Genomic DNA, 70,741 nt, shown 5'->3' on the forward strand with positions numbered 1-70,741 from the left:
CTGAGGGCCCTCGAGGAGAAACCACTTGCCCAACATGAGTCCAGGTCTTGTCTGACCCCAAAGCCCATGGGTTTAGGCTGGGCGGAAAGACAGCTTGGTGGGCTCAGGATCTGTCCCATCACGAGTTGGAACCTCAGCTCTGCCACTCGGCAACCGCGAGCCGTTAGTAAGTTGCTGAATCTCTGCGCGTGCCTCCGTTTCCTCACCTGGGATGTGGGCGTCCTCACACGGGAAGCCGCCTCTTCTAGTGCGCACTGAGGGAGCGAGCGCGCGCGCGCGTCTGTGGCTGGACTGAGCCCAGGGAGAGACCTGCGCAGGCGCAGGCGCGCCGGGGCGTGGAGGGGGGGGCGCAGCCTGGGTGACGCCCCCGCGCCTGAGAGGAGTCGCGGTCAACTCCCCTCCCCTCCCGTCACTTGTCTGCAACTTGAAGAAGTGGGTATTCCCCTTCCCACCCCAGGCACTGACGGAGCGGACCCCCGGGATTCCAGGACCCGAGCTCCAGGAGCTGGACTCGCAGCGGCCGCGGCAGAGCAAGCGGCGCCGGGAAGCTAGAAGGAGGCGCCCGCCGGAGGCCCAGCTGCCCGGAGCAACTCACATGGCCCCTGCATGGCCACCGCTGCTGCTGGCGCTAATGGCGCTGTCCTGGCCACCCCCAGGAACCGGTGAGTGACCCCCGCGCAGTCCGGCGGCCCCACTCTGGCTCCCAGCTCCGCATCCAGGCCGGGTACTCGGCCCCCTGGGTCCCCAAAGATGACGGCGCCACCCACCCCCCATCTCTGCCCCGGGGTTGGAAAGAACACGGGGCGAGGGCAGGACCCTCCTTGTAGCCATTCGGAGAGCGGTCGGAGTTGGGTTTAGAACTTCCTCGAAATTGGCAGCAACACGGGGTAGGAACAAGACCCTCCTCTGGGCCCCTCGGAAAGATGGAGTTGGGTGCGGACATTTCCCAAAAAGGCAAGAGAATCTCGGAAAATCAGCAGATGGTGACTCATGCGGGATTACCTTACCCAGGTTCCTGCTCAGCACACCCAGGCTATAACCCAGCAGCCTGCTGGCCGGCTGGGTCTGGACGGAGAGGGTAGTTGATGTTGGGGAGGCGGACAGTGGGTGACACTTGACACCATTACCCCTCTGACCCCCAATGTCTGACTCCAAGGGACTGGCCATTCATTCATTCTTTCATTCTTTTTTTGAGACAGTTTCACTCCATGACCCAGGCTGGAGTGCAGTGTCCTGATCTTGGCTCACTGCAGCCTCCTCCTCCTGGGTTCAAGCGATTCTCCTGCTTCAGCCTCCTGAGTAGCTCGGATTACAGACATGTGCCACCATGCCTGGCTAATATTTTTGTATTTTTAGTAGAGACAGGATTTCACCATGTTGGCCAGGCTGGTCTCAAACTCCTGATGAATATATATATTATATATTATTATTATATATTATAATATATATTATATATTATGTATTATATAACAATATAATATACAATATATTTCTTAAATATATATTAAATATATTATATATTTATGACATTTATATAATAAATAATATATATTTTACTATACACTTAATGAGGAAATATTTATTTTATTATTATATATTTTGTGTGTGTATATATATACGTATATATATAGTATGTGTGTGTGTGTGTATGTGTGTGTGTGTGAGAGATAGAGACAGGGTCTTGCTCTGTTGCCCAGGCTGGAGTGCACTGGCACAATCCGAGCTCACTGCAACCTGGACTTCCCAGGCTCAAGCTGTCCTCTCACTGTGGCTTCTGGAGTAGCTGGGATTATAGGTGCTCACCACCACACCTGACTAACTTTTTCGTATTTTTGGTAGAGATAAGGTTTCGCTATGCTGCCCAGGCTGATTGCAGCCAAACACGGTGGCTCATGCCTGTAATCCCAACACTTTGGGAGGCTGAGGTGGGAGGATCACTTGAGTTTAGGAATTCAAAACCAGCCTGGGCAACACAAGACCCCATCTCTACAAAAATAATTAACTAAATAAAAATTTAAAAATAGAAAAGAATACATAGGACTACGTTTATTAGCGTCAGTAAGCGCTGACACATGTTGAGGACATACTGTGTGCTAGGGCCCTTAGCAGAAAGATTTTTATATAGGACCTGGGGGGTTAGAGGTCAGTCTCTGACCACCCAAGTTCAAATCCTACCTCTGCCACTAAACCTCTGTATGACTTGGAGGAAGCTATACTCTGTGTCAGTTTCCCTGTCTATAAAATTATGTTAACAGTAGTGCTTGCCTCAGGGGGCTATTTGAGGATTAAATGCCAAGATATATGTGAAGCAGCCAGAATAGCCCCTGATCTGTGTCAGCACCCTGTGAGTGTGCACTGTTCTAAGTCTCATTTTACAAACTAGGAAAAATAATCAGACAGGTTAAGTAACTGGCCTGAAGCCTCACTATAATTACCTTCCTCTTGTGCCACAATCCCCCACATGCTTCCAGCCAGGACCTACCCGGAGTAATAATATAGCTTTTCATGGATTTGAAGACTCAGGATTTCTCCCCATTTTCTACATTGGGGATATTTTAACCCCTAATGGCAATTGTTCTATAAATGACGACAGTCATGGTATGTGAAAGCTATGACACCGGTGTGATGAAAAAGTTCTGGGCCAGGTGCGGTGGCTCACACCTGTAATCCCAGCACTTTGGAAGGCTGAAGCGGGAGCACTTGAGGTCAGGAGTTCAAGACCAGCCTGGCCAACATGGTGAAACCCCATTTCTGCTAAAAAAAAAAATTAAAAAATTAGCCGGGTGTGGTGGTGGGAGCCTGTCATCCAGCTACGCGGAAAGCTGAGGCAGGAGAACCGCTTGAGCCCCAGAGGCAGAGCTTGCAATGAGCAGAGATCGTGCCACTGCACTCCACCTGGGCGACAGAGCGAGACTCCGTCTCAAAAAAAGGAAAGAAAAAGTTCTGGAGCTGTATAATGGTAACGGTTGCACAACATCGTGAAATGTACATAGTGCCACTGAACTGTATGCTTTAAATGGCTTAAATGGTAAATTTAGTTTTTAACCAAATATTTACCACAATTTTTAAAATCAATGATGTTGAGATTGAGGGAAATACGATAATAATAAAAGAAATGTAGTAATAAATAGCCAAAGTGAAGGAGCACGGCCAAGTTGCAGACCATCCCGGACGCCCTTACCCTCCTCGCCTGCCTCGACCCCAACTAGTGCCCCAGCCCCCCCTCCCCCCATACCCCACCATCCACCAGGGCTCCAGGGCCCCGGCATGCAATCGCACGCTCAGGTGCCCGGGCTCCCGGAGCCCCTCACTATCTAGCCCAGGAACGCCCCGGGTCTGACACCTTCTCTTCGGTTCTCCGCAGGGGACGTCGTCGTGCAGGCGCCCACCCAGGTGCCCGGCTTCTTGGGCGACTCCGTGACGCTGCCCTGCTACCTACAGGTGCCCGGCATGGAGGTGACGCACGTGTCACAGCTGACTTGGTCGCGGCATGGTGAATCCGGCAGCATGGCCGTCTTCCACCAAACGCAGGGCCCCAACTATTCGGAGCCCAAACGGCTGGAATTCGTGGCCGCCAGACTGGGCACAGAGCTGCGGGATGCCTCATTGAGGATGTTCGGGTTGCGCGTGGAGGATGAAGGCAACTACACCTGCCTGTTCGTCACGTTCCCACAGGGCAGCAGGAGCGTGGATATCTGGCTCCGAGTGCTTGGTGAGCAGGGGTTTTGGGGAGGCTGAATGAAAGGCAGAGACTTGGTGGGAGGATCAGGGAAGTCAGCAAAGAGTGGGGAGGCCTGGGGGGTGAGGGATTCCCTCCACAGCAGATTCCCTGGGGACAAAAGGAGGGGCAGCGCATTGATGGGGGTGGGGTGGGGGGAGGCGCATGGGGGGAGGGAGGCGCAAGGGAGCAAAGATCTCCGGGAGTAAGGACCCCCAAGCCTAGCGTTAGAACGCCCTGAGGGAGAGGGAGGGGTATATTGGAAAGGGAGCTTGGAGGGAACCAGGAAGGGAGGAGGCCTGGGTGGCCTTGTCTGGGTCCCTCCTTTCCTCATCTGTAAAAGGGTTGGTGACAATAGCATCACCCTTGGAAAGCTGTCCTGAGTGTCCAGGTGCAGACTTAGAGCTTCACCACTGGCTCATGTGAGCCCCTTAGAGCTGTCAGTTACTGTCACTTTATTTAGTGAAAAAGGAGAAGGTTGAAACAGACAGACAGGAAAGCAAGGATCCTGATACCCAAAAGAGGAGGGGATCTACTTCCATTTTCATGAGCTCCATGAGGCCCTCCTCTTGGAACTTGAGCAAGAAGTGTCTGTGCCTCAGTTTCCTCATCTGTGGGATGGGGATCACCATGAGGATTCAAAAAAACTGACCCTGTTTTTTTTTTTTTTCTGAGCCAGAGTTTAGCTCTATCGCCCAGGCTGGAGTGCAGTGGTGTGGTCACAGTAGATCCTCACTGCAGCCTGGAACTCCTGTGCTAACAGATGCTCCTGCCTCCCTGTAGCTGGAATTACTGGAATGTGCCACCACACCGAACTTGTTTTTTGTTCTGTTTTGGTTTTTTTAAGCTTATGTGCCAAGAACTATTCCAGGCCTATGCATGAGAAATTCATGAACTGTCAAGGGCTTGAAACTGTGCCTGGCACACAACACCTGACCACAGGCAGCTCTTGTCGCTCCAGCAAGCCTGGGATTCCAGGTATCGTGGTTTAGGATGAGGGTAAAACAGAAACAGTGAGTCAAGTTAAGGAGAAATCTTCGGTAAATAATACAGGTAATGATGGGGAAGCAAGTTCCAGGTTTGGGAATCACCAGGATGATGATTAAGAGTTGGTCAAGGTGGTTTTGGAATCAGACAGACCTTATGGGAAAGCCTAGCTCTGCTGCTTACAGCTGTGTCACCGTGGGCAAGTCACTTCCCTTCTCAACTCCAGAGCTGAGGCTTCCTCTCCTCCACTGAGCCCCAGACTAGGATAACCCCCTTTGGGTTTCCCCTTCCCAGCCCTGCCCTCTCCGAGTCATCACTGCCTAGGAAAGTGTCTGTCTGCCCCCTTGGACTGTACCCATGAGGGCAGAACCAGGGCTATTTTGGTCACTGCTGGGCCCCAGCACTTTCCAGCAAACAGTATGTATGGAGCACTTACGTGCCATTCTGAGAGCTTCATCTGCGTATTCTCATTGCCTGTGATGCCATCATTATCCCCTGTCGACAGACAAGGAAACTGAGGCACAGACTTGCCCAAGACCACCCAGCTGCTTAGGGACACAGCTGGGGTTTAAACCATGCCATCCTGTATCCTTTTTTTTTCTTTTCCTCTTTTTGAGACAGAATCTCACTCTGTCGCCCAGGCTGGAGAGCAGTGACAATCTCGGCTCACTGCAACCTCCACCTCTCAAGTTCAAGCAATTCTCCGGCCTCAGCCTCCCAAGTAACTGGGATTACTGGTGTGTGCCACCACACCCTGGCTAATTTTTAGTAGAGACAGTTTCCCCATGTTGGCCAGGCTGGTCTCGAACTCCTGACCTCAAGTGATCCACCCACCTCAGCCTCCCCAAGTTCTGGGATTATAGGCATGAGCCACCCCCCCCAGCCACCATGACATCCGGTACCCTTAATGAATGCCTCCTTCTACCACAGAGGGGTTCATTGGATGACCTGTTGCTTTTGTTCCTCTTCCCAGCCAAGCCCCAAAACACAGCTGAGGTTCAGAAGGTCCAGCTCACTGGAAAGCCGGTGCCCGTGGCCCACTGCGTCTCCACAGGGGGTCGCCCGCCAGCCCACATCACGTGGCACTCAGACCTGGGCGGGATGCCCAATACCAGCCAGGCGCCAGGGTTCCTGTCTGGCACAGTCACTGTCACCAGCCTCTGGATTTTGGTGCCCTCAAGCCAGGTGGACGGCAAGAGTGTGACCTGCAAGGTGGAGCACGAGAGCTTTGAGAAGCCTCAGCTGCTGACTGTGAACCTCACCGTCTACTGTGAGTGTGCCCGAGTCAGCAACAGCAAGATCCCCTGCCGGGCTGCCCCCACCACTGTCTACACTGACTCCCCAAGGCACTGTAGGCATTGCTTCCTTCATCTGCACTGGCTCCCCTGACTCCTGTCTACACGACCATTGTCTGCACCAGCTCCCCTGGGCCATAAACACCGTCCCTATTGCCTACACCAGTTTACTCGGGCCATAGTCAATGCTGGTACCCAGATTGTCTGCCTTGGCTTCTCTAGCCACTGTCTGCACGGATACCCCACACTCTGTTGACTCCCTTGAGCACAGTCTACACTGCCCCCAAACTGCCTACACCTGCTTCCCCAGGCAACTATCCACAATGACCTTCCCCACATTGCTACACTGGTTCTCCTGGCCACGATCAGCACTGCCTGCCTTCTTGTCTACACCCACACCCTTGTCCCTTCCTTCCTTCCTTCCTTCCTTCCTTCCTTCCTTCCTTCCTTCCTTTTCTTTTTCTTTCTTTCTTTCTTCTTTCTTCTTTCTTCTTTCTTCTTTCTTCTTTCTTCTTTCTTTCTTTCTTTCTTCTTTCTTTCTTTCTTTCTTTCTTTTCTCTTTCTTTTGAAATAAAGTCTCCCTCTGTCACCCAGGCTGGAGTACAGTGGCACAGTCTCGGCTCACTGTAACCTCTGCCTCCCAAGTTGAGGTGGTTCTCCTACCTCAGCCCCCCAAATAGCTGGGATTACAGATGCATGCCACCACACCTGGCTAATTTTTGTATTTTTAGTAGACAGGGTTTCACCATGTTGGCCAGACTGTTCTCGAACTCCTGACCTCAGGTGATCTGCCTGCCTCGGCCTCCCAAAGTGTGCTGGAATTACAGGCATGAGCCACCGTGCCTGGCCTTTTTTTTTTTTTTTTCCCTTTGGACAGGTTCTCGCTCTGTCAACCAGGCTGGAGTGCAGGAGCATGATCATGGCTCCTATAGCCTCAACCTTCCAGGCTAAAGTGATTCTCCTCCCTCAGCCTCCCAAGTAACTGGGACTACGGGTGCAGCCACCATGCCCAGCTAATTTTACAATTTTTTTTTTTTTTTTTTGAGACGGAATCTCCCTCTGTCGCCCAGGCTGGAGTGCAGTGGCCGGATCTCAGCTCACTGCAAGCTCCGCCTCCCGGGTTCACGCCATTCTCCTGCCTCAGCCTCCCGAGTAGCTGAGACTACAGGCGCCCGCCATCTCGCCCGGCTAGTTTTTTTTTTTTTTTTTGTATTTTAGTAGAGACGAGGTTTCACCATGTTAGCCAGGATGGTCTCAATCTCCTGACCTTGTGATCCGCCCGTCTCGGCCTCCCAAAGTGCTGGGATTACAGGCTTGAGCCACCGCACCCGGCCTACAATTTTTTGTAGAGAGAGTTTTGCTGTGTTGCCCAGGCTGGTGTCAAACTCCTAGGTTCAAGTGATCCTCCCGCCTCACTCCCGAAGTGCTGAGATTATAGGCATGAGCCACTGCACCTGGCCTCTTGTCCATTTTCTACACCGCCTTACCATTGTCTACACTGGCTCTTCTGGGCCGCAGACAGCACTATCCCCATTGTCTACACCACCTATTTCGGCCATCAGCTGTGGGGTGTTTTCACTTTCTCCCATGGTGTCTACACTGGCTCCTATGACCACTGTCTACATGAACACCCCACTTTTTCTACACTGGTTCTCCTGGGCACTCTCTAAAGTGCCCCTTGACACTGTCTACACTAACTCCCTGGAGAACTATCTGCATTCACCTCCCACATTGTTATCGACCAGTTCCCCTAAGCCACGATCGACCGTCTCTGCCAGGTGCTGGGTGCATTGATCTTCCCACATTGTTTGTGCTGGCTCCCCTCAGCAGTGTCTGCAGAGTCCCCCAATGTAGTCTCCATGCTCCTCTGCCCAATGTTGTCTACACTGGCGCACTTACAGGCTATGGAGTCTCACCCCACATCACCACACTGGCCTCCTTGTGTTCTGTCTGCACCGCCCCCTGACAGCATCTGTCCTGGTTCTCCTGCACAGTGTTACCTCCACCAGCTCCCTCACGGCATCATCGACATTGACACCCACACATTTATCTCCACTGACAGCCCCAGGGACTCTCTAACTGGTGCTGTCTAACAGAAATAGCACGCAAGCTGCATATAAGATTTTAAATTCTCCAGCAGCCACCCCATTAAAAAAATTAAAAGAAAGAGGCCAGGCATGGTGGCTCACGCCAGCACTATGGGAGGCTGAGGCAGGTGGCTCACCTGAGGTCAGGCATTCAAGACCAGCCTGACCAATGTGGTAAAACTCTGTCTTTACTAAAAAATGCAAAAATTAGCCAGGCATGGTAACGGGTGTCTGTGATCCCAGCTACTGGCCAGGCTGAGGCAGGAGAATCACTTGAACCTGGGAGTCAGAGGTTGCAGTGAGCGAGATTGTGCCATTTTGCACTCTAGCCTGGGCAACAGAGCAAGACTCTGTCTCAAAAACAAAAAAAAGAAGAAAAAGAGATGAAATTTATTTGTTTATTTATTTATCTATTTATTTATTTGAGACGGGGTCTTACTCTGTCACCCAGACTGGAGTGCAGTGGCACAGCTCACTGTAGCCTCAACCTCCTAGGCTTAAGTCATCCTCCCACCTCAGCCTCAGTCTCCTGAGTTAGCTGGGACTACAGGCGTGTGACACCATGCCCAGCTAATTTTGTGTGTGTGTGTGTGATGGAGTCTTGCTCTGTCACCCATGCTAGAGTGCAGTGGCGGGATATCAGCTCACTGCAGCCTCCGCCTCTCAGGTTCAAGCGATTCTCCTGCCTCAGCCTCCCGAGTAGCGGGGATTACAGGCCCTGGCTACAGTGCCTGGCTAATTTTTGTATTTGTAGTAGAGACGGGGTTTCACCATGTTGGCCAGGCTGGTCTCAAACTCCTGACCTCATGATCCACATACCTTGGCCTCCCAAAGTGCTGGGATTACCGATGTGAGCCACCACACCTGGCCTTTTTAAATTTTTTGTAGAGACAGGATATCCCTATGTTGCCCAGGCTAGTTTCGAACTCCTGGGCTCAACTGATCCTCCTGCCTCAACCTCCCAAGGTACTGGGATTACAGACATGAGCCACTATGCCTGGCCAAAATTAATTTTAATAATTGCCTTTATTTACCCCAATATACCCAAAATATTATTTCAACTTGTAATTTTTTTTTTAATTATTCTTGAGATCTTTCCCATTTAGTTTGCCCTAGTAAAGCCGTTGAAATCTGCTGTGTATTTCAGCCTGGCTGTATTTCGAGTGCTCAGTAGTCACATGTGGCTAGTATGTGCCACATTGGACAGCTAGACTAAGCTCCCACATCGTCTACACTGGCTCATCCAAATACTGTCTACACACACACACACACACAGGGCCTGTCTTAATTTCACCAGCTCCCAGGGACACACTCTATATGTGGGGGTGATCTCACCCCCACCACAGCATTTCAACACTGGCCTGACAATATAGCATCTGCTGTAATATTCCAACACCCTGTCTACACTGAGCCCATCAGTAATATCCACACAAGCTCTTCCAGGCATCATGCATACTGTTCCTCCCATCGTTGTCTATACTGCCTACTCCCCTGCCAGGCAAGTGGTACACAGATTCCCTCAGGTACTGTCTATACTGGAGTCCCTCAACACTGTCACTGGGTCTGAGCGAGGAGGAGGAGATCTGCACTGACTCCTACCCCTCACCCCCCAAAAAACCCTGTCCCATTGGCCTGCCCCCTGAGGACGTTGAAATCACATCTGGGATGGCTGAGCAGCAGCCTAGAGCAGGGTTATCCAGGATTTTTTCCCGCAGGACTTGTCGGAGCCTTGAATACACTGCTGTGTATTATGAGTGGTCATTGCCTATGAGTGAGAAAAGGAGGAGGCCTTTTCCTGCAGGACACCCAAGACATGCCTGGTCCAGGCTACCCAGGAAAGCTAGTGGAGAAAAGCAGGTCCTCAGAAGCCCTCTCCATGTGCCCACTGACCAAAGACTCCCAGGCTTCTGCTCTCTGCGGCACCCCATCTCCCTAGACTCCTCATAGGCCTCTCCAGCTCCTGCTGTTTTCCAAATATCCCCAGGCCTTTTCCTGCAGTGATGTGAATCCCACCTAGCCCTTGGCTCCCCAAAGGCTCCCTGTCTCTGAACCTCTGTGTCCATTTCCTGCAGACCCCCCAGAGGTATCCTTCTCTGGCTATGATAACAACTGGTACCTCAGCCAGAATGAGGCCACCCTGACCTGCGACGCTCGCAGCAACCCGGAGCCCACAGGCTACAACTGGAGCACGTGAGTCCTGGGTCTCAGGGAGGAGGGGCTGGGGGTGTGGATTTGTGGGTCTGAGGGAGGAGGGGCTGGGGGCCTGGACTCCTGGGTCTGAGGGAGGAGAGGCTGGGGGCCTGGACTCTTGGTATAAGAGAGCAGGGGGATTCAGAAAAGAAAAAAAGAGGAGGGAAGAGATGCCCAGTGGGGGCATCTCTGTTTTGACATCTCTGTTTTCCAGTTGAGGCGTTTAGCAGGTGGTTTAATCCTAGCTGGTGGATGCACCTGCTCTTTGGGGTGTGCCTGCTCTGTGCCCGGTACTTCCCCCGAATCCCACGTGACCCCATGCTGTGCAGAGTCAGCAGCTGTTGCCATGCCCAGGTTAAAGACCAGCCACGAGAGGGCAGAAGCGGCCCTTGAATCAGCGCCTGGCTCCAAAGCTGGTCCTCCGCCTCTTGGCCAAGCTTGTCTAACCTGCAGGCTGCAAACTTTGTAAACTTTCTTAAAACATTATGAGATTTTTTTTTTTCAAATTTTTTTTAGCTCATCAGCTATCGTTAGTGTTAGTGTATTTTATGTATGGCCCAAGACAGTTCTTCTTCTTCCAGTGTGACCCAGGGAAGCCAAAAGATTGGACGCCCCCACTCTAAACTGTAACCACCTCACCATCACCTTGTGTAACCTACTTGGTTATCTCTGGACAGAGCAAGTACTATCCCCATTGTGTAGATGAGAAAGTTGAGGCTCACAGCAATAAGATTTCCCCAGATTCATACTGAAGCTGGGGTCAAGAGCAGGGTAAGAAAAAAGCAAAGGGATAATACATAATTTTATAATACATAATTTTACTGAACCGCCTTTTTTCTTTTTTTAAAGAAGGGGCTCTGTTGCCCAAGCTGGAGTGCAGCGGTGTGATCATAGCTTACTGCAGCCTGGACCTCCCTGGGCTCAGGTGATCCTCCTGCCTCAGCCTCCTGAGTAGTTGGGACTACAGGCACACACTACCACACTCAGCTAATTTCGTTGTATTTTTTTGCAGAGACAGGGTTTCGCCACATTGCCCAGGCTGGTCTCCAACTCCTGGGCTCAAGCAATCAACCCACCTCAGCCTCCCAAAGTGCTGGGATTGCAGGTGTGAGCCACCTCGCCCAGCCTTACGTCTTTTTCCTTATTACAAAACTAACTTGTATCCACTGTAGAAATATCAACCAAATTAGTTATGAGCAAAAACAAGAAAGTAGCACCTATAGTGAAGTGTACCCAGCCACCTCCAGAAATACCCAGTGACCCCTTATTATGCATCCTTCTGTCTTCTTTCTCTCTGTTTCTAAACAAAGACTGGAATTATGCTATACATATAATTTTGAAACTTTTCCTGTATCTTGTGAATACCTTTCCTTGTCAAAGCACATAGATCCACACATAGATCCATTTTCCCCGACGTTGTATTAGGAAGACTGTCAAACATACAGAAAATCATAGGAATTTTCCAGTGAGCACTTAAGATTCCACCACGTGGATTCCCCCACTAACATTTTACTGTGCTTGCTTTATCATGTTTCTGTGATTCCTTTGGTCCCTCTATTCATCCATCAGTCATATTATGCACTTCAGAGCACTCCCAGCTCCCCTGGTTTTTTTTTGGCTTTTTTTTTGTTTTGTTTTTTTTGACACAGGGCCTCACTCTGTTGCTCAGGCTGGAATGCAGTGGCACAATCACAGCTCACTGCAGCCTTGAACTCCTGGGCTCAAGTGATCCTCCAGCTTCAGCCTCCCAGATAGCTGGGACTGCAGGCACACACCACCACGCCTGGCTAACCTGGCCCCTTTTTAAATGTTGCTGGGATTCCATCACTTTAAAAACAACAAAAAAATTTAAGAATAGAGACAGGATCTCACTATGTTGCCCAGGCTGGTCTTAAACTCCTGTACTCAAGCAGTCCTCTCGCCTGGGCCTCCCAAAGGGCAGGGAAGGGATTCCAACATATGAGGATGACATCAGTTATTTAACCAGTCCCCAGTAGAGGACACAGATGTCATTTTCCATTTTCAACTCTGCAAACGCCATGGTGGTGACCATCCCCAGTGATCACTTGTCAGCAGTTGTCAGTGGAAGGAATTGCTGGTCAAAGGTTTTCGATTGGTGTGATGGTGTCTTTACTGTCCTGCCTCAAAGTGCCACAATTCAGGCTCTTGAGCCGGATGGCTGCGTTTGCATCCCAGCTCTGCAGAGTGCCCAAAGCCCAATGCTTTCATCTCCTCCACCTCTGTCCATTAAACCAGTGTTCCTTAACTACTTACTGTAGTAAGTAAGCCAGGTGCAATTAACTGACATACGCTGGTCAATAAAACAGACCAAATTTCCTCCCCATATGGAGCTTCCATTCTAATGGTGAAAGAAACAAGAAGCAAGATAAAGTCATAAAGTGTGTAGTGTGTGCACAATGGTGATAAATACCATGGAGAAGATAAAGCAGAGAAGGGAATGGGACTGGGTGTCGTGGCTCATGCCTGTAATCCCAGCACCTTGGGAGGCAGAGATGGGAGGATCACTTGAGGCTAGGAGTTCGAGACCAGCCTGGCCAACATGGCACAACCCCATCTCTACCAAAAAAGATACAAAAATTGGCCAGGTGTGGTAGCACGCACCTGTAGTCCCAGCTACTCAGGAGGCTGAGGTGGGGAGATTCTGTGCACCCAGGAGGTGGAGGTTGCAGTGAGCCAAGATGGCGCCACTGCACTCCAGCCTGGGTGACAGAGTGAGACCCTGTCGCAAAAAAAATAATTAAATGAGAGAGAGAAGGGAATGCGAAGGGTGATCGTCGCAGTTGAAATAGCGTGGCCAAGTGAGGTGTTACTAAGGTGACATCCCAGCAGAGGCCTGAAGGAGATGAGGGTGAGCTCTGCGGGTACCTGGGGGGAAAGCATTGGGGCAGAGGGAACAGCATGGGCAAACCCGTTTCTATCCATCAGTCCCTGCATAAGCAAACACACTGGACACCTAACTGGAGAGTTTGAGGACCAACAAGGAGGCCACTGTGGATGCAGAGGCGGGAGCAAAGCGGAAAGTAATGGAAAACGTGGGCAGAGGTAGCAGGGACCAGATCATGTGGGGCCTGTGACAGGAGAAGACCTCGGTTTAACTCTGAGCCAGGCTGAGCTGAGGGATGGGAACTGACTTAGGGTTCACAGGCGACCTCTGGTGGCCATGTGGGAAAAGATGAGGGGGCGAGGGCAGAAACAGAGCCCAGTGTGGAGGCGGCTGCTGGGGGCCCGGATGCACCGCACCAGAGCAGGGAGGTGGCCCTGGAAGCCCTGAGGAGCGGTGGGCTTCTGGATAGATCTTAAGGCGGGGCCGACAGGATTGGCTAATGGGTTGGGTGTGGGCGTGAGAGGAAGGGAAGAGTTGGGGGGCCTCCAGAGTTGCTCTCTGCTTATGCCATAGAGGGCGTGAGAGTTTCTGGCACGCAGTGAGTGCTCAATCACTGTCACTCTGGACCTGCAGCAGAGGCCACCTCCTCACCTTTCTGTCGCTCCCAGGACCATGGGTCCCCTGCCACCCTTCGCTGTGGCCCAGGGTGCCCAGCTCCTGATCCGTCCTGTGGGCAAACCAATCAACACAACTTTCATCTGCAACGTCACCAATGCCCTAGGAGCTCGCCAGGCAGAACTGACCGTCCAGGTCAAAGGTGAGGAACTCCCTGGGTCAGGAGAACAGGGACCAAAGGAAGAGGTCGAGGCAGGGTTCCCTCTCAGTGCTCTCTGGCTCCCATCCTTCTCCTAAGCCTTCTCACAAAAGGACCAGTGGGGCCAGTTGTACTCCCCTGTTAACTCCATACCTATACCACTGGTACCGTTGTTCAGCTGCCTGGATACACTCCCTCCACACACACTGGTTGGGATACATGTGGAATCCCTCTCTCTCAGGGACTCAGGCCTTTCCATATGTATTAGGCAGACCTCTATCAATTGCAATTGACAGAAACACAACTCAAAGTAGTCTAAGCAAACAAACAACACAGGACTTTATTGAAAATTCACCTTTAGTTTATGGTTAGACCGGGGGGCTCCAACCATGTAACCTAGGAACCTTTATTTTATACATCCCTTGTCTCTGCTTTTTGTTATACTGGCTTTATTCTCAGGCAGCCTTTGAAGCAAGATGGCTCTCAGCAGCAACAGGCTCACATCCTACCAGAATAGCAACAGCAGGAGGAAAAAACACACCACTTTCAATAGCTGTAGCCAAAGTTCCAAGGCTGGCTCTCATTGGACCAGCTTAGGCCACAGCCCACCTATGGGCCAAACATAGCAGCCAGGGAGAATGGAATGTTCTGATTGGCCAGGCCTGTGTCAAAGTCCCATTCTAGGAACCAGAGGGTGGGATCCAGTCCACCTAAATTAACTAGACTGAGGCAGGTGGAGTGGCGGCTCCCCAAGGAAATTCGAGATGCCATTTCAAGAATGAGAGATAAACCCCAAGAGTTTTCTTACCTAAATACCTGTTTCCTTCTCTTTCAGAGGGACCTCCCAGTGAGCCCTCAGGCATGTCCAGTAACGTCATCATCTTCCTGATTCTGGGAATCGTGATTCTTCTCACCCTCCTGGGGATCGGGCTTTATTTCTATCGGTCCAGATATTCCTGTGAGTTCCTTTGGCACCATCATCTGTCTCCCTCAAGTGAGCATCACCAGAGCTCCCATAATTGAGCACCTACTACGTGCTGGGCTCTGTGCTGAGTCCTTCCCATGTGCTTCTCACTGAATCATCAGCCCACTGCCATGAGGTTTCCCCCATTTGACCGATGAGGGTGCAGAGCCAGAGAGTTTCGTTCACTGGTTCATTGATTACATTTACAAATATTATTTACAGAGTGGGAGAAGAGGATATAGGGCCTTAAGGCCATGGTAGGGACTTTGGAATTTAATTCAGGTGATGTGGGAGTCCCTGCCAGATGGATAGAGGGTGAAATAATGCCTAACCCCTCAGCCTTATTCCATCTGCCTTGTTCAACTAGGAGAAGTTGGTAGGAACTGGCACCTCTGATCCTCAGCTCTAAAAGGGTCTGATGCTGTCATACCTCGAGATTTGCACAGGCCCTTCCCCTGCCTGGAGCACCCTCCCATGGCTCCTTCTGGAGAAGTGCACCAGCTAATTCTGTAATCAAAGGAGCGATACTTTGCTGAGCACCATCTACATGCCACTTTGTGTGTATAACCCCCTCAATTTTAATTTCTAATTTTTTAAGTTATTTATATATTTATTTATTTTTGAGACAGGCTCTCTCTCTGTCGCCCAGGCTGGAGTGCAGTGGCGTGATCTTGGCTCACTGTAGCCTCCACCTCCCAGGTTCAAGCGATTCTCGTGCCTCAGCCTCCCGAGTAGCTGGGATTACAGGCACGCACCACCGTGCCCAGCTAATTTTTGTATTTTTAGGAGAGACAGGGTTATGCCATGTTGGCCAGGCTGGTCTCGAACTCCTGGCCTCATGTGATCCACTCACCACAGCCTCCCAAAGCACTGGGATTACAGGCGTGAGCCACCACACCTGGCCTGTACAATCTCCTCAAGGATCACCCAGCAAAGTGGTTCTCCTGTGAGCCCCATTTTACAGAGGAGGAAATATTTGCTTGACAGATGAAGTTACCTGGTCAAACAGCTGGAAAGTGGTTGATGGGGAGAAGAAGCCAGATCTTTGACTACCAAGCTTTTCCCTCAACCACTAAACAAAGCTGCTCCATCACATCCCGGACAGATGCTGCCTCTTCCAGGAAGCCCTCCCTGACCCCCAAGCATGGGCCAAGCATCCACTAGGCTCTCCCACCCCAGCCTTGCCCATTCTGGGTCATCACTGTGGGGGACTTGTCTGTCTTCCCCAGTGGACTGTGAGCCCCAAGAGAGCAGACCTGAGGCTGTCACTGTCATGACTATGTCCCCAGGATCACCTACCACTGGGCTGGGCATAAAAGAGGCACTCGAGGAAGTGTTTGCTGCGTGATTCAATGTGTCAACTCCAGAGCCAGACTGCCTGTATCTGGGCCCTCGAGCTACTGCTTGATTAGTGATGTCACTGTAGGCAAATAGCTTAATCTGTATGACTCATTTTCGTCATCTGTAAAATGGGGTGATGGTACCTAATAATACAGTAAAACACTTAACACAGCAGGTGCCACATTGTAAGCCACATACTGGGTATGTATTCACTATGATTGTTATTGCTATTATTACTATTATTGTCATTATTAACATAAACTGCACAAGAGCAGGCTTTTTTTTTTTTTTTTTCTTTTTGAGACAAGATCTCACTCTGTTGCCTGGACTGGAGTAGTGCAGTTGTGTGATCTTGGCTCACTGCAGCCTCAACCTCCCAGGCTCAGGTAATTCTAGCCTCTCGAGTAGCTGGGATTACAGGCATGTGCTCCCATGCCTGGCTAATTTTTTTATTTTTTTAGTAGAGATGGAGTTTTGCTGTGTTGCCCAAGCTGGTCTCAAACTCCTAGACTCCAGCAATCTGCCCACCTCAGCCTCCCAGAGTGCTGGAATTACAGGCGTGAGCCACCACGCCTGGCCAAGAACAGACATTTTTATCTCTTTTGTTCATAGCTGTGTTCTCAGCACAAAATAGACATTTACCATTTGCTGAATAATAACTACTATTTGCTAAATAAACCCCTGTTGAATAGTCCAGGAAACTGAAACACAGAGAGGTTAAGTTACTTGTCCAAGTTCACACAGCTCCTAAAGGACACAGATGGAATTTGAACCCGTCCATCTGGTTCTAGAGCCCAGGCTCGATATTGATGGATATTTAATAACCAAGGGAATAACTGGATGACCAGATCCTTACAGAGCACCCCCACCATCCCTGTCTCACACGTGTCTACCATTAAGGGAAATGGCGCCCCCGTGTAATAGCAGAGGCAGAACTGGACATTTTCAGGGCCCTGACACCCAGGCATGTCTTCTTCCCATGCTTCCCAGCACTATGCCTTCCTGATGACTTCCCCTCCTATTTCCCCAGGTAAGGAGTATGCCAGCGCCTCGGCTAATGGGGTAAGTGCAGTGTTGGAGCTAAGGAGGGTGTGGGGTCTGCACAGACTACAGACCAGACGTCTCCAGATGCCCGCAGGAGCCTGGGTCTTTCCTCCTGGTGCCCCAAGCAGCATTTCCCAACCCTTCCTGCTGGGCAGAATCCGCTGTAGAGTTTGCTAAGAACGCAAGCCCCAGACAGTCTGGTCAGTGATAGGGCCAGGGAATCTGCATTTTAATATCCACCCTTCCTCGACCCCGCCTCAGTTCCACCCGTGGCCACACCTTGAGAAGCACTGCCCTGGCTTCCAGGGAGAGGGGAGGGGATGGGCCTGCTGTTCTTTGCACATTGGGCTTCGGTGAGAAGGTGTTTGATTTTGTTCAAAAGAGCCCTGAGGCTAAACTGTGAAAACCCTCTTCTAGTATATCTCCTATTCAGATGTGAGCAGAGAGGCCAGCTTTTGCCAGGATCCACAGACAGAAGGAACAAGGTGACACCGTCGGGACTGAGCAGGGAGAGAGACTGGAGCTGGCAAGGACATGGGCCTCCAGAGTTGGACCCCGCCCCAATGGATGAAGACCCCCTCCAAAGAGACGAGCCTGTCTCCCTGTGCCAGACCTCAAAACGAGGGGGGCAGGTGCAAGTTCAGAGGTCTCCAAGACCACCCTCCGTTCATTTGCTAGAAGGACTCACTAGGCTCAGGAAAGCTGTTAGGCTCATAGTTACAGTTTGTTACAGTAAAAAGATAGGGATTAAGATCAGCACAGGGAGAAGGTGCACAGCCCACGTTCCAGGAGAGATGAGGCGCCGGCTTCCAGCTGCCCTCTCCCAGTGGAGTCATAGAGGCAGCACCTGATTCTCACAGCAACGACCCGTGACGACATGCAAGTACTGCCAACCAGAGCAGCTCACTCGAGATCTTCGTGTCCAGAGTTGTTTGTTTGTCCTGAGACAGGGTCTGGCTCTGTTGGCAGACTGGAGTACAGCTCATTGCAGCCTTGACTTCTCAACTCCAAGTCATCCTCCCACCTCAGCCTCCTGAGCAGCTACAACTACAGGTATGTGCCACCATGTCTGGCTAATCTTTTTATTATTTGTAGAGATGAGGTCTCTCCCTGTGTTGCCCAGGCTGGTCTTGAACTCTTGACTTCAAGTAATACTTCTGCCTTGGCCTCCCAAAGTGCTGAATTAAGCAGCTCACCACCCACATGACTGACCTCATACGTCAAGCCAATACCATGTGGCCCAAGTCCCCTACCATAAATCACATCATTTATGATGTGGCCCAGAGTGGCCCAAGACTCTCAGATCAGCTACCAGCAGGATATTCCAAGGGCTTGGAGATGAATGCCCAGGAGCTGAGGATAAAGGGCCTGATCTTTCTTTGGGCAAGGTTAAGCCTCTGCTGCATAGCAGACCACACAGAAGGGTGTGGGCCACCAGAGAATTTTGGTAAAAATTTGGCCTCTGGCCTTGAGCTTCCAATTCTCTGTATCCATCAGATCTCTGTGGTTACAAGAAATAGCCACTGACCCTGGTCACCAGAGGCTGCAACTCAGGCCGCAAGCAGCTGCCTGGGGCATGTCCAAGGAGCAGAGACAACTACTGGACATGAACTTGAAGGAGGTAGTCAGCTGCAGCCACTTTCAGCCAGCATCTGCAGCCAGCGAGCTGGGACTGGCAGGAAATAACCCCACAAAAGAAGCAAATGCTATTTCCAGCTCAAGGGGGAGGGGATGCAGGGGGAGGCGGCACTGCAGTTGCTCAGGACACGCTCCTACAGGACCAAGATGGATGCGACCCAAGACCCAGGAGGCCGAGCTGCTCAGATGCAACTGACAAGTTTACTTTAAAAAGGTCTATGATCTTGAGGGCAGACACCAGAATTCCTCTTATAAAGAAAACTGTTTGGGAAAATACCTTGAGGGAGAAAAGACCTTGGGCTAAGATGCTAAATGAGAATACAAAGCCTGAGCTGCTCCGCAAGAGAAAATAAGCGGGACGGAGGATTTGCTGTGGACAGAGATGGAAGAGTGGGGAACAGAGAAGCGTGGGGAAGAGATAGGAACCAGCAGGATGGCAGTGGCAAAGGGTTCAAGGGGTGATGAGGCCAGTGGGACCCCACAGAGTTGGGGAGACAAAGGAACATTGGTTGCTTTGGTGGCACATAAGCTCCTTGTCTTTCTCCAGCGCCTAGAATCTCATTAAAGCTTATTTATTTACCTCCAGTGGCTGTGTGCAATGGGGTCTCTTGTGGAAATTAAGGAGGAGACGGGTTTCATGTGTACCATTACCACATGGGATGGAACCAGAGGCATGGAAGCAAGATGCTAAATGAAGAAGGCTGTGAGGGCTGGGATTCCCAGACACCTTGGGAACAGCTTGTCTTTTTTTGGTTTTTTTTTTGTTTTTTAAGAGACAGTGTCTACTGTCACCCAGGCTGGAGTGCAGTGGCACGATCATAGCTCATTGTAGCCTCTAACTCTGGGGCTCAAGCAATCCTCCCACCTCAGCCTCCCAAGTAGCTGGGACCACAGGTGCCCCTCCCCATGCCAAGCTAATTTTTTTAAATTAGATAGTACAGAAACTTCCCAAAACTGGAAGTTATAAAAAGACCTGAGGGATCCATTCTAATTTGTGTTTAGAGTGTAATGGTCCAGCTCCATTCTTTTGCATGTGGATATCCAGTTTTACACAACACTATGAATGTAATGAATGCCACTGAATCATACACTCAAAAATAGCTAAAATGGCAAATTTTCTGTTATCTCATTTTAACCACAATTTTTGAAAATTAATTTTAAAACCATTGAATAGTACACTGTATTTATTTATTTATTTTAGAAATAGAGTCTCACTTTGAGGCCCAGGCTGGAGTGCAGTGGTCTGATCATGGCTCATTGCAGCCTCGACCTGCTGGGCTCATGCGATCCTTCCATCTCAGCCTCCCGAATAGCTGGGACTATAGGTGGGCGCCACCCCACCTGGCTAAATTTTTAAAAAATTTTTGTAGAGATGGGCATCTCACTATGTTGCCTAGGCTGGTCTGGAACTCCTGGGCTCAAGTGCTTCTCCTGCCTCGGCCTCCCAAAGTGCTGGGATTACAGATGTGAGCCACCGTGCCTGCCCTGGACCTTACTTTTGTTGCTCAGTTTCTGGTAAGTCAGAGTTGTTGTTCTTACAACCTTGGTTGTTCTACAGCCACCTCGTGTTCCATGGGAGGGATTTACAGGGCTCTTTTCACGAGGCCCCTACGGACAGGCGTTTGTATCATTTCCAGCCTTTTACTATTACAATGTTGTAGTGAATAACTTTAGACACTGTCATTTATTTATTTATTTATTTATTTATTTATTTATTTTAGAGACAGGATCTTGCCATCTTGCCCAGGCTGGTCTCAAACTCCTAGGCTCAAACAGTCCTCCCACCTCGGCCTCCTAAAATACTGGGATTTATAGGCATAAGCCCCCGTGCCTGGCCAATGCACACTGTCATTTAGCTCATGTCGACACCTGAGTGTAGGACACACTCCTGGAGGTGGAATTGCTGGGCCAAAGAGTTTGTTTCTTGTCATTGTGATAGATATGACAAATGAACCCTCACAGAAGTTGTGCTGAGTTCTGTTCCTACCAGCGACGTAGGTGATGATCTCTTTCTGGAGGGAGGGGGCATCCTTGGAGTCCACAGAGCCAGGAATGGAGAGTGGGCCCAGAATTTTGGTATAGGTGTTGTATAAACTTATAGTAAGGTTAAGAAAACCACAACTATCCATATCAGAGTCTTGGTTGGGGGAGGGGTATAATGGAGATCCATAAAGGGGCTAAAACACTGGACACCCTCCCTCCACATTGCTCCCGCATGGGAGTCGGGAATCTTTTCAGGTCGATATGATCTCACCTTGAGGAGCTGTGAGGTCCCAGAAGCCTCTGGGTTACTGATTGCTTGTGGTGAAAATGCCTATGCTACTGAAATCTAACTTTTTAAAAAACGTTATGGGCTGGGCGCAGTGGCTCACGCCTGTAATGGGAGGCTGCAGCGGGTGGATCACTTGAGGTAAGGAGTTCAAGACTAGCCCATAGTGAAACCCTGTCTCTACAAAAAAAATTAGCCAGACCTGGTCATGCATGCTTGTAATCCCAGCTACTCAAGAGGCTGAGGTGCGAGAATCCCTTGAACCTGGGAGGTGGAGGCTGCAGTAAGCCATGGTCGAGTCACTGCACTCTAGCCTGGGTGACAAGAGTGAGACTCTGTCTCCAAAAAAAAAAAAAAGAGCTGGATTGTCTGGTGCTACTCCGGGCACGGCATGCCGGGCCAAGTTCTGCTGCTTTGCTGTTTGTTCTGCTTTCCTACACATATTGGCATCACCCTCTGGTGCCAAGAGGGCTGCTGCATTCCGGGCATCACATCCAGACTCAGACCCAAAGAAGCTGCCCATCCCTACCTGGGTGAGCCTTTGTAGGAATGAGAAACCTCACCCAGCAGCAGAAACCTCACCCAGCAGCGTCTTTTCTGGTCTCATTCAAGTGCTGCCCACCGCTTAACCAATCCCTGGCCAAAAGAATAGGACCGCCTGGATGGCTGGACCAGTCAGGACCTGCCCTCTGGGGCTGGGGAGAGGCCCGGATGAAGGCTGCAGGACAGGATGGAAGTCTAGACCTCTATTACCAGCAGTGACTACTTCTGTCTGGGTGGTTGGAACATGTTTGAATTGTATTCTCTTTTAAGTACTGCCTAAAAGTTCTGCATTAAACCTTGACTCTTCTTTTAATTATACAAAAGGAATCGAAGTCCTTGTTTGAAAGGGAGAAGGGCGGGGGGGAGGGAGAGAGAAAGGGAGGGAGGCAGGGAAGTAGACAGAGGGGGAGTAGAATCCAGCCACCGGAAAATCCAGAATAGCTGGCTGTGCTTAATCCATGCCTGAAAATAACTGCTGGGTTTGCAGCAACCTCTCTCCAGGAGACAGACCAAGGAAACTACAAAACTGCAGGAAGGATTGAATGGCCGGGCACGGTGGCTCATGCCTGTTACCCCAACACTTTGGGAGGCCGAGGTGGGTGGATCACCTGAGGTCAGGAGTTCCAGACCAGCCTGGCCAGCATTGTGAAACCTCGTCTCTACTAGAAATACAAAAATAAGCCGGGCATGGTGGTGTGCGCCTATAGTCCCAGCTACTAGGGAGGCTGAGGCAGGAGAATCGCTTGAACCCAGGAGGTGGAGGTTGCAGTGAGCTGAGATCGTGCCACTGCACTCCAGCCTGGGGGAGAGAGCGAGAATTTGTCTCAAAAAAAAAAAAAGGATTGAAGGTGGATGCTGAGGGTACTCTGACCCCATGAACCCAGCATGAAATCTTCCTGGCATTAAGGAACATTGAGGCTGTGGAGGATTGGAAATCCCTCCAGGGAAAACACACTTCTCTTCAGCAGGGTCACGAGGGGTGGGGGCAATGTGGGAGATGGGCAAGTCCAAAGACAAGGTCAACAACAATAATAATAACAATGACAGGCATTTGTTGCTTATTTGCCGGGCCTCTTGCATCCAGTTCTCCCAACATCCCTGTGAGGTGGTGATGCTTATCCCCATTGTCCAGCAGAGGAAACTGAGGCCCAGAGAGGTGAAGTCATTTGCCACAAAATCCCCCAGCCAAATGGTAGTAGAACCAGGTTTTCAGCCAGACTCACTAGCTCATGGCAGAGCTGCCCTGGAGTCTGCAGCCATTCAGTCTATAGCCGGGCCGCTCCATCCTTCAAGGCAGTTCAACGTCAAGATTCCTGATCTGCCTCAACCTGAGGCCTCTAGAAGATACCATCACCCCCGACAAGCTGAAGACGTGTGTCTGTCCAGAACACTCAGACACACACAAAGTGCTATGGATACGCCACACCCTGACCTAGCTGTCTCTTCCTGATGGACGTCACTGGGTACAAATGCCTGGCACCGCCTGCCTCAGATTCCTAGGTCAGCTGTCGCTCCCGAATAGAACTTGCTGAGATGATGATGAAAACGTTCTCCATCTGTGCAGTTCAGTGGAGTAGCCAGTGATCACATGAGGCTAGTGAGCACTAGAAAGTGGCTAGTTTGAGGAACTGCATTTTTAAATGTATTTAATTTTAATTACTTTGAGAATATATACACACATATATACATTTATATATACATATACACATATATACACTTTTACATATATATATATATTCAATCAATTTTTTTTTTTTTTGGAGATGGAGTCTTGCTCTGTTGCCCAGGCTGGAGTGCAGTGGCACAATCTCGGCTCACTATAACCTCCACCTCACGGGTTCAAGCGCTTCTCCTGCCTCAGCCTCCCGAGTAGCTGGGATTACAGGCGTGTGCCACCATGGCCAGCTAATGTTTGTATTTTTAGTAGAGACAGGGTTTCATCATATTGCCCAGGCTGGTCTTGAACTCCTGACCTCAAGTGATCTGCCTGCCTCTGCCTCCCAAAGTGCTGGGATTATAAGCATGAGCCACCATGCCTGGCCTATTCAATATATTTTTTTGAGACAGGGTCTCACTCTGTCACCCCGGCTGGAGTGCAGTGTCATGATCAAAGTTCACTGCAGCTTCAACCTCCTAGGCTCAGCGATCCTCCTGCCTCAGCCTTGTGAGTAAGGGGAACTACAGTTGAAAGCCACCAAGCCTACCTAATTTTTTAAATTTTTTGTGTGTAAAGATGGGATCCTACTATGTTGCCCAGCCTGGTCTCAAATTCCTGGGCTCAAGCAATCTTCCCACCTCAGCCTCTCAGAGGGGTAGGATTACAAGTGTGAGTCACCTGTGCCTGGCCTAAATTTATATTTAAATATGACTAATAGTTATGATATTAAACAGCAAAACACTAGACCCTCCATCACCCAAGGTCTCCCACCTCCCAGCTGTTGCCCAGGGCATAGTTGTTCTCTCCCACCTCCCAGCTTCACACACACATGCCCCACACCCTCCTTCCTGCCTCCATTCACCCAAGATATTGCAACCTCCTCAATATGCCTTGATGACTATCTCAGCCTCCACATCCTTGCATTGCTGTTTATGCTGCCTGGTGCATCTCACGCTGCCTCACCCCATCATCTGCCTCATTTCTACTCTTACTCCAGGTCTCAGCTCAGATGCCCCCTCCCCCAGGAAGCCCTCCCTAGCCCTCAGGTTGAATGAGGTGTGTCTCCTTGGGCTCTCCCAGACTTCTGGGCTCCTCCATCTCAGCACTGATCACCCTGGATCATAATTGTGTGAGAGGGGTCTGCCCCCCACACCCTACAGGACTGTGTGCCCTACTGTGGACAGAGGGCAGAGCAGAGATGGTCTCAATCATCACTGTGTCACCAACATCACCCAGCACCCACGACTGGGCCCTGGGAGTGTGTGCTGGAATGAATGGAGAATGCTTTTTATAAACTAGGCTAAGCCAGGTGTGGTCGGTCACATCCGTAATCCCAGTACTTTGGGAGGCAAAGGTGGGAAGTTCACTTGAGCCCAGGAGTTCAATACCAGCCTGGGGCAATATAGTGAGATCCCATCTCTACAAAACATAAAAAAATTGGCCGGGGATGGTAGCACACAACTGTGGTCCCAGCTACTCAGGAGGCTGAGACGGAAGGATTGCTTGAGCCCAGGAGTTGGAGGCTGCAATGAGCAATGATCATGCCACTATACTCCAGCCTGGGCAACAGAGTGAGACCCTGTCTTAAAAAAACAAAAAACAAAAAACAAAAAAAAACAAGAGTAACACACTTGGAATAAACATGATCCAGAAAAGTACAAAACATACACTCTGGGGCTAGGTGCGGTGGCTCATGCCTGTACTGCTCGCACTTTGGGAGGCTGAGGCAGGAGGATCATCTGAGATCAGGAGTCTGAGACCAGCCTGGCCAACATGGCAAAACCCCATCTCTATTAAAAATACAAAAATTAGCCAGGCATAGTAACGCATGCCTGTAATCCCAGCTACTCAGAAGGCTGAGGCAGAAGAATCGCTTGAACCTGGGAAGGTTGCAGTGAACTGAGACTGTGCCACTGCACTCCAGCCTGGGCAACAGAGCGTCTCAAAAAAAAAAAAACACACACACCCTTAAAAACTACAAAATAATGTTCATGAATGGAAAGACAGAGCAAGACCATGACTCAAGAGAAAAAAAAAAAAAACAGGCCAAGCACGGTGGCTCACGCCTGTAATCCCAGCACTTTGGAAGGCTGAGGTGGGCAGATCACCTGAGGTCAGGAGTTGAAGACCAGCCTGACCAACATGGAGAAACCCCGTCTCTACTAAAAATACAAAATTAGCTGGGCGTGGTGGTGCATGCCTGTAATCCCAGGTACTCGGGAGGCTGAGGTGGGAGGATCACTTGAACCCTGGTGGCAGAGGTTGCGGTGAACCGAGATTACGCCATTGCACTCCAGTCTGGGCAACAAGACAAAACTCCATCTCAAAATAAAATAAAATTAAATTTAAAAGCCACTAGGCTAACAGCTTTTTTTTTTTTTTTTTTTTTTGAGACAATGTCTCGCTCTGTCACCCAGGCTGGCGTGCAGTGGCGCCGTCTCGGCTCCCTGCAACCCCTTGCCTCCCAGGTTCAAGTGATTCTCCTGCCTCAGCCTACACAGTTGCTGGGATTACAGGTGCCCACCACCACGCCTGACTAATTTTTGTATTTTTAGTAGAGACAAGGTTTCATCATGTTGGCCAGGCTGGTCTCAAACTCCTCACTTTATGATCTACCCAACTTGGCCTCCCAAAGGGCTGGGATTACAGGCGTGAGCCACCGCACCTGGCCTGTCTCAGAGCCTTCAAGTGAGTCAGTCACAGGTGAAATCCCACCTCTGTCTATTGGCAGACTTGCGTCTTTTCCTGGGCCTCTGTTTCCACATCTGTGCAATGGGAACAGTTATTTATGGTGGCTGCTGAATGAGGTAGTGTGTGTTTGAGCAAACCCAGGGGAATTGTTCAAACAGAGGCTGCTATGACTATTGCTATAGTGACTGCTGTTGTAGTCACGCTGAGTGAGAAAAAGAGGTTGAAGAGGGTCAGGGGAGGAGTCCTGGGAAGTTCCCCAGTCACCCTGAAAAACCGGTTCAACCTCTATCTGTGCTCCCATCCCAGGGAGTATAGGTGGAGCCTCCAGAGCCCATGGACAGGGCAGGCGGGGGCTGGGCCAGCCTCAGCAGTGTCTCTAAGGCACCCTGGGATCCCCACTGAGCTGGCCTACTTCAGACAGCCAGGGCCCACCCCTCTGGCCCCCTTAGTGTCCAGCTCGTGGCCCCTTGGCATTTCCACAAGACGCCAAGATGGAGATTCCCATGGGGACCCAGGGCTGCTTCTCAAAGAGCCTTCTGCTCTCAGGTAAGGAGGAAATAGACCCTAAAGGCCGAGGGGAGAAATGGGGACTCAGCCCAGAGATTGAAGTTTCCTCATAGAAGTCGGGGAAGATTACCTGAGAGGATGAAATTAGAGTGAGATGGGGGAGGAGCAACAGAATCACAGCCTTATTGCCATTTTATCTATGGAATTTTCTATAATGTTAGGACCATGAAGTCAGGAATTTATGTATGTTTGGTTCCCTGCTATATCTCCAGTGTCTAGAAATTGAAGGAAGTTTAGATGTGTTATATATAGTTGGTATTATAGATTAAATATTACATATGCCTGTAAGTATTGGTTGAATAAATGAATGAATTCAGAGAGTCCATGTGTTTAGAAGCAGGCCACACAGCATCTCAAGGTAGAAAAACCTCTGGATCAATAGGATGGCAAATCTGTGGTATCCATGCCTGGGTTCCCACACCTGCACCCAGGGCAGACATCACTAATCAATCCCAGCATTGTTTCCAATGAGCAGCACTCAAAGTCCTTGCTCCCCGCTGAAGATCTCTATCTAGAGAGGAGCATGCCATGGTCCCTGGCAACACCCCTGATCTCAGCCCTTCCCTATAACTTCCCACAGCCTCAATCCTGGTCCTCCGGATGCTCCAAGGCTCCCAGGCAGCCCTCCACATCCAGAAGATTCCAGAGCAGCCTCAAAAGAACCAGGACCTTCTCCTGTCAGTCCAGGGTGTCCCAGACACCTTCCAGGACTTCAATTGATACCTGGGGGAGGAGATGTATGGAGGCACGAGGCTATTTACCTACATCCCTGGGATACAACGGCCCCAGAGGGATGGCAGTGCCATGGGACAGCGAGACATCGTGGGCTTCCCCAATGGTTCTATGCTGCTGCGCCACGCCCAGCCTACAGACAGTGGCACCTACCAAGTAGCCGTTACCATCAACTCTGAATGGACTATGAAGGCCAAGACTGAGGTCCAGGTAGCTGGTAAGTGTTAGGGTCTGGGGATGAGGTGAGGAAGCTAATGAGCCCTGAGCAGCTACCACGCACCAGGTGCTGTGCAAACACCATTTCATTTCGTCCTCTCATTCATTCACTCGACACATATTGAGCATCTACTGTGTACCAGTCCCCAGAGATAGTCTTTAACCCTCATATGCATTAACTAATAAAATATCTATGAAATGCCTGCCTTGTGCCTGACACTGGAGAATGTACCATCTCGTTTACCTTTCACATGCACTGGCATTAACCACATTTTAATTGAGCACTTACTATATGCCTGGTTGTGAGGAATGCACCCCTCAATCTTTATGTTCATAAGGCGAGTATTTACTGATGAATCCACTCGGGGCAAAGTGTGAGGGACAGGGTGGTGGACAATAACGACAGCTGGCATTTCTTGGGTGCTTGTGAAGAGCCAGGCACCATCTTAAACCTTTTCCCTAAAGCATAGTTTCTCAGCTTCAGCACTACTGATGTTTAGTATTGGCCAGTTCTTCCCAATAGAGGGTTTGTGCGTTGCAGAGATTTCAGCAGCACCCCTGGCCTCTACTCACTGGGTACCAGTAGCACTTCCTAGTCATGACAACCAACAATGTCTTCAGATATTGCCAAATGTCTCCACCCTGGGATAAGAATCACCCCTGGTTGAGAACCACTACCCTATATTTACTCATTTTTACCTTAAAACAACTGCATGAGGTGGGTGCCATTATTGTCTCCATTTTACAGATTGAAAAATGGAGGCACGCAGTGGTTATGACTTGCTGAGTAAAGACTATGAACCAGAATGATGTGACATGGGAAGGGGCGTCATCAGGGAGACCTCACTCAAGAAGTGACCTTAGAGGAGAGACCAGAAGAAGGTGATCGAGGGAGGGAGGTGCTGTGGCCCCTTGGCATTTCCACAGGACGCAGATCCCCCCAGAATTCGTATGTTCAAATCCTAACCTCCAAGATGATGGTATTAAAAGGTGGGGCTTGGGCCCGGCACAGTGGCTCACAGTTGTAATCCCAGCACTTTGGGAGGCTGAGGCAGGTGAATCACCTGAGGTCAGGAGAGTTCGAGATCAGCCTGGCCAACATGGTGAAACCCCATCTCTACTAAAACTACAAAAATTAGCTGGGCGTGGTGGCAGGTGCCTGTAATGCCAGCCACTTGGGAGGCTGAGGCAGGAGAATCACTTGAACCTGGGAGGCAGAGGTTGCAGTGAACCAAGATCATGCCACTGCACTCCAGCCTGGGCAACTGAGCAAGACTCCATCTCAACAACAACAAAAACAAAACAGTGGGGCTTGTGGGAGGTGATTAGATCATGAGGGTAAAATGCTTATAAATAGATTATATGCCCTTATTTTTTTTTTTCAATTTAAAAATAGGATTGTGGAAACAGGGTCTTAACTGGTATTGCTCAGGCTGGTCTCAAACTCCTGGCCTCAAGCAATCCTTCCACCTTGGCCTCCCAGTCCTGGGATTACAAGAGTAAGCCACCATGCCCAGTCTCGGCTCACTGTAACCTCCACCTCCCGGGCTCAGGCGATCCTCCCACCTCAGCTTCCCATGTAGCTGGGACTGTGGGCGCATGCCATCACACCCGGCTAAATTTTTTATTTATTGGTAGAGACTGGGTTTTGCCATGTTGCTGGTCTCCAACTCCTGAGCTCAGGTGATCCACCCACCTCGACCTCCCAAAGTGCTGTGATTACAGGCATGAGCCACCACTCCTGGCCCCTAGTTAAATTTTAAAATGGGTTTTGGACAGTGGATAGAAAAAATTTTAGAGAAACGGATGAAATAGGCAAAAGTTGACTCAGCACATGCGTTCATTTGATTACGCAAATCTGCATAAAATGACACTCTAGTCCGGCTGGAGATAAAAGTCCTTACTTCACTCATGGAGCCTGAGGTGGCTTCTCCCCACATTTCCGGGGCTCCCAGGTCACAGGTGCCCCTTTTGGAAGCTGCACAGCATGGTCATTAGGGAGTTCAGGTGGCCTGGGTATGATCCCAGCACTGCACTTATCGTGAGCCATCAGGCAAGGCAATTTACTGTTCCGTGCCTCAGTTTCCTTATCTGTAAAATGGCATAGAGTTTCTTTGTTGGATCATTGAGAGAACAGCGTGTGTGTGTGTGTGTGTGTGTGTGTGTGTGTGTGTGTGTATTTCAAACTTCATAACAACCCTAAGAGCTAGATATTCGTATTATCCTCATTTCACATAAGAAACCAAGTCACAGAGATTGAGTAATTTGCCCAAGGTCACACAGCCAGTAGGCAGCATTAGGATCTCGTAGTCTATGAGCTTAGCTGCCAAGAAGGGTTGGGATAGAATAGATGTCCAGCTTGAGAGTAAAGCGGGGAGATCAGAGGGTAAGAGCCAGGTAGGCATGGTCTTAATTCTGGCAAGTCCAGTTTAAGAATCCTCCGAGTCCCCTACATCTCCTACAAAACACAGCCCAGAACCTCATCCTTCTGCTGAAAGGATTCAGGTATCATCAACTGAGGTAAGAAAAAGCAAAGCAGATTGGGTCTGGGCTCGATGGCTCATGTCTGTAATTCCAACACTTTGGGAGGACAAGGCAGGAGAACTGCTTGAGTCCAGGAATTTGAGACCAGCCTGAGTAATTTAGTGACACCCCTTCTTTACAAAACATTTTAAAATTAGCCAGGAGCGGTGGTGTGTGCTTGTCGTCCCAGCTACTTGGAGCACTGAGGTGAGAGGATGGCTTAAGACCAGGATTTCAAGGCTTTTTTTTTTTTTTTGAGACAGAATTTCACCCTGTCGCCCAGGCTGGAGTGCAATGGCACAATCTCAGCTCACTGCAAACTCCGCCTCCTGGGTTCAAACGTGTCTCCTGCCTCAGCCTCCCAAGTAGCTGGGATTACAGGCGCCCGCCACCACGCCCAGCTGATTTTTGTATTTTTAGTAGAGATGGGATTTCACCATGTTGCCCAGGTTGGTCTCGAACTCCTGACCTCGTGATCCACCTGCCTCAGCCTCCCAAAGTACTGGGATTGCCAGCGTGAGCCACTGCATCAGGCCTTTTCTGGAGTTTCTAGAGTACAATCTATGTCTTTGCCTTTTCCAGCTTTTAGAGGCCACCTGCGTTCCTCAGCTCATAGATCCTTTCTCACATCACTCCGACTTCTGCTTCCCTCACCACATCACCTTCTCTGACTCTGATCCTTCTGCTTCTCGCTTATAAGAACCCTTGTGATTACATTGGGTCGAACCTGGATAATCCAGGATGGTCTCCTCATCTCAAGATTCTTAACTAACTACATCTGTAAAGTCCCTTTTGCCATGCAAGGTAATATAGTCTCAGGTTCAAGGGATTCCGAGGGGACCATCTTTGGAGCAGCAGGACAAGGCATATTATTCTGCCTACCACACTTAAACTTCATTTAGCTGCCAAGTAAGAAGTGCATTCATCCTGGGACAGCTATGCTGGAGAGGCCACATGGAGGCACCTCAGGCCCCCACTGAGCTCCCAGGCAGCAACCGACATCAGAAGCAAGTCATAGAGTGAGCCATTTCAGACATCATCCCAGCCAAGGCTTCAGGTGACTGTAGTATAGCCCTGGCCACCATCTGACCACAGCTACATAGAGACCCCAAGCAAGCCCTGTCCAGCAAACCACTTCCCAAATCCCCCACCCACAAAATGTGAGTGAACTAGAAGAGATGTTGTTAAATATGGGGGTAATTGGCTAGTCCACAATAGTAACCAGAATTTGGAATTTTTTTCTTTTTTTCAGTTCTAGACAAACCTTTAATCTATACTGGACTTGAATACAACACTGAGCATTTTCTTTAAACCTCAGAAGAGGTTAAAAGAGGTTAAAAATCAGAGAGGGAAAACTCGAGGATGAAGAAGTTTCCCTAGACACTCAGCCAGTGTCACCGGCTTCATTTTCCCCTGTCTTGTTATGAAAGATTTGGTACACACACAGGATCTGTATAATGGAGTATGTGCAGTTTACAAAATGATAATGGTACAGAAGGATTTGTTTTCTAAACCCAAATAGTGGAGAGAACAAAATGCAATGCAGAAGAAGCCTCCATTTTAGAACCCACAGGCCCAGCCCCACTGCCCACCTGACCAGGTAATTCATGGCTTTGCTTTTTGGCAGCAACGCCACCTGGCGGCCATACCGCTCACTGCAGCTCCAGGCACAGGTGCACTATCGCGGACGCCAGGTAGTGTGCAGGGCTGCCTCTGCTGCAGTGGCTCGGCAGACAGCGCGCCTTTGTCTGCCCAGTGTCTGCTCCAGTCCATACCAAAAGCACTGTCTCCTCCAGGGTCAAGCTCCCGAGGAGGTAGCTAGGGCCAGGTGGGGATCAGAGTGGGGAAACAGCAGCAGGATGAGGTGTCCAGATTCTGCCCCGTTACCCAGGACAGTGACCCAAACTCTTCAGGTTAGAACTACAGGCTGCACGGAGTCCTGGTGAGATGGGGGTTCAACCTGACTTGGAGTGGTCAGGACTAGCCAGGTATCTGGGGTAGGTGGGCTCTTGGAGATCTGAATTGTAAATGCAATGGCCAATCTGCTGTTAGCCGAGGCGAAAGCACAGTACAACTTACTTGGAGGCAGTGGATCAATGGGAGTTGTGGGTGGCATGAAACAGAGGCTGAATGAGAAGCAAAGAGGCCAATGGACTGTGCAGTCTACTCCATTGAGCATTCATGCCCTCTGCAGGTGTGAGAACTTTCTATATAAATTAGAAGTATTGTCTTCATTATCATCATTATTGTTCATTAGTCTTAATTCTCATCCTCATTAGGCATCAGGCTTCCCAGTTCTGTAACTACTTGAGGGGTTCTTCCTGCCCACTGTATGAAGAAAGACCATGGCATTGTAGTAAAGAAACAGTTTAGTAGACATGAGGCTGGCCACACCACATGGGAGGTGGAGTTTGAACTCAAATCATCTCCTAGAAAGATATCTCAAAAGGCCGGTCATCAATAGTGTTGCTGTTTTCAGGAGTAACTGGGGAAGTTGCATATCTTATAGCCTCTGAAATAATGTCTGCACCTTAACAGGACTCAGCCTTCTCCCCCCTCAGCTGGATGGCCTCCTGTTACAGGAAAAGGGTCCCCATCCAGCAAGACCCCAAGAGAGGGTTCTTGGATCTCACACAAGAAAGAATTCAGGGCAAGTCCGTGGTGCAAAGCAAAAGCAAGTTTATTAAGGAAGTACAATAGTGAAAGGACAGTTACTGCATAGACAAGAGTAGGGCGTTCCTGAAAGTAAGAGGAGGAATGCGTCTACCCTTGGTATGATGCTGCTATCAAGCAAAGATATAGATTGTACTCTAGAAACAGGGAGATGTGCTCTGTTACAAGGGTTTGTGATAAAGGATTAATTTTCTTAATTACTGTATTTTGCAAGATATTATTATCTTTAAAGCAAAATTAAATTAGGGATGCCTTTGTTCTCCAGATATTGAGATATCGTGACACTCCCAAGTCTAGGTCTGCTTTGTTCCCTTAACCACAAACATCTAGAGGCTAGGAATGCCTCACTTTCTAAGAATGAACCCCAGCAAGTCCCAGCCTCATTTTCCTAGCCCTTATTCAAAATGGAGTTGCTCTGGTTCAGCCGCCTCTGACACTTCTATTGGCTTTACCAAAGCAGTTGAGTTTTGGGCAAGGCCTACTATTTAAACTGTAGCCGAAATGTCTTCCAAAGCTAGCTTGGCCCAATAGCCCAGGAATAATTAAGGGAAGGGCAAGATGGGGGTTGGATTAGTGTTATAATTTTCTCACTGATACAGCTTTTGCAAAGGCAGTTTCAGTTCCCAAGATAGGAAAAGTCACCACCTCCTGGAACAAGAAGGAATGCAGTTACACTGGAGGAGGACAGGAACTGTCCAACTCTTCTTTGGAGTTGAGACTGCTCTGACTGTCCCTAACATAAAACAGTATTGAAGTGTTGGGGCAGCGAAAAAATTTTTGGGGGGATGGCATGGAGAGATAATGGGCAATGTTTCTCAGGGCTGCTTCAAGCGGGATTGGGGCAGCGTGGGAACCTAGAGTGGGAGAGATTAAGTTGAAGGAAGATTTTGTGGTAAGGGGTGATATTGTGGGGTTGTTAGAAGAAACATTTGTCATGTAGAATTATTGGTGATGGCCTGCATACGGTTTTGTACGAATTGAAAAACTAAACGGAGTAAGAGAAGGAGAAAAACAGGTATTAAAGGACTAAGAATTGGGAGGACCCAGGACATCCAGTTAGAGAGTGCCCAAGGGGGTTCAGCGTAATTACTTGCTTGGTTGGTGAGTTTTCAGACTCTATCCAAGTTTTTGGGGTGCAGTTCAAGTTGGGCTGTAGCAAGTTCCTGGGGGAAGTGGGCCTGGAGGAACACCTGGCCACTGCGGTTTAGGTGTTTGGAAGTTCTTGTGTGCTGGAGGTGCAGCTGGGGTTTCTCTCACAGTGGAGGCAAGGATTTGCAATTCAGAAATATGTTGCTACTTGGCTGCCTCTACTCTATTATTGTACACCTTGAAAGCGAGGTTAATTAAGTCCTGTTGTGGGGTTTGAGGGCCGGAATTTAATTTTTGGAGCTTTATTTAATGTCGGGAGCAGACTAGGTAATAAAAGGAAATGTATATTGAGAATAAGATGGCCTTTTGACCTTTCAGGGTCTAGGGCTGTAAAGCGTCTCAGGGTTCCTGCTGAACAGGCCATGAACTGGGCTGGCTTTGTCATATTTGATGAAAAAGAGCCTAGATGCTAACTGATTTGGAAGAGTTGGATAAAGAAAAAGGAGCATTGGCCAGGCGCGGTGGCTCAAGCCTGTAATCCCAGCACTTTGGGAGGCCGAGACGGGCGGATCACAAGGTCAGGAGATTGAAACCATCCTGGCTAACACGGTGAAACCCCGTCTCTACTAAAGAATACAAAAAACTAGCCGGGCGAGGTGGCGGGCGCCTGTAGTCCCAGCTACTCGGGAGGCTGGGGCAGGAGAATGGCGTAAACCCGGGAGGCGAAGCTTGCAGTGAGCTGAGATCCGGCCACCGCACTCCAGCCTGGGCGACAGAGCCAGACTCCGTCTCAAAAAAAAAAGAAAAAAGAAAAAGGAGCATTAACCTTGACTCTGCCTTTAGCTCCAGCCACCTTTTTAAGAGGAAATTGCTGGGCAGGTGGCTAAAGGACATTGTAAGCCAGACTGGGTGTGAGGAGGGGAGGTGATAAAAGGATTATAGGGTGGAGGAGCAGAGGCTGAGGAAGAATTTGGGAACTAGCTCAGCCTGGCTAGGAGGGGAGAGGTCAGATGGGTCTGTAGAAAGGGAAGATTAGAAAGACTCAGCGACGCTTGGGCTTGGGACTGAGAGGACAGGTGGGAGGGAAAGAAGTAGGATTTGGGACAAGTTGCATTGGGAACAAAGACTAGGGAGGGACTGATGTGCCAAAGAATGCCTGGACGTCAGGCACCTCAGACCGTTTGCCCATTTTATGACAAGCATTATTTAGATCTTGTAGGATGGAAAAATTGAAAGTGCCGTTTTCTGGCTATTTGGAACCACTGTCAAGTTTGTATTGGGGTCAAGCAGCATTGCAGAAGAAAATAAGGCATTTAGGTTTTAGGTCAGGTGTGAGTTGAAGAGGTTTTAGGTTTTTAAGAACACAGGCTAAGGGAGAAGAAGGGGGAATGGAGGGAGGAAGCTTGCCCACAGTGAAGGAGGCAAGCCCAGAGAAAAGAGAGAGTAGAGCCATGGAGAGAAGGGTTCGGGGGGTTCTTGACCCCCAGGAAAGTGGAGAAGGGGTAGAGATGTGGAAAGTAGGGGTCGGGGGGTTCTTGCCCCTTAGGAAAGTAGAGAAGGGGTAGAGACATGGAGAGAAGGTGTTGGGGGGGTTCTTGCTTCCCAGAAAAGCAGAGAAGGAGTAGAGACACTGAGAGAAGGGGTCGGGAGGATTCTTGCCCCCTAGAACAGCGGTACTTGCCGCTAAGGGTGAAGGACCAAGGCAGGCGTCCCTGAGTGGTCAGACACCTCTGAAATGTGGGTGAATAATCAGGCAGGCGTCCCCACATGATTAAACACCAAGGGAAGACTGTCTTCCCAAGTCCGTGACCGTCACTGGAGTTTTGGGTCCACGGATAAATCGCGTCTCCTGTCTCTACGAGAAAAGGAAAGGAACTGAAATTAAGAGAAGGGAGAGATTGAAGTGTGGTGCAAAGATAGAAAGGAGAAAGAGGTTGAGGGATAGTGAGAGAGGTTGGCAAAGAGAGTAAAAAGAGGCCTCTTACCTGATTTAAAATTGGTGTGATGTTCCTTGGGCTGGTTGGTCTGAGGACCTGAGGTCATAGGTGGATCTTTCTCACAGAACAGGGAACAAGAGGACAGGGGATTGATCTCCCAGGGGAGGTCCCCTGATCTGAGTCATGGCACCAAAATTTCACTCGCGTCCATGTGAAGAGACCACCAAACAGGCTTTGTGAGAGCAACAAGGCTGTTTATTTCACCTGGGTGCAGGCGGACTGAGTATGAAAAGAGAGTCAGTGAAGGGAGATAGGGATGGGGCTGTTTTATAGGATTTGGGTAGGTAAAGGAAAATTACAGTCAAAGGGGGATTGTTCTCTGGCGGGCAAGAGAGGGGATCACAAGGTGCTTAGTGGGGGAGCTTTTTGAGACAGGATGAGCCAGGAAGAAGAATTTCACAAGGTAATGTCATCAGTTAAGGCAAGGACTGGCCATTTTCACTTTTGTGGTGGAATGTCATCAGTTAAGACAGAAACAAGCCATTTTCACTTCTTTTGTGATTCTTCAGTTACTTCAGGCCATCTGGACACGTGCAGGTCATAGGAGATGCAATGGCTTAGCTTGGGCTCAGAGACCTGACAGTCCCTATCTGCCACTGAGACAGCCAGTGTGGGATCTGGGAGTTGCCCATTTCAAGCAAGCCCCTCACATCTCTGAGCATCAGTTTCCCCATCAGTAAAATGGACACAACCACACCTTCCTCATATCAATATTCAGAAGACAAAATGGAACAGTCTATTGCTACTTAACAGTATTACCACAAATTTGACTGCTTAAAACAACAGACATATCATCTCAAAATTTCTATAGATCAGGAGACGAGGCGTGGCTTAACTGGGGCCTCTGTTCCAGGGTCTCCCCAGGTTGTGCAAACCCAAAATAAACTTTTCAGCGCCTTCACCCCAGCCCAGCCACCACCTCCCCATCTGACTGAATAGCTTCTCTTCTCAGCCAAGAGAGCCCGTTGGAACCTGAAAAACTAGTCAGACTGTGACAGGAAAGGGGAGATGTTAGGCATGCCCCATTATACTCTCCTCCCTTTGGAATCCACGCATAAGTGACCAGCATTAACGTGAAGATAGAGATCCGGAGACTGACAGAACAGACCCTTGATACCAATAAGATACCACCTCCAACCTGACTCTGGTATAGCATCACATGACAGGTAACAGGCCCTAAAAGGAAATCAAAGTATTCTACCCCAAAATATATTTCTTTGATATATTTTAAAATGGTCCTGCAAAGCTGTCTCTTCTAGGGAGAATTCGCATTCTATAGAGAATCTTCTTTTTTTTGGAGACGGAGTCTCGCTCTGTCTCCCAGGCTAGAGTGCAGTGGCACAATCTAGGCTCACTGCAACCTCCGCCTCCCAGGTTCAAACAATTCTCCTGCCTCAGCCTCCCTAGTAGCTGGGACTATAGGTGCATGCTGCCACGCCTGGCTAATTTTTTCTATTTTTAGTAGAGACAGGGTTTCATTGCATTAGCTAGGATGGTCTCGATCTCCTGACCTCATGATCCACATGCCTCAGCCTCCCAAAGAGCTGGGATTACAGGCATGAGCCACTCGCCTGGCTGAGAATCCTATAATAGGTCCCTCCAGAGTTTAACACCTTTGATAAGAGACACTCACATCTATTCTCTCTGAAGCCTGCTACCTGGAAGATGCATCTACGTAACAAGAGCCTTGGCCTTTACAACCCAGCCCCCCACTTACCTTAACTCAAGCTGATTTCAACTCTCCAGGCAGAACTTAACTCTTTCAACCAATTGCCAGTTAGAAAATCTTTAAATCCACCTAGGACCTGGCAGCCCACTCTGCAGCTTCAAGATGTCCCGCCTTTCTGAGCTAAACCAATGTATACCTTACATGTATCAATTTATGTCTTTGCCTATAATTTCTGTCTCCCTAACATGTATAAAACCAAGTGGTGACCCAACCGCTTGGACACATGTTCGCAGGACTTCCTGAGGCTTTGTCATGGATCACAATCCTCAACTGTGGCAAAATAAAATTCTAAATTGATTGAGACCTGTCTTCGCTGTTTCTTGATTTGCAGCTGCAACCAAATGTCAACCAGAGTTGCTGTCTCATTTGAGGCTCAACTGGAGAAGAATCTACTTGGAAACCAGGGTGTTGGTAAGCGAGGAGACCACCCCTTGTATTGTCTTATGCCCAATTTCTGCCTCCAAAGAAAGAAGAAGTAAAAACTAAAAGGCAGAAAGGAAATCCACAGGCAGACAGCCCAGTGCCACACCTTGGGCCTGGTAGTTAAAGATCGACCCCTGACCTAACTGGTTACGTTATCTATAGATTCTAGGCATTGTATGGAAAAGCACTGTGAAAATCCCTGTCCTGATCTGTGCCATTCTGATTACTGGTATGTGCAGCCCCAAGTCATGTACCCCCTGCTTACTCAATCAGTCACGACCCTCTCATGCAGACCCCCTTAGAGTTGTAAGCTCTTAAAAGGGACAGGAATTGCTCACTCAGGGAGCTTGGTTTTTGGAGATGTGAGTCTTGCAGAAGCTCCTGGCCGAATAAAGCCCTCCTTCTTTAACTCGGTGTCTGAGGCATTTTGTCTGCAACTTGTCCTGCTACATTGGCAGCATTAAACTGTTGTAGGACTGAAGACCTCCATTTCTTGCTGGATTTTGCGTGGGGGCTGCCTTCAGTCCCTTGGCACATGGGCCTTCCAACATGGCCACTTGTTTCCTCAAAGCCGGCAAGGGAGAGAGTCTCCTGGAAAGATGAGAGTTACAACTTTATGTTACAGAATTGCAAGAGGTGTTTGAACCAGAGCAACTAATACAGGAGATAGAAATTATTTAGGTAGATAGTCAGGGCAAAAGAGTTCTCAGCAGAACTTCCCTTCTAACAAAATGGAGCCCAAGAAATCATTTTTCCTAACAAAGAGCAGCCTGAAAAATTGGGCTGCAAATATAAGGAAGCTAGAAGCTTGCATGGGGGAGTGCCAGCAGCTGCACCAATAGAAAAAGGGCTACCTGGAAGGGGGTCCCACACACTGGGACCTGTCGGGAGGTGGGGGGAAGGGGGGGAGAACATTAGGACAAATACCTAATGTATGCGGGGCTTATAACCTAGATGACGGGTTGATAGGTACAGCAAATCACCATGGCACATGTATACCTATGTAATAAACCTGCACATTCTGCAGTCATGCATGACCATGTGAAGTGACCACCAAACAGGTTTTGTGTGAGCAATAAAGCTTTTTAGTCACCTGGGTGCAGGCAGACTGAGTCCGAAAAAGGAGTCAGCAAAGGGAGATAAGGGTTTTATAGGATTTGGGTACGTAGTGGAAAATTACAGTTAAAGGGGATTATTCTCTTGCGGGAAGGGGCAGGAGTCACAAGGTGCTCGGTGGGGAGCTCCAGAGACTTATTGTCCAGGAGAAGGAATGTCACAAGATAATGTCATCAGTTAAGACAGGAACTGGCCATTTTCACTTCTTTTGTGGTTCTACAATTGCCTCAGACTATCTGGATGTATATATGCAGGCTTGGGCTCAGAGGCCTGACATGCACATGTATCCCAGAACTTGAAGTAAAATAAAAATAAAAATAAAGGCCGGGCGCGGTGGCTCAAGCCTGTAATCCCAGCACTTTGGGAGGCCGAGACGGGCGGATCACGAGGTCAGGAGATCGAGACCATCCTGGCTAACACAGTGAAACCCCGTCTCTACTAAAAAAAATACAAAAAACTAGCCGGGCGAGGTGACGGGCGCCTGTAGTCCCAGCTACTTGGGAGGCTGAGGCAGGAGAATGGCATAAACCCGGGAGGCGGAGCTTGCAGTGAGCTGAGATCCGGCCACTGCACTCCAGCCTGGGCGACAGAGTGAGACTCCGTCTCAACAACAACAACAAAAAAAAAAAATTAAAAAAATTAAAATTAAAATTAATTTAGCCGGGCGCGGTGGCTCACGCCTGTAATCCCAGCACTTTGGGAGGCCGAGACGGGCGGATCACGAGGTCAGGAGATCGAGACCATCCTGGCTAACACGCTGAAACCCCATCTCTACTAAAAAAATACAAAAACTAGCTAGGTGCGGTGGCGGGCGCCTGTAGTCCCAGCTGCACGGGAGGCTGAGGCAGGAGAATGGCATGAACCTGGGAGGCGGAGCTTGCAGTGAGTGGAGATCACACCACTGCACTCCAGCCTGGGCGACAGAGCGAGACTCCGTCTCAAAAAAAAAAAAGATAAAATAAATTTAAAAAAAAAAGAAAGGCTACCTGGGGGCAGGCATGTCCACCATGGAAGCTCCATCTTCCTTTTTTGTTAGCAAGTACACAGTAAGAAAGAAATGGACAACATGGTGCAGCTCAGGCTGAAAACCCACCTGCATAATAAAAGGCTGGGGTGGGGGCTGCCAGAAATTCACACCCTATGCAAATGGAACACCTGGTCTTAACCAGTTTTTCACACCCTATGTAAAGCAGATACTGCCTCCACACCAGCTAATCTATAAAACTCCCTGCATTTCACCATGGACCAGCAACCATTTTTCTGGGACCCCTCTCTGTAACAGACAGCTAGTCTCTTTCTTTCACCTATTAAACTTCCACTCTGAACCTCACTCTTTGTGTGTCTGTGTCCCTGTTCTCCATGGCTGTGAGACGACAAACCTCAGGTGTCACCCCAGAAACAAGGCCATTTCACAACTTCATCTTCTATAGGAGCTGGGTAAAATAAGACTGAGACTTACTGAGCTACATTCCCAAGAGGTTAGGTGTTCGTAGTCACAGGATGAGATAGGAGGCCAGCATAAGACACAGGTCATAAAGATCTTGCTGATAAAATGAAATACGGTAAAGAAACTGGCCAAAACCAAGATGGTGGGTGACGAGACTGACCTCTGGTTGTCCTGACTACTCTAATTATAACACATTAGCATGCTAAAAGACACTCCCACCATCACCATTACAGTTTACAAATGCCATGGCAATGTCCAGAAGTTATCCTATATAGTCTGAAAAGAGGAAGAACCCTCAGTTCCAGGAAATCCCTGCCCCTTTCCTGGAATACTCATGAATAATCCACCCCTTGCTTAGCGTATAATCAAAGAGTAACTATAAGTATACCCAACCGAGTAGCCCATGCCACTGCTGTGCCTATGGAGTAGTTACTCTTTACTCCCTTACTTTCTTAAAAAAGTTGCTTTCACTTTACTGTATGGACTTGCCCAAATTTGTTCTTGTGCGAGGTCCAAGAACCCACTCTTCGGATCTGGATCAGGATCCCTTTCTGGTAACAGAACCATATACATCTATCACCTTTGCCATATTCTACCTCAGGGGCCAATTCAGAGTCTGTTCCACACAATGAGAAAAGCCCACAGCCCAGAGCTGGACACCTAATGACCACTCACTAAACAGTAGCTGGAATACATTTTACACCTTTGAAACAGCCTCATTGTCTGGGGTAATACTCGAGGTTCGTTGTCTCATGGCCACAGAAATCAAGGACGCAGACACACAAAGAGCGAGGTTGAGAATGTAAGTTTAATAGGCAAAAGAAAGAGACTAGCGTCTGCTACAGAGAGGGATCCCAGAAAAATGGGTTGCTGGTCCATGGTGAAATGTAGGACGTTTTTTAGATGAGCTGGTGGGGAGGCACTGTCTGATCTACATAGGGCATAAACAAATGGTTAGAACAAGGTGTGCTATTTGCATAGGGAGTGAATTTCTGGCAGCCCCCACCCCAATCTTTTATTATGCAGGTGGGTTCTCTGCCTGAGCTGAGCCATGTTGCCGATTTCTTTCTTACTATACACGTGTTAACAAAAAAGGGAAGATGGAGCTTCCATGGTGAACATGCCTGCCCCCCAAGGAATCCATTTATTATTTATTTATTTATTTATTTATTTATTTAGACAGAGTTTTGTTCTTGCCACCCAGGCTGGAGTGCAATGGCGTGATCTCGGCTCACTGCAACCTCTGCCTCCCGGGTTCAAGTGATTCTCCTGCCTCAGTCTCCCGCATAGCTGGGATTACAGCTGCCAGCATTCCCCTTGCAAACTTCCAGCTTGCTTATCCATGTTTGTAGCTCGATTTTTCAGGCTGTTCTTTGTTAGAAAAAAAAAAAATGATTTCTTGGGCTGTTTTTTGTTATAAGGAGAGCTCTACGAAGGACTCTTTTACCCCCACTATCTGCCTAAATAATTTCTTTCTACCTCCTGTATCACCTTCATGGTGGAAAAATTGAGAAATTCAGATTAATTAAAAAGATACATTGCAAACCTCCATAATCACACTGTGGAGAGCTATTTAATTCCAGTTAACATTTTGCTAACTGGCATATTCTTCTAGTCTTCTCTCTTCACATATTTATATGCACACTTTATTATTTTACAAAAGAATCCCCTTCACATCTCTGGGTCTCATGTTCCGCATCTGTAAAATAGACACAACCACACCCAACTCACAGCCCCATTCTGAAGATAAAATAGAACGTGCCTGCTGGCATTGCTGCTTTTTAAAATACTTAACCCCTTTTAACTCTATGGTGTGAAACCATTCCACCCATCAAATATTTAACAACCGGACCATCACCGCTACACAATGTGTAGAACCCCATTGTCTGGGTGGATTAAGCAGGTCGTGTTAACCATCCCTACTTTTGGGGATACATGCCACCCTGCCTGGCAAATGTAGGGTCCAGCCCCACAGCGTCGGTGAGTTTTTCTCCCCGTGTGTGGAGACGAGAGATTGTAGAAATAAAGACACAAGACAAAGAGATAAAAGACAAGACAGCTGGGTCCCAGGGGACCACTACCACCAAGACGCGGTGACCAGTAGTGGCCCCGAATGCCAGGCTGCGCTGATATTTATTGGATACAAGTCAAAGGGGCAGGGTAAGCAGGGTGAGCCATCTCCAATGATAGGTAAGGTCACGTGGGTCACGTGTCCACTGGACAGGGGACCCCTTCCTTGCCTGGCAGCCAAGGCAGAGAGAGAGAGGAGAGAGAGACAGCTTATGCCATTATTTCTGCATATCAGAGACTTTTAGTACTTTCACTAATTTTGCTACTGTTATCTAAAAGGCAGAGCCAGGTGTACAGGATGGAACATGAAAGCAGACCAGGAGCATGACCACTGAAGTGCAGCATCACAGGGAGACAGTTAGGTCTCCAGATAACTGTGGGCAGGCCTGACTGATGTCAGGTCTTCCACAAGCGGTGGAGGAGTAGTCTTCTCTGAACTCCCCCGGGGAAAGGGAGACTCCCTTTCCCGGTCTGCTCAGTAGTGAGTGTTTTTCCTTGACACTGACACTACCGCTAGACCACGGTCCGCTTGGCAACGGGCATCTTCCCAGACGCTGGCGTTACCGCTAGACCAAGGAGCCCTCTGGTGGCCCTGTCCAGGCATAACAGAAGGCTCACACTTGTCTTCTGGTCACTTCTCACAACGTCCCCTCAGTTCCTATCTCCATATGGCCTGGGTTTTCCTCGGTTATGATTGTAGAGCGAGGATTATTATAATACTGGAATAAAGAGTAATTGCTACAAACTAATGATTAATGATATTCATATGTAATCATATCTATGATCTGTATCTTATATAACTATTCTTGGCCGGGCGCGGTGGCTCAAGCCTGTAATCCCAGCACTTTGGGAGGCCGAGGCGGGCGGATCACGAGGTCAGGAGATCGAGACCATCCTGGCTAACACTGTGAAACCCCGTCTCTACTAAAAAATACAAAAAACTAGCCGGGCGAGGTGGCGGGCGCCTGTAGTCCCAGCTACTCGGAGGCTGAGGCAGGAGAATGGCGGTAAACCCGGGAGGCGGAGCTTGCAGTGAGCTGAGATCCGGCCACTGCACTCCAGCCTGGGCGACAGAGCGAGACTCCGTCTCAAAAAAAAAAAAAATAAAGAACTATTCTTATTTTATATATTTTATTATACTGGAACAGTTCACGCCCTTGGTCTCTTGTCTCAGCACATGGGTGGCTTGCCTCCCACAGCTAATTTTTGTATTTTTAGTAGAGACAGGGTTTCACTATGTTGGCCAGGCTGGTCTCAAACTCCTGGCTTCAAGTGATCTGCCTGCCTCAGCCTCCCAAAGTGCTGGAATTACAGGCGTGAGCCACTGTGCCCGGTCTCAAAAATTCTTTTAAAATAGGCCGAGTGTGGTGGCACACACCTGTAGTCATGGGAGGCTGAGGTAGGAGTATCTCTTGAGCCCAGGAGTTTGAGGTTACAATGAGATGATTGCTCCACTGCACTCCAACCTGGGTGACAGAGCAACAATATGTCAAAAAAAAAAAAAAAAAAAACTTAGCGAGCACTCCTGCCAGTTGGAACTCAGCTGATCCTTCATAGTTGAACGTTGAATGAATGAATGAATTAATTAATTAATTAAGCCAGGCACTGTGCTGGGTGCTGGAGATGTGGCAGGGTGCAGGACCAAGTCCCTGCCCTTGAGGAGCTGCCATCCAGCCAGGACACAGCCAATGAACAAGGCAAATGGGTAAATTACAGGGTCTGTCTGAGGATGGTCAATGTTATGGAGAAGGCAGGAACGGGGAAAGGAGATGAGAAATGTTAGAATGCTAGGAGGTTGGGGAGGGGTTCTCTGAGGAGGAGATGCTTGAGCAGACCTGGAGGAGGTGAGGGAAGAAGCCAGGGCAGATCTGGGAGAGGACCGTCTAGACAGAGGGAGGGCGTGCCAGGGCAGAGGTCCACCTGGAGATGGAGGGTAGCCTGGTTGTGTGAGGAACAGGGAGTAGAGGGTGTAGCTGGAGGAAAGTGAGTGAGGGGAGAGGGTAAAAGGAGAGGGCGGAGAACTGCAGGGTGGGAGGGGGTGAGTGTGGACTTTGGCTTTGACTCAACCTGAGACTGGAGGCTTTGAGCAAAGAAGGGGCAAGATATGATTTAGGCTGTTTGTTTGTTTGTCTGTTTTTGAGGTAGTATCTCACCCTGTCACCCAGGCTGGAGTGTAGTGGCAGGATCACAGTATCATGGCTCAAGCAGCTTCAACCTCCTAGACTCAGGTGATCCTCCCACCTCAGCCTCCCAGGTGCGTGCCTGTAGAAAATATTTGCAAATCATCTTTCTTTCTTTCTTTTTTCTTTCTTTCTTTCTTTCTTTCTTTCTCTTTCTTTCTTTCTTTTTTCTTTCTTTCTTTCTTTCCTTTCTTTCTTTCTTTCTTTCTTTCTTTTCTTTCTTTCTTTCTCTCTCTCTCCTCCTTCCTTCCTTTCTTTCTCTCTATCTTTTTTCTTTCTTTCTTCTTTCGATCTCTCTCACTTTCTTCTTTCTTTCTTTTTTCTTTCTTTCTTTCTTTCTTTCCTTCCTTCCTTCCTTCCTTCCTTCCTTTCTTCTTTCCCTCTTTCCTTCTTTCCTTTTCTTTTGAGAAAGGGTCTTGCTCTGTCACCCAGGCTGGAGGGCAGTGGTGCAATCATAGCTCACTACAGCCTTAAATGCCTGGGCTCAAACAATCCTCCCACCTCAGCCTCCCGAGTAGCTGGGACGACAGGTGTGTGCCACCCCATGCCTGGCTAATTGTTTACGTTTTTGTGGAGATGAGATCTCACTACATTGCTCAGGCTGGTCTCAAACTCCTGGGCTCGAGCAATTCTCCCAACTCAACCTCAAAAAGTGCTGGGATTACAGGTGTGAGTCACCATGCCCAGCTGCAAATCATATTTCTGATAAGAGGTTGATATTCAGAATATATAGAACACTTCCAGAATGCAACAATTAAAAAAAAAAACAATTTTTTAATGGGTAAAAAGAACTTGAAAAGACATTTCTCCAAAGAACATAATAAATGGCCAACAAGCACATGACAAGATACTCAACCATCACTAATCATTAGAGGAAGACACATCTAAACTACAATGAGATATTGCCTCGCAGCTATTAGAATGGCTACTATCACAAAAACAGAAAATAACAAGGATTGGTGAGGATGTGGAGCAATTGGAAACCTTGTGTGCTGTTGGTGGGAACGTAACCTAGTATGGCTGTTGTGGAGGACAATATGGTGGCTCCTCAAAAAATTAAAAATAGAGGTTGGTTGTGGTGGCTCATGCCTCTAATCCCAGCACTTTGGGAGGAACTTTGAGAGAGAGAGGGACACTGGGAGACAGAGGTCCCTGAGGGGATATGAGCCTCTGGTTCTGGTGTCTCTATGCTCTCCTATCTTGGAACTCATTTATAACAACTTTCCCTTTGTGTGTAAACTGCCTCAAGTTGGACTCCTGCCATCTAGACCCAAAAGACCCTTAAGAGTTACACCTGCCCTGACAGGATGCATCCTGCATTCCTCCTCCCAGAGAGAGCATTTTGTCAAGACTAGCTTCAGCTGCAAGTAACAGAAAACCCCAAGATCAAATGTCCTCAACAAGATGGAAGTTTCTCTTTGACATAAATGGAGTCTGGAGATAGAGAGTTCAGGGCAAATGTGGCAGTTTCATAATCCTGGGGATGCAGCCTCCTTCAATTATTATTGATCTGTCATCTTCAGTACATAACTTGGGGTCCAAGATGGCTGCCAGAGCTCCAGCCATCATATCCACAATCTGGTCAGTAGTGAAAGGGTTAGGAACAAAAGCTGTCTTTAAGTCCAGCTCCTGGTAGCCTCATATAACACTTCTACTTCTATCTATTGGCCAAAATTCAGCCACATGACCACACTTAGCCCCAGGGAACCTAGAGAATATATTTTTTGCTGAACTCCCATGCATCCATTTAAAAATCAGGGTATGCATTACCAAGGACGTAGAGGACATGGACATCAGAAGCATCTCTTCCGAAACCTTATTCCTTCTGCAGAGATGGTGGGCATCCTAAACCTTCAGCCCCTGAGGGTCTCTAAACTGAAAAGTTTCCTGACAGACATTTGAAGAACTGATTCCACCAAAAACTACCCACAGTGGGCCAGTGGATATCACTCACCTGGAGCAGATGGCGACCTGGGAAACAGGCCCAAGGCCAAGCAGCCATTAATCTCCTCTTGGAGCCCAGCCAGAATAAACTCTTGATAAGAATCCTAGCCCCAGCCAGGACAAGGTCCCTGCCCTGACCAGCTGGGAGCCAATGTGAATCAACAATTCACTCTTCCCGTGTGGCAGCCACAGGGAGTGTTTACCTGGTGATCTTCGGGAACTGTAAATGGGGTGGGTTCTGATCTTCTTCACCTCCCCAACCCAGAGATGAAAGATCCAGTCTTGCACCCCCATCTAGACGAGCCCTCATCCCACCATTGTCCTCACGCAAAATACACACCTCCACCACCAGGGGACGCCATTCACACAGAGCACAATAAATGACTCCCACCAAGGTGGGCAACGCAGTGGTCCTGATTCTGGTCCACAGCCAACTGGGATGAGAAGGGGGTGTAAGAACTAGATTGAGTGGGGTATCGCCCCTGTATCCACTTCCAGAGAAGGGCAGGGCAAGGTGGAGCAGGATGAGATAGAACAATAATAGTACTATATATCATTCACACAAGATAGATTCCTCTTGTTACAGCCCAAATGACAGAGTCATAGACAAGCAACAGCCAAATGACAGAGTCGTAGACAAGCAACAGGAAGTATTTGGTGGCAAATGGAGGACAGTCTAGGAGAAGAGCAGAGGGCAGCCTGGCCCAGATAGCACATAACTATTCTCTCAGGCACACCTGTTAGGGTCCTGACCAGCTCTCTAGATGAGTGGGAATTGGGAGTTGGGAGCAGAAACCTTTGGGTATTCTTTGGACAGTTGGAGGAAAGGGAAAGAAGAATGGGCATGAGACCAGGTTCTGGCCAATGCCAAGTGACAGGAAGTCTGCTGAGGGCTGATGGGAGAGATTTTATTGGATCTTGAAGATAACTAGGAGCAATTCCCCTTTTGTGTCTATGGATGTGGCTGGCCACCATCTTGGACTGGGAGGGAAGTCACCATGAGAGGACAACCTGCTGAGGCTGGGGTAGGAAGATGAAGAACCTGGATCCTTGGTGTTATTACTGAGCCACTGTATTGACCAACACGGGAACTGCCCTTTCATTGGAATCCCTGCTACATAGGATAATACATGTCAGTGTTTTAAACCACTTTGAATTGAGTTATCCATTTTGTATGGCCAAAAGCATCCAAAGTCATATTTGAGGGGCTGGTTTTCTTGTCTAACCATAGCCCAGGCTCATTTAAGCATAGGATGGGATGAGGAACAGGAACACAGGAGACAAGGAGGAATGTCCCTGAAAATGTTTGTTCATGTGGGGTCGACACCAAGAGGCAGAGGGGAAACTCAAGTAAAACTTGAAGACTGCAAGTTGTCACCATTGTAGACGTCTCAGCTTTGCAAGAAATCAAGAGTTTTCCAAATGCCACTCTTCAAGAAACAATTGGGCAGATGTGGATATTATTCCAAGATATGGGAAAACCTAATGTCATCATTAACCTTTGAATGAGATACAGCTGAAAGTGACAGGTTCTTGAGTCCAAATGACGGGCCCAGATTCTCAGGCATCCTAGCACAACACAACCGAAGTTTGCACTCTTCTTTCCTGCTTTGTTTATTTGTCCTGGGGATGCAAAACCCTGCATACATCATCTTCTATTTATTAGTAATCCTGGTACTCTTATTTCCTTTCCCATATTGTTACATTTTTACTGTATTAGAGCTGCTTCTTTGTTCTCCTCTCAATACTGAAAAATGTGATTGCAAGAGTTTGCCTTGAAACTCTAGGCTGTTGTAACTCCTGGAAATAAAAATCTCAGCAGCATAAAAAGGAGAAGATCATTCTCTCTTCTGCAACTATAGAAAAGCAGACGCTCTTTCCCTCGTAAAACATTCCTTGTAAATGTGGTTCTCACAAAGGAGTCCTATAAAATACCCAGACTTCAGAGACTGCTGTTGCTGCATCCTGCGACAGCCACCTCTAACTTCCCAAAGCTGGGCTGATTGCCTTCATGTATAATTTGTTATTCCTGGTAATGACACTCCTTTTTCCTAAAAAGTACAAAGAATTATGAGTTTTCATTGCCCATTCTCCCTTCCTCCACCCTCATAGAACTAAAAAGGCCACCCAGGACTCTGCTAGATATTTTTATTAAAACATATAGATAATGTAACAGTCTTCTCTCATTTAAACGAATATTTTCCTTTATGCTGATACATGGATGGTGGCTGAAAACAGCAAGATGAGAAAATTGCTTTCATTTGGAATGCTATTGCACTTGTGTTTCCCAAGATATTTCAGGGCTCAGTCTGTTGTTAGGACAGTCTTGTGTTTCTAATTTGATTGAAGGTTGAGTTAACTCAAATTCTTTTTTGTTTGTTTTTTACTTTTTTTATTTTTTTTTTAAAGACAGGGTCTCACTCTGTCTCCTGGGACTGGCTGGGACTGGAGTGCAGTGACAGGAATCATAACTCACTGCAGCCTCAAACTCACGGGCTCAAGCAATCCTCCCACCTCAGCCTCCTGAGTATCTGGGACTACAGGCACGCACCATACCCAGCTAACTTTTTTTTAAATATATAGAGTCTCACTATGTTGCTCAGGCTGATCAGGAACTCCTGGCCTCAGGCAATCCTCACACCTTGGCCTCCCAAAGCACTGGGATTACAGAGCACTGGGTTGTTCGTCTTGGACAATACCCGAGATTCATTGCCTCACACCAACAAAATCAAGGATGTGGACACACAAGGAGTGAGGTTAGGAGCAGAGGTTTAATAGGTGAAATAAAGAGAAAATGTTGCTGTCTCCTGCATTGAGAGGGGATCCCAAGAGGGTTTTCTGGTCCACGGTGAAGTGCAGGAGGTTTTATAGATGAATTTGAAAAGGCAGTGTCTGATTTACATAGGGCACGAAAGATTGGTTGAACCAGGTGTGCCATTTGCATGGCATGCAAAGAACTGGATAGGGCTAGGTGTATCTTTTTTTTTTTTTTTTTTAATTATACTTTAAGTTCTAGGGTGCTAGGTGTACCTTTTGCATAGCTGCTGAAAAAACTGGCCACCACACCCCAATCTTTTATTACGCAGATGGGCTCTCTACCTGGCCGGTGCCATGCTGCCTGCTTGCTTTACTGTACATGTGGTGACAAAGAAAAGGGAAGATGGAGCCTCCATGTTGAACATACCTGACCTCCAGGTAGTCCTTTTCTATTGGCACAGCTGCCGGCATTCACCCAAGCGAGCTTCTAGTTTGCTTGTCTATGTTTACAGCTCAATTTTTCAAGATGCTCTTTGTAGAAAAGACGTGACTTTGGGGCTGCTTTTTGTTAAAAGGGAAATTCCATCAAGGACTCTGTTGTCCTTACTATCTGCCTAAATAATTTCTTTCTAGCTCCTATATCAGTGCCTCATTATGGCCTCATCCCTTTTGGAGTTCAGGAAAAACAGACCAGCATTTAACATCAACACAGACCTGAAGTCTGATAAGAAACATTTGCAATCTATTCTCTCTGAAGGCTGCTACCTGGAGGCTTCATTTGCATCATAAAACTCTGATCTCCATGACCTCTTATCATAACTCAGACATTCCTTTCTATAGATAATAACTCATTCAACCAATTGCCAATCAAAAAATTTTAAAATCTACCTATATGGAAGCCCGTCCCCCACCACTTTGAGTTATCCCACCTTTCTGGACTGAACCAATGTATATCTTAAATGTTTTGATTGATGTCTCGTGTCTCCCTAAAATGTATAAAACAAAGCTACACCCCAACCATCTTGGCCATATGTTTTCAGGGTCACCTGAGGGCTGTGTCATGGGCTATGGTCACTCATATTTAGCTCAGAATAAATCTCTTAAAATATTTTACAGGGCCAGGCACAGTGGCTCATGCCTGTAAGCCCAGCACTTTGGGAGGCCAAGGTGGGCAGATCACCTGAGGTGAGGAGTTCGAGACCAGACTGGCCAACATGGTGAAACCCCATCTCTACTAAAAATACAAAAAATTTAGCTGGGCGTTGTGGTGCACACCTGTAATCTCAGCTACTTGGGAGGCTGAGGCACAAGAATTGCTTGAACCCGGGAGGCGGAGGTTGTGGTGATCCAAGATTGTATCACTGTAGTCCAGCCTGGGCGACAGAGCAAGACTCTGTCTCAAAACACATGTATATATTAGAGGGCTTGACTCTTTTCGTCGACATGCTTGTTTCCAGGGCCCCTAGCATGTCCCCACGCTTGTTCCCAGGTCGCCCTAGCATGTCCCCACTTCCACCTGAAGGAAGGGAAAACAAGAAAGGGAGACCTTTATTGAAAGGCATGACCCGGAAATGGCACACAACTCTTCTGTTCACATACCATTCACCAGAACGTGCTCACGTGACCACAGCTGCTGCAAGGAAGGCTGGGAAATTTAGTCTTTATTCCAGGCAACCATGGGCCACACTTAAACTCCTCTAACTATGGAAGGACTCATAGATTGGGGAGGCACCACTAGCTTCTCTGCCATATATATTTACAACCCCAATAGTTGCTACCTCTGCTAGTGCAAGCACATTGTCACACGGTAGGAGGAAGCAGACCAAACTGTAGTCTTTCTGGAGACAGATAAATTCAAAAAATGGGAGAAGGAGAGGATCTGAACCAAGTAAGCTCATTTTCTTCTCCAAACTTATCAATCTAATAGCAGGGGACAAAAGCCAAATGCTTTATTCCAACTTCAGATTTCTAACTGGAGCACGATTAATATTTTAGCTGAGACAAGTTTCTGTTGTATGGGACAGTCCCACCTATTATTGCAGGAGGTTTTGCCCAATAAATGTCACTACTGTTTCATCCTCAGGCATTGTGACAACCAAACTGTAGGAAGATGGGCTGGGCACAGTGGCTCATACCTATAATCCCAGTGCTTTGGGAGGCCGAGGTGGGAGGATTACTTGAGGCCCTGAGTTCAAAACCAGCCTGAGCAACAAAACGAGATCCCATCTCTACCAAATCAATCAATCAATCAATCAATCAGTAAAATTGTACGAAGATATTTCCAAAACCTCCAGGAGGGGCAGGGGATGCCTTCAACTGGGAATGACAGGGGCATTTGTAATCACACCAGACCAATAGGATTCAACTTTTATGTAACAAAATTGTGAGTTGTTTTTCAGTTGCCATGGACTCCCAGATTGAAGGTCCGTAACTTAAGCATGCCCAGGTGAACCAAATGTGTAACCTTGAGTGGAACCTAAGTACTCGGACTGAGAAGTGAGGATTGAAATAAGAAGTGGACACTGGATGGCGGGATCCAGGATCCAATCACATCAAGCCCTGGCATCACTCCAGGGCAGGGTCCAATCAAATCATGCCTCCCCACATCACCTCATTACAAGATCCAATCGGATCATGCCTCCTTGCAAATAATTACGAATGTAGTACGAGAAACACTGAGGTTTGGGAAATGTTCGCAATAAGGCAAGATCCAATCAGAGCATGCTCATTACCCTTGGGACTATAAAACCTGTCCCAACCCCTAGATCAGGGAGACATATTTGAGCCTGACTTCTGTCTCCTTGCTTAACAGCCTTGCGATACACTTTTCTCTCTACAAAATCCCAAGGTTGGCTGGGTACTGTGGCTCATGCCTGTAATCCCAGCACTTTGGGAGACCAAGGCGGGTGGATCACGAAGTCAGGAGATCAAGACCATCCTTGCTAACACGGTGAAACCCCGTCCCTACTAAAAATACAAAAAATTACCCAGGCATGGTGGTGAGTGTCTGTAGTCCCAGCTCCGGAGGCTGAGGCAGGGGAATGGCATGAACCCGGGATGGGGAGCTTGCAGTGAACCAAGATCGTCCCACCACACTCCAGCCTGGGCGACAGACTCAGACTCCATCAAAAAAACAAAAACAAAAAACAAAAAAACAAAAAAAAAACAATCCCAAGGCTTTGGTGTGTGGCTTTCCATTGTGTATGGGCAAACAGACCCAGCTCACGTCAGTGACACATCCTTCTCACAGAGATGTGAGAAATGCAGGATTCCCTCACACAGGGCAGGAGGAATGATGACTGATGGTCTAGGGACTCAAGGAGCCGGGAGAACAGGTCTTGACCTTGAATGTCAGTAAATTCATTGTCTGAGGATAGGAGGAAGGAAGTGAGGCTGGCTCACAAGTTCATGGGTGGGGGCAGGAAATAAAATGTGTTCAGACCCAACAAGTTAAATTTAACCAGAGGAAGCCGACCTGGTTCTCGGGTATAATTATGAGAGTGATCTAGGCTTTGTATATGGCAGTAAAGGCTGGAATGACTGCTGAGAAAATTGGAACCAGGAACTGACCAAGGAGATATAAACGGATTTTCAGAGGTTGCTGAGGGTCTATTTGAAGCTGGGCACACGGATTTCTGGAATATGATGAGGCTTTTTTTTTCTTTTAGATAACCCGATCAGTCTTTATTTTTTAATTTATAGTACCCCCTCTTTTTTTTGCCTTTGTTAAATGCCCAGACATGCCGCAGTACCAAGCATTATCAATATCAAGTCACATTCCTTTCCTTATTAAAAAAATAATAATAATAACTTTCTAACTTATTACAAACACCCCTTCCCCTTTCCTCTCCACTTTGTTTTACGTGCCCACCTTATCTACAAAAACACAAATGTTTAGCCAACCAAAATTAGTTTAAATTGTACAACCCAACCCCAGCCAATGGGGGAAGGGTACAGGAGCAAGACTTGCATCAAAAATAGACTTTCGTGCCCCTTTGCTCAGGTATGCTCACATGGCAACTGGCCAAAGACACACCCCTCTGCACAAAAATAAAATTGCTTTGCTAAAAATCCTTTGGTCAAGCGTTCAATTTCCTTAAAATTTTAAACGTTATTCCTAACAGATTCCAAGTGGTTCCAGGACAGAAGGACAAGTTCAACCTGTCTGTTCCTTCAGCCTGGAATGCTCCTCCCCACAGCCCCACACTCTCACCCAACACTGACCTCTCTTCACCTATCACAGAGCCAGACTCAGGATCTCAGGTCCAAATCCCTAAGTCCAAATCCTGGTTCTGCCACTTACGTGCACGTGACCTTGGACAATTCGTTTAACCTCCATGAATCTCTGTTTCCTCATGTAAAAACATGGAAGCAATTTCTACCAGCTAGGGATGTTAGGAGAGACAAATGACTTTAAAAGGTTGTTGCACTGGGCCGGGCGCGGTGGCTCACGCCTGTAATCTCAGCACATTGGGAGGCCGAGACGGGAGGATCACAAGTTCAGGAGATCGAGACCATCCTGGCTAACACAGTGAAACCCCGTCTCTACTAAAAATACACAAAAATTAGCCTGGCGTAGTGGTGGGCGCCTGTAGCCCCAGCTACTCGGGAGGCTGAGGCAGGAGAATGGCGGGAACCCGGGAGGCGGAACTTGCAGTGAGCCGAGATCACGCCACCGCACTCCAGCCTGGGCGACTGAGCAAGACTCCGTCTCAAAAAAAAAAAAAGGTTGTTGCACTTAAGACCACAGGCTCCAGAGCCTGATTCCTGGGTCTGCCCAGCGATTCAGCAGCTTTGTGGCCTGGATAAGTCACTTAACCTCTCTGTGCCTCTGTTTCCTCTTCTGCAATAGGAGAACGGCAGCACCTGCCTCATAGTGTTGTTGAAAGGATAAAAGAGCTAAATGATGTAAAATGTGAAGTTACATAAATGAATATATGTAAAGCTAATATATGCAAAGAGTAGGACCGGGCTCAGAGCCAAGTTCTCCATAAATACATAGCAATTGTCATGACTATTTCCTCCCTATGGGGCTCCTGTTCTTTTGGTGACACACCAAAAAATTCCACATGGTATGTGGACAGTTATGTTTTATTTTCATTTTGTTACTGTCATCTACATTTAAATGTAATTAGCATATTCATATATAATTTTGTGGATGTTATTGTTTTAAAAAATGAGTGAATTTATTTTTTAAAGAAAAATATTGAGTAAAGAAAAGTGTAGCCAGAGGCCAGGCACAGTAGCTCACGCCTGTAATCCCAGCACTTCGGGAGGCCGAGGCAGGTGGATCACTTGAGATCATGAGTTCAAGACCAGCCTGGCCAACATGCTGAAACCCTGTCTCTATTAAAAACACAAAAATTATGGTAGTGGGCACCTGTCATCCCAGCTACTTGGGAGGCTGAGGCAGGAGAATCACTGGAACCCAGAAGGCAGAGGTTGCAATGAGCTGAGATCACGCCACTGCACTCCAGCCTGGGTGACAGAGTGAGACTCTGTCTCAAAAGAAAAAAAAAGTGTAGCCAGGTGTAGAGGCTTAGGCCTATAATCCCGGCACTTTGGGAAGCCAAAGCAGGAGGATCACTTGCGCCCAAGAGTTTGAGACCAGCCTGGGCAACATAGGAAGACCCCAACTCTACAAAAAAATTTTTTTAATTAGCCAGCCGTGGTGGTGTGTGCCTATAGTCCCAGCTACTCAGGAGGATGAGGCAGGAAGATCACTTGAGCCGAGAGGTCAAGGCTGCAGTGAGCTGTGGTCACACCACCGCACTCCAGCCTGGGCTACAGAAGGAGACACTGTCTCAAAAACAAAAGAGGAAAAAAAAAGTGTATGTGATGTGTGCATATGGAAAGAATTACCAGTGTGGTATGAGAAACACTGAGGTTTGAGAAATGTTTGCAGTAAACAAAGTGGGACATCAGTTAAAGCTATGAAAAAGATCTTATTCAGTAACCACTGGCAGTAGGGGAAAGAGCTGAGGTCCATTCAGATTCCTGCAGAGGTGGCTGGGTGTCTAGAAGGCAGAATGAGGGATGGGGAGAGAAGCATATTGCAAGGAAAAATCATAAAAAGTTGGCTGGCTCATGCCTGTAATCCCAGCACTTTCAGAGGCCAAGGCAGGTGAATCACCTGAGGTTAAGAGTTCGAGACCAGACTGGCCAACATGGTGAAGCCCTGTCTCTACTAAAAACCCCAAAACTAGCTGGGCATGGTGGTGTGCACTTGTAATCCCAGCTACTCAGGAGCTGAGGCAGGAGAATGAACCTGGGAGGCAGAGGTTGCAGTGAGTCGAGATCATGTCACTGTACTCCAGCCTGGGCAACAGAGTGAGACTCCATCTAAAAACAAAAAACAAAAAACAAAACAAAAAAAAATTGTACAGTGTCAGTGGGATTAGGCCAGCTGTGTCTGCTAGTTAGCAATTGTCATAGTTAGAATTCTATCCTCCCACAGAGACTGGGAAACGGAGGTCCTCTCCTTCTGATGATTCTACTTCAAAGGAATGGCTTTCAGATCCTCCAGAAACACCCCTGAGTTGTAGGATATAGATAAATATACACACACTTCTGAAAGAGGAAGGGTTCACAATTGTAGGCCCTTTTTAGTAAATGTTCTGAAAAGGGAAATTAGGGGTATATTGCCAGAGGTTGGCTCGGTCAGACAGTAAATTCTCCTGGCAAGGTAGAGCTTTCTCAGGTGGCATTTTAATGGGGGGCTGGAGTCATCCTAAGAACATGACCTTATTCTGCTAGACGCCCTGCTAAAGTTTGATCATCTCTTTCTTTCCTTTTTTTTTTTTTTTTTGTGACAGAGTCTCCTTCCGTTACCCAGGCTGGAGCACACTGGCTCAATAATAACTCACTGTGGCCTCGCACTCCTGAGCACAAGCAATCCTCCCACCTCAGCCTCCCAAATAGCTAAGTAGCTCAGCCTCCCACAGGCGCATGCATGCCACCATGCTCAGCTAATTTTTTAATTTTTTTGTAGAAATGGGGTCTCGTTATGTTTCCCAGGCTGGTCTCAAACACCTGGCCTCAAGCAATCCTCCCACCTTGGCCTCCCTAAGGGCTGGGATTACAGGCATGAGCCACCACAACTGGCCTTGGTCATCTCTTAATGCAGAGGTTTGCATGGAGTTCTGCAGTTCTCAGAAACAGTGACCTGCTAAGTTCTCCTCCTCCCACAGGGGTCAGCTTCACCATCTCTTCCCCAGAGTCTTCCCTTATCCAGCCTGAATCTCAGCTAGAGTGAGAGTCAAATCCTTTCAAAGCTCTGTTTTCCATTTTTCCTTTCAAAGTGTGCTTTTTTTTTGTTTTGTTTTTTGTTTGTTTGTTTTGAGACCGAGTTTCACTCTTGTTGCCCAGGCTGGAGTGCAATGGCCCGATCTCGGCTCTCTGAAACCTCTGCCTCCCAGGTTCAAGCGATTCTCCTGCCTCAGCCTCCCGAGTAGCTGGAATTACAGGCATATGCCACCACGCCCAGCTAATTTTGTATTTTTAGTAGAGACGAGGTTTTTCCATGTTGGTCAGTCTGGTCTCAAACTCTCAACCTCAGGTGATCCGCCTGCCTCGGCCTCCCAAAGTGCTGGGATTACAGGTGTGAGCCACCGCGCCTGGCCTCAATCAAAGTTCTTTTGGGATTTAAAGTAATCCCAAAACAAACTGACTTCAGTGGAAACAATGAGAATACACAGACCAGCATAGCACACAAGTTGAAGGATCAGCATGGATATCAGGTACAGCTGAATCTAGGTGTTTAAATGATGCCATTAGAAATCTCTCTTTCCGTGCACTGACTATGCTTTCATATGTGTTTTTAGGCAACCTCTCTATTCATGATAGAAAGATGGCCCCCAGCAGCTACACACTGAGATCTCTTCAGCTCAGCAAACCCGGAAGTAAGAAAAAATGCTTTTAGGCTGGGTGCAGTGTCTCACGCCTATAATCCCACCACTTTGGGAGACCAAGGCAAGTGGGTCATTGGAGGCCAGGAGTTCAAGAACAGCCTGGGCAACATAGTGAAAGACTATCTCTACTAAAAATACAAAAAAATTAGCCGGGCATGGTGGCATATGCCTGTAATCCCAGCTAATCTGGAGGCTGAGGCATGAGATTCTCTTAAACCTGAGAGCTGGAGGTTGCAGTGAGCAGAGATCACGCCACTGCACTCCAACTTGAGCAACAGAGCAAGGCTCTGTCTCTAAATAAATAAATAAAGCTTTAAAAACAGAAAAAAAGAAAAATTATTTTATTCCCCAGAGTTCCAGAAAAATCCCTAAGAGACTGTTTCTCCTTGGCTTGTTCTGGGTGCCATGCCCAGCTCTCTAGAAATCACTGTTGTCAGGGGATGAAGTGCTCTGACTGGTCAGTCCTGGGCCCCTCACCTCCCTGGAGCCATGAGGAGGTTGGTTTCCAAAAGAGAACTCCAGGTGCTGTTACCTGGATAAAAGAGAGTGCTGGCTCGGCAGAAACCCCAGATGGTTATTAATTGCATTGCTAATATTTACTTTTTGCCTACAGTGGTCTCCTGACCTAGCTAATCACTCCATTAGAGGACTTCAGACCAACCATAAAAGAGGCACTTTAGCAAATGCTAATAAAGGAATAACTGTGTCACCTGATGACAACTATTATTAGAGACTCGTGGGTGAACCTTAGCCCATGGGTGGAACCTGAACCTCTCTGGGAGGGAAAAGCATGAGTTTCTGCGTCAGATAGATCTGAGTTCAAGTCTGAACACTCCCATTTCACTCACTTGCTCTTTATTTATTCACTAAAAAGAAAACATGTAAGCTGGGTAGGTGGTTCATGCCTGTAATCCCAGCACTCTGGGAGGCTGAGACGGGAGGATCACTTGAGCCCAGAAGTTCGAGACCAGCCTAGATAATATAGTGAGACTCTATCTCTACAAAAAAAAAAAAAATTAATTGGCTGGGAATGGTAGTGTGAACCTGTAGTCCCAGCTACTCAGGAGACTGACGCAGGATTATTGCTTGAATCCAGAAGGTTAAAGTTGCAGTGAGCCATGATCGTGCCACTGCACTCCAGCCTTGCTGATAGAGTGAGACCCCGTCTCAAAAACAAAAACATGTATTGAGGACCTGTTATGTGCAAGGCACTGTTCTAGTCACTAGGGACACAGCCACAAGCCAGACAACATCCCTGCCCTCCTGGATCTGACATTCAAGTTGGAGAGGTGGGACTAAGGAGGTAGAGACAGATAACACAAGTGGACAAAGAAATAAATCATCTAAGGTAGCGGTCAATGATGTAAAGAAAACAAAACAGTGTGGCTTGCTAGCAAAGAGCTGGGGAACCGAGTTGCAGCAGGCGTTAAGAAAAGCCTTTTTTGCTGGGCGCGGTGGCTCACGCCTGTAATCCCAACACTTTGGGAGGCCGAGGCGGGTGGATCACGAGGTTAGAAGATCGAGACCATCCTGGCTAACATGGTGAAACCCCATCTCTACAAAAAATACAAAAAAGTAGCCGAGCGTGGTGGTGGGCACCTGTAGTCCCAGCTACTTGGGAGGCTGAGGCAGGAGAATGGTGTGAACCCGGGAGGCGGAACTGGCAGTGAGCTGAGATATGTGTGAATTAAGCCAAAATAATAAGATACAGTCAGCTCTGAGATTACATGAGTAAGGTTCTAAGGAGAGGGAACAGCTCGTGCAAAGGCCCTGAGTTGGTGCCTCCAAAAACTGGCAGAAAGCCCCTGTGAACGACTGTGTGACAGTAGGTGAGTTACTCAGCCCCTGTGCATCATGGGAAAATGGAGATGCCCATCTCGACCCCTCGAGGTTGGTATGAGGATTCAATTAGGCAACCCTGTTACAGGGTTAATGCTGTGTCCAGCATGTAGTAGGTGTTCAATAAACACCAGCTATTAGTTTGAGCACGATAATTACTATTCGAGGAGGAAAGAATGGACCCGGGGAGTGAGAAGGGTGAGGAAAAAGGAGCTAGTGTAGCTTATCCTTCTAGAATCTAAAATTCAGGATATAGTCTGAGCGAGGTCCTGATAATGGGATTCTAAACGTGCCTCCAGGACATCCTAGACACCAAATTATAATTAACATTGACTTCATAGTGACTACCATTTGTTGAGCGCCTACTATGTGGCAAGGCACTACTCCAGGCGCCTTGTGTCCACGGCCCTGTCTGACTCTGGGGCAGGCACTATTATTAATGCCTCCATTTTACAGAGGAGAAAAGCTGTGGTTCAGAGTCCAGGGGAGAAGCCAGGAGGCCAGCAGAAAGCCCCGTCACCTCCTACCAGCTTGACCTTTGGCCATTCCTTACCTTTGATGTGAGTGACAGGAGCGGGCGATTCTGCTTCTCCCTCCATCTCCCGGTGGGGATTGTAGGGTGAGAGAATGAGAGCAAAGCCTCAGAGCCCCCTCCCCAGGGACCCTGTCCCAGCCTGGTCCCCACCCACCACCACCACTGACCTGATACTAGAGAAGAATGCGGCTGGAGGTGCAACTCAGTAAGTCATGTGGGGAAGTGGCCAGGGTAGGGCATGGTTGTTGTGGGCAGGGTCCTGCAGGGTGGGGCCAGGGCTGCAGATGTGACTGTATAGGTCTATAAAGACCCCACATGTGATGAGAAGACCTTCTCTGCACAATCCTTGGACAGAATACAAGATGAGGAGTCCTCTGGACAGCAGCTCCGGCCACACCCCTGCCTGGAGGAAGCTGCTTTTAACAGGTGCGTTGGAGACAGCGGCTTCACCACGGGCCAGGGACAAGGAGGAGAGAGTCTCCTTACAAATCCAAGTCGCCCCACTCAGAGCTTCCACCCTGTCAGTTTGGGGCCCATGCAGCTCGGGCACCCAACTCATGAGAACTCTTGAATGCCACTCTGCCACAAAAGATGACCCTATTGGTTTCTTTTAGGAAGAAGGGAAGTGAGTTGCAAAGAGGGGACCAGGTCACCTACCCAAGATGGCAGGGCTAGCAAGGGGCAGGATTAGACTTTGAGACCCCAGCCCAGCCCCCTTCCACCAGAAGGCCCTGTCTCACCCCAGCAATCTGCAACCTAGTAATAATAAATATTATTACTTAAGTAAGGTGGGCAGATCTCTTGAGGCTAGGAGTTTGAGAACAGCCTGGCTAACATGGTAAAACCCCATCTCTACTAAAAATACAAAAATTAGCAAGGCATGGTGGTGCACACCTGTAATCCCAGCTACTTGGGGAGGCTGAGGCAGGAGAATCGTGCCAAGACCAGCTCGGTCGGGGAGACTCTAACCCAGCAGTGCTAGAGGAATTAAAGACACAGAAATATACAGGTGTGAAGTGGGAAATCAGGGGTCTCACAGCCTTCAGAGCTGAGAGTCTTGAACAGAGATTTACCCACGTATCTATTAACAGCAAGCCAGTCATTAGCACTGTTTCTACAGATGTTAGATTAACTAAAAGTATTCCTTATGGGAAACAAAGGGATGGGCTGAAATAAAGGGATGGATGTGGCTAGTTTTCAGCAGCAGGAGCATGTCCTTAAGGCACAGCTCGCTCATGCTGTTGTTTGTGGTTTAAGACTGCCTTTAAGCAGTTTTCCGCCCTGGGTGGGCCAGGTGTTCCTTGGCCTCATTCCAGTAAACCCACAACCTTCCAACTTGGGCATCATGGCCATCATGAACAGTCACAGTGCTGCAGAAATATTGTTTATGGCCAGTTTTGGGGCCAGTTTATGGCCAGATTTTGGGGAGGCCTGTTCCCAACGTGTCCCTCTTATTTGATTTGCAAAGTGATATAAAGCAAAGGCAGCTTTGTCACGGTGAGCTACTTCTCACAGGCGTCAGGTCCGCATCTGCAGACTATACAAAGACAAATAACACAGATTAAAGGCACAGGGATCATTGAAATCACAGAGCTTCCAAGTGTTTTCATCCATTTTAATGGGTTACTAGCTGCTAATCTGTCTGCAGCAACTTCAATCATTCCACTTTCTGGCAATAAGGTCAGGTGTGCTTGAGATGCTTTAAATATTTGTTCTTTTAATTTGCAATATCCAAAGACAGGTTTGTAGTGTGTCCTTCTAGATGCCTTTTTATTCTTTCCCAAATTTTGATCTTATGAAGAGCTATTAATAGTTTCTGCAAATCCTTCTGTTAAGCTCCTAGAGCGGGTCATATCATTTGAGGTTGAGGTGCCACTATACCGCCATGGTTTCAGATAATAGGAACTCTTGCTGTACTTCTTGCCATTTTTACCATCTGACCATTTTGTTCAGACCAGCTGAACATAGTGTGGCCGTGGCACGCAGACTGAGAGGTGCAATTTAAGCTAAACATCCCCTTAGGGGACCAATTAATAATGATTCCATAGGAGTCGTTGTGCAGCACCTCTGCCTGTTCTGCAATGCAATCTTCCTAAACAAGTACGTTCATTTTTTCTGACAGGTTCTATTTTGTTTACAAATAGGTTTTTGAGGGTGGTATGCCTCAATTATAGGAGCAGATTTATTATGGTAAATACTGAGATCAGAAAGCAGGTGTAACTGTGTCATAGAGTGATTACATCCAGGCATTATTGCCAGCCAAGATTGATAAATATGCCTAATAAGTATAATGTTCTCTGTGTCAGCCCTTCTTTAAGGAATACTCATGGCAATGGTGATCACCAGTATCACAGATACCATTCCTCATTGTGACTCGTTGTCCCACTTTCCTCAGGTTTTCTTCCACCATCTGTGACAACTTCTTGATCTGTCCCCAGGTGGGTGGCTGTGTTCGATGGGTGTTGCTCGTGACAGTTGGGGTCCTCCTCAGTGTCAGCCTCGACATGGCTGCAACCGGGGGGTCCTTGGGATCCTCCCGGAATCTCTTCCTCAGCATCTGGCTCATGATAAGGTTTCAGGTGTCTTGATGGTATCCAAATCGGCTGTTCATTTTGACCTGGAGAAACACAAGCATAACCTCTACCCCAATTTATTATTTTACCTATTTCCCAACTTTTTGTTCTCAGATCTCTCCACCAAACCAATTGTTCTGCTTCTGTCTTTGCAACTGGTTTCTGTAGATGCTGTTCAGCTGCTGATAACATCTGGCCTTTGGGCAGGTTCAAAAAATGTATAGTTGATAATGCTAGGTTCAGTTGTATATGGGCTGTCCCGTAATCCCTGTTTCTCCCTCTTTTTTGTCATCAGTTGTTCATCTGTATGAAATCATAACTGAGCATTTTCAATTAACTGTGTGGAATGCACCACGTATAAAGAATCAGAAATCACATTAACAGGCATATGAAAAGCAGTCAATACCTCAATTACAGCTACCAGCTCCGCTTTCTAAGCTGAAGTATAGGCGTCTGGAAAACTTGACTTTTCTAGCCAAAATAAGCAGCTTTACCATGACTAGCCCCATCTGTAAAACAATGAAAACACTTAGCAGGCTGCAGGTTATTTACCGTAGGAATTGTAAATGCAAACCGTTCACAGTCTTGCTCAGCTAAGGGGATAGTAAAAAAACAGTCTTTTAAATCTATAACTATTAAAGGCCAATTTTAAGTCCTCTAAAGCCTCCAGTTTCTCTTTACTCAGCGGCCATTGTTCTATCCAAATTGTCTTATCTGTTAACCATTTTAAGGTATAGGTTCTGGAAGCTTAACAATGACCACCATCAAAAATGATATTCTAATATTTGGTGGGAATTTTGTCTTTCCACTTGAAGTGGTTCTTTCAAACCTTGCAAGTTTTTTTCTAGCCCCATACTAGGGACATCCCCCATTTCATGCATCATATGTTGATTTTGAGGGATATGTAATTGTTCTGGAATTAGAACTTGTGCTCCCCATTGTTGTAACAAATCTCTCCCCCATAAATTTATAGGTACAGAAGTTATAATTGGTTGAATAGTCCCAAGGTATCCATTGGGCCCTTCACAATGCAAAATATAGCTACTTTGATATACTTCAGGGGCTTTACCAACTCCAGCTATGTTAAATTGAGTGGGTTGAATTGGCCACGCGGACGGCCAGCGCTGTAGAGAAATGATTGAAATGTCTGCTCCTGTATCTGCCAAACCTTACAATTTCTTGCCCTGAATAGTTATTTCACAGGTAGGACGTTTTTCAGTAATTTGATTTACCCAGTAAGCTGCTTTGCTTTGTTTATTTGTGCTTCCAAATCCTCCTGTTGGTTTCATTTCACTTTTCCCCATTCCCACATACGGCACAATCAGGAGCTGTGCTGTGCGCTCTCCTGGCTCCGCTTTCCAGGGAACAGAAGTAGATAATAACAATTTGAATTTCCCAATTGTAATCTGAATCAATGACTCCTGTATGTATTTGTATCCCTTTTAAACTTAAAATAGACCTTCCTAAAAGTAATCCTATCATCCCTGCTGGCAAGGGTCCAGATTCCTGTTGGGACCTTTTGTGGGGGTTCCCCAGGCAGAAGGCTCACAGCTTTTGTGCAGCATAAATCTACTGCGGCACTACCTGCTGTGGCAGGGGACAGACATTGTACAGGGGTGAGGGAATGGCCTGAGCTGGAAATGCCCCAGTTTGGAACGGGGCCCAGGACGGGCCCCTCATAGCGTTTCCTGAAATCGGGTTCCCATCTTTATCAAACTTAGTGTGACATTGATTAGCCCAGTGCTTTTCTTTTTTACATTTTGGACATATTTCCGGATCAGCAGTTTTCTTTTTTCCCCTATCTAGTGGCCTGACTCGCTGATTATTTCTACATTTTTTTTTTAGCATTAATAGCTTGTTTAAATTATTTGAGTAATTTAAAAGGAAAAGGCTCAAATGTAGCTATAATATTTCCCTGTTGGTCTGGGAGGTGTATTCTAACAGGGAACTGCCAAGTCTCTAAATCCCCTTCTCTTCTAGCTTGCTGGATTCCTGCCTAAACAGAACTGACAGCAGTCGCTCGAGACGCTGCTCGAACAGTCACTGGGGCAACTACTTTTCACCCAGTGTCCTCCGGAAAAGAAAGATCCGGAGGGTCAGGCCACTGTTTATGGGCAGTTTTGGGGCCAGTTTATGGCCAGATTTTGGGGGGCCTTTTACCAACAGAATCGCTTGAACCTGGGAGGCGGCGGTTACAGTGAGCTGAAATAGTGCCACTGCACTCCAGCCCGGGCAACAGAGTCCGCACCTGCATCTACCAAACCTTTCCATTCCTTTCCCTGAATAGTTATTTCACAAGTAAGACGTTTATCAGTAATTTGCTTTACGCAATAAGCTGCTTTGCCTTGTTTATTTGTGCTTCCAAATCCTCCATAAAAAAAAAAAAAGAAAGAAAGAAAACCAGGGATATGATTATACTTTCCTCCAAAGACAGGAGTGAGGATTAAGTAAAATGGTGGGAGTCATGAGCTGTGAACAGTGCCTGGAATGTGATGAGCCTTCAATAAACCTCAGCCATGTGATGATGATGATTGTATTAGTTTGCTCCAGCTGCTGTAACAAAAGGCCACAGACTGGGGGGCTTAAACAACAAAAATTTATTTTCTCACAGTTCTGGAGGCTGGAAGTCCAAGATCAAGGTGGCAGCCAGTTTGATGTCCCATAGTGCCCCTCTCCAAGACTTGCAGAAGGCCACCTTCTCGCTGTGTCCTCACGTGACCTTTTCTCTGTGCTCATCCCTGGTGTCTCTTTCTCTTCTTATAAAGACACCAGTCTTATTGGATCAGGACCCCACTCTCATGATCTCATTTAACCTTATTGTGTCTGAAGAATCTATCTCCAGATATAGTCACATTGGAGGGTTAGGAGTACATATTAATTTGGGGAGCAGATAATAATTCAGTTGATGATTCTCATTCTCTCTCTCTGTCTCTCCCCACCCCCCCACTACAGGACTGACAGGCAGAGAATAGGAGTATGCAGCTGAAATGTGGGCAACACTCCTGTCAGCTGAAGAGGTAATACCAGGAAGGGTGTGAAGGAAATCCTAGGTTTGGAAACAGAATGAGGTTCCTGGGTAGAGATTCCATTTGTGACTTTCTCCCTCCTGGTTCCCTGGTCATTTGTCTGTGAGATGTTCCCCTCCTGTGGAGAGCTCCAGGAGCTGTTTTTCTCTCCCTTTGCCAACTGCCAGCACCCCATCTGTCCAGCTCATCAAATTCCTGGAAGCCACCTAAACAAGCAGTCTATATTTCATAAACCTCTTGGGCTCCATGCAAAAGAAACTCACTGAAGTAGCTCAGGAAAAACTAAAATGAACAGTTTCATATAAGGACCTATGAAATTTTTCAGCAATCCATAGGTGTGACAGTCAGTGTTTGCTTTGTAACAAACTACTTCCCCAAAATTCAGTGGCTTGAAACAACAGTCATTTATTTAGCTTGCAATTTCATGGGTCATCCATTTGGGCTGGGCTCAGCTAGATAGTTCTTTTGGTCTCTGCAGGGCTCGCTCCTGCATCTGGGGTCAGTTGGCAGATTGCCCAGGGGCTGTGTGGACTAACATAACCTCATAGCTGGGACAACTGGCCTCTCCTTCATGTTGTCTCTCATCCTCTAGCAGGGTGACCCAAGCTTGTTCACATGGCAGAGAAAAGATTCCAAGAGTAAAAGTGGAAACTGCAAGGCCCCTTAAGTCTCAAGTCAAAGTGAACATGCCATCACTTCTGCCACAGACAGGACTTCATTGGCCAAAGTCACATGACTGGCCAAATTCAAGGGATGGGGAAGTTGACGCCACCTCTTACTAGGAAGGGAAAAATCTGTGGCCATTTTTGCAATCTACCAAGAAATGTGGAAGTACACACAGCTCTCTCTGCCAGCCTCCCCCACCCACACGCTTCACCGCCACCCCAAGTCCTTACAATTCCTTTCCTCCTGCACGTGGAATTCACAGTTCTCTGTCTCTCTCTGCAGATGGGCACTTTGTACTTCTCTATCCACGTGGGAAAAGACGCCATCCCATAGCTTCCAAGTCTACAACATCCAACATCCCTGTTCAAGGGAACAACCCAACTTAACCAGACTCCCTTTGCCCTGTTTCTGAAACACCTGAAGAAAGCATCAGATGGGTTGACTCGGTGCCATCCTTGGTCCCATTGCTGTGACACGTTGTGCAAGCAAAGCATCAGAGGCTCATCCCTGTCTGTGGGAGCTCAGTGCTCAGAAAACAGGGGGGAGGTTTTACCTTGGAAATTGGTCAGACCCCAAAATACGTCTTTTACACATGTTGCTTTTTTCTCTCTTTTTTTCAAAGAGAACCAAAAACTAAATAAAAACACCACCACTTCTGAGTGGTTTCTCATGAAGCCTCTCTTCCTGAGAGTGGGAGAGGCATGTTTGCAAATAAGATCAACCTTTGAGCTTTGCACTGTTTGAGTTTAATACCTCTCCATAAGAGGATCCTGACAGATGGCAAGCACAGGGCACACAAATATGGCTGAAACTCCTCTGGGGGATATATCTCACATTTGAGGAACATTCGGTGCTTCTGTGACCAACGCAGAACCACCTAACATGGCATCTGCTTAGCAATAATAGTGGCAGAACTCAGTCCAAGTCTTGTCTGTTGAGGGCTATCCATGTGCCAGCCACTGACTATTTACCTTACATGATTAATGTGTTATAGCAGGCCAGGCACAATGGCTCACACCTGTAATTCTAGCACTTTGGGAGGCCGAGGCGGGTGGATCACCTGAGGTCAGGAGTTCAAGACCAGCCTGGCCAACATGGTGAAGCCTTGTCTGTTAAAAATACAAAAAACTTAGCCAGACGTGGTGGTGCGTGCCTGTAATCCCAGCTACTTGGGAGGCTGAGGCATGAGAATCGCTTGAATGCAGGAGGAAGAGTTTGCAGTGAACCAAGATTGTGCCACTGCACTTCAGCCTGGGCACCAGAGCGAGACTCAGCCAAAAATAAAAAAAGCTTAAAAATTGTTTAAACAGGCCGGGCGGGGTGGCTCAAGCCTGTAATCCCAGCACTTTGGAAGGCCGAGACGGGCGGATCACAAGGTCAGGAGATTGAGACCATCCTGGCTAACACGGTGAAACCCCGTCTCTACTAAAAAATATAAAAAACTAGCCGGGCAAGGTGGCGGGCGCTTGTAGTCCCAGCTACTCGGGAGGCTGAGGCAGGAGAATGGCATAAATCCGGGAGGCGGAGCTTGCAGTGAGCTGAGATCCGGCCACTGCACTCCAGCCTGTGTGACAGAGCGAGACTCCGTCTCAGAAAAAAAAAAAAAAAGCTTAAAAATTGTTTAAACAGGCTGGGCGCGGTGGCTCAAGCCTGTAATCCCAGCACTTTGGGAGGCCGAGACGGGCGGATCACGAGGTCAGGAGATCGAGACCATCCTGGCTAACACGGTGAAACCCCATCTCTACTAAAAAATACAAAAAGCTAGCCGGGCGAGGTGGCGGGCGCCTGTAGTCCCAGCTACTCGGGAGGCTGAGGCAGGAGAATGGCGTAAACCTGGGAGGCAGAACTTGCAATGAGCTGAGATCTGGCCACTGCACTCCAGCCCGGGCGACAGAGCGAGACTCCGTCTCAAAAAAAAAAAAAAAAAAATTGTTTAAACAGCAGCCAGGTGTCCATAGTGATATTTATCAGTCATTGCACCAAAGAGCTTTAATGCATTATTCTTAGACAGTACTCCCACCTCAGCCTGCCAAAGTGCTGAGATTTCAGGTCTGAGCCACTGTGCCACGCTATGCCATTTTTCAGATGAAGAATCATAAGCCCCAGGAGATATCAATAATAATTGCTGCCATTTGTTGAGCAGCTAAATAAATAATCTTTTAAACCATGTAATTTCTTTTTTTTTTTTTTTGAGACAAGGTCTCACTCTCTCGCCCAGACTGGAATGCAGTGGCACAACCTTGGCTCACCGCAACCTCCACCTGAAGTGATTCGGCCTCCCAAGTAGCTGGGATTCCAGGTGCATGCCACTACCACCCAGCTAATTTTTGTGTTTTTAGTACAGATGGGGTTTCGCCATGTTGGCCAGGCTGGTCTTGAACTCCTGACCTCAAATGTGTGGGGGAAAGAAAGAGATCAGACTGTTACTGTGTCTATGTAGAAAAAGGAAGACATAAGAAACTCCATTTTGATCTGTACTAAGAAAACTTCTTCCGCCTTGAGATGCTATTAATCTGTAACCCTAGCCCCAACCCTGTGCTCGCAGAAACATGTGCTGTATTGACTCAAGGTTTAATGGATTTAGGGCTGTGCAGGATGTGCTTTGTAAAAATGTGTTTGCAGGGAGTATGCTTGGTAAAAGCCGCCACCATTCTCCAGTCTCGAGTACCCAGGGACACAATGCACTGTGGAAGGCTGCAGGGACCTCCGCCCAAGAAAGCCCGGGTATTGTCCAAGGTTTCCCCCCACGGAGACAGCCTGAGATATGGCCTCGTGGGAAGGGAAAGACCTGACCGTCCCCCAGCCCGACACCCGTAAAGGGTTTGTGCTGAGGAGGATGAGTGAAAGAGGAAGGCCTCTTTTCAGTTGAGATAAGAGGAAGGCATCTGTCTCCTGCTCGTCCCTGGGAATGGAATATCTTGGTATAAAACCTGATCATACATTCTATTTACTGAGATAGGAGAAAACCATCTTATGACTGGAGGTGAGACATGTTGGCAGCAATACTGCTCTTTACTGCACTGAGATGTTTGTGTAAAGTCAAACATAAATCTGGCCCACGTGCACGTCCAGGCACAGCACCTTTCCTTAAACTTATTTATGACACAGAGTCCTTTGCTCACATGCTTTCCTGCTGACCCCCTCCCCACCATTACCCTATAGTCCTGCCACATGCCCCTCGCCAAGATAGTAGGGATAGTGATCAATAAATACTGAGGGAACTCAGAGACCAGTGCCAGTGCAGGTCCTCACTTGCTGAGCGCCGGTCCCCTAGGCCCGCTTTTCTTCCTCTATACTTTGTCTCTGTGCCTTCTTTCTTTTCTCAGTCTCTCGTCTCCACCTTGGGAGAAATACCCACAGGGGTGGAGGGGCAGGCCCCCTTCAAAATGATCACCCACCTCAGCCTCCCAAAGTGCTGGGATTACAGGCATGAGCCACCACGCCCAGCCACATATAACTTGTTTCTAAATAACTTATTTAACTAACACCACAAGTTTTCATGAGCTCCTATTTTGTGGATGAGAAAAAAGAGGCAAGAGAAGCGATACTGGTTGCTTAGGATTCCCAGCTACCAATTGGTGGAAGCAGAATTTGAACCAAGGGAGTGTCTGGAGCCCTCGTTCCCCATCTCCTCTTCTTGCTCTCCATGTCTTTCTCTCTTTCTCCCCCTGCTCCCAGGCCTCCTACATCACACCCTTCTGGACAAAGCTTCACATCTGACATTTACTTTTTTGGAGTGGACAGAGTCTCACTCTGTCACCCAGGCTGGAGTGCAGTGGTGCAATCATGGCTCACTACAGCCTCAAACTCCTGGGCTTGAGCGATCCTCCAGCCTCAGCCTCCCAAGTAGCTGTAGCTGGGACTACGGGCATGTGCCACCACGCCTGGCTAATTTTTTAAATTTTTTGTAGAGATGCGGGGGGTGGGGGCATATCTGAAATTTTTAAACCTTCCCCAACTGCCATGAGCATTCCTGGGTAGAAGCCACTCCACGCCCTTACTTTGCTGGCATGGGTGCTGAACAGCAATTTGGCAATATCCTCTAGGCCACAAATGTGCATGCCCTTTGGCCCAGGAAATCAGCTTCTGGGAATAAATATGACAGATACTGTCACATACATGGGAAATGCCATGGACATGATGACCCAGGGAAGCACAGTTTGCAAGTACAAAAGGGCTGGAAACACCCAAAAAAGCCCATCCCTGGAAGACAGTTTCAAAAATGATGATGCATTCATGTAATGGAATACTACACATTTGTGAATGAATGAATGAACGAATGAATGAATGAGGTAGCTCAATATATCTGCCTATGGGAAAATCACCAAGATATGTTGCTAAGCGAAAAACAGAGACAGAACAATGCTACCATTTTATTTTTTAATGGGAGAGGGAAGAATAAGGAAATGGATTCATATTTGCTTAATTATACAAGATTCTTGATGATCCTTTTGGATCCAGAAGTTTGAAAACCACAGCATCAAGAGGATGTCCATTGGGCGTGGTGGCTCACACCTATAATCCCAGCACTTTGGGAGGCTGAGGAAGGTGGATCACCTAAGCTCAGCCTGGCCAACATGGTGAAACCCCATCTCTACTGAAAACACAAAAAAATTAGCTGGGTGTGGTGGCGCAGGCCTGTAATC

At 47.9% G+C, this 70,741-nt stretch overlaps 2 protein-coding genes and 1 long non-coding RNA gene across 5 annotated transcripts; all 3 read left to right on the top strand.

The window, feature by feature from the left end:
• The first annotated feature begins 349 nt into the window (after nucleotides 1-349).
• LOC117085067 (poliovirus receptor homolog) lies at nucleotides 350-19,508 on the top strand. 2 transcript variants are annotated; one of them, XM_033213556.1, is made up of 8 exons: nucleotides 350-662; nucleotides 3,365-3,712; nucleotides 5,679-5,975; nucleotides 10,160-10,277; nucleotides 13,791-13,939; nucleotides 14,772-14,930; nucleotides 17,272-17,303; nucleotides 17,703-19,508. In XM_033213556.1, the coding sequence occupies exons 1-8, from the start codon at nucleotides 596-598 to the stop codon at nucleotides 17,772-17,774; spliced, it is 1,242 nt and encodes a 413-aa protein (XP_033069447.1). In that variant the 5' UTR covers nucleotides 350-595; the 3' UTR covers nucleotides 17,775-19,508. The 2 variants fall into 2 exon arrangements, with proteins under 2 accessions (XP_033069447.1, XP_033069456.1); XM_033213565.1 differs by having other exon boundaries at nucleotides 14,772-14,894.
• Nucleotides 19,509-26,090: 6,582 nt separating this feature from the next.
• On the top strand, nucleotides 26,091-28,696 carry LOC117085074. Of its 2 annotated transcripts, XR_004437779.1 has the most exons (3): nucleotides 26,091-26,629; nucleotides 27,231-27,599; nucleotides 28,347-28,696. XR_004437779.1 is itself a non-coding variant. In XM_033213579.1 (2 exons), exons 1-2 carry the CDS (start codon nucleotides 26,250-26,252, stop codon nucleotides 27,559-27,561), a joined length of 711 nt encoding a protein of 236 aa, XP_033069470.1. In that variant the 5' UTR covers nucleotides 26,091-26,249; the 3' UTR covers nucleotides 27,562-27,795. The 2 variants fall into 2 exon arrangements, 1 of the variants encoding a protein (XP_033069470.1); XM_033213579.1 differs by lacking the exon at nucleotides 28,347-28,696 and having other exon boundaries at nucleotides 27,231-27,795.
• A 31,112-nt stretch (nucleotides 28,697-59,808) lies between these two features.
• Nucleotides 59,809-66,747, top strand: LOC117085066. Its single transcript, XR_004437776.1, has 3 exons — nucleotides 59,809-60,256; nucleotides 65,356-65,420; nucleotides 66,378-66,747. It is a non-coding gene; the product is annotated as an uncharacterized LOC117085066 (long non-coding RNA).
• The last annotated feature ends 3,994 nt before the right edge of the window (nucleotides 66,748-70,741 follow it).

This window comes from Trachypithecus francoisi, unplaced genomic scaffold (assembly GCF_009764315.1).
Source record: "Trachypithecus francoisi isolate TF-2019V2 unplaced genomic scaffold, Tfra_2.0 Contig00523, whole genome shotgun sequence".
NCBI lineage: Eukaryota > Metazoa > Chordata > Mammalia > Primates > Cercopithecidae > Trachypithecus > Trachypithecus francoisi.

What these genes read in the sequence shown, in the direction of transcription:
- LOC117085067 (XM_033213556.1), top strand. Translation starts at nt 596, where the DNA reads ATGGCCCCTGCATGGCCACCGCTGCTGCTGGCGCTAATGGCGCTGTCC. An exon ending in CTGGCCACCCCCAGGAACCG is followed by an intron (nt 663 to 3,364) that starts GTGAGTGACCCC and finishes GGTTCTCCGCAG; the next exon opens with GGGACGTCGTCGTGCAGGCG. An exon ending in TATCTGGCTCCGAGTGCTTG is followed by an intron (nt 3,713 to 5,678) that starts GTGAGCAGGGGT and finishes TCCTCTTCCCAG; the next exon opens with CCAAGCCCCAAAACACAGCT.
- LOC117085074 (XM_033213579.1), top strand. Translation starts at nt 26,250, where the DNA reads ATGACTATTGCTATAGTGACTGCTGTTGTAGTCACGCTGAGTGAGAAA. An exon ending in AAAGAGCCTTCTGCTCTCAG is followed by an intron (nt 26,630 to 27,230) that starts GTAAGGAGGAAA and finishes AACTTCCCACAG; the next exon opens with CCTCAATCCTGGTCCTCCGG.